The following is a 72,089-nucleotide window of genomic DNA, read 5'->3' on the forward strand; positions in this document are numbered from 1 at the left end:
AATTTCTTCTCTTGTTTTCTACATATTTTTCTTTGGCACACCTCTGATTACTAATTTTTAAAGAATTTAGGAAAGTGAGGCAGGCAAAACAGCAGATGCCTGGTGCATTTCAACACTGAAGAGACTAAGAGAGGTGTCACCATTGAGCTTGAAGGTTTCTTTAAGATCAGTAAGTTCCTTTTGAACATTTTATCCTGTAACATGCCCACCTGCATTCTTGGATGACACTCCACAAAGTGCTTTTTCTACCAGATACGTGAAGGCAGATTTCAAACTCTTGACCGGTGCTTAATTCGTGAGTATCGAATGACATTACAAGCATTCTTTGGACGAATTACTCGTGACTACTGTGAGGTACAGCATGTTTCTTGAATCGGGTTCAATTAGTAGAAGCTATGAGTCCTTGCAACTGAAACTGCACCTGTGTCTTCTTACAGGGGGTTCGAGCACGGATGTTGGATAAAGATCTTTCCCCCAAGGTAAACCTTTTTTTTGGGCACTTCATTGAGTTTGATGTGTCTTCACATAAATAATTTATGTGTAGAATCATTTTTTTGAAGTCATTGATTAAAGATAAAGGTTAGGGCATGTGATGGTAGTATTAAGTGGTGGGTGAGGCATAAGGATTCATCATGAAGGCTGCCAGCCTACAAAACAAACAAGAATGTTCCTAATCTTCTATGATAGTCATAAATAGTAAAGGGTGAAAATAATTTATTCATGTGGAGCAACTGTATGGAGTAAGATTGTAGGTAGTCGTAGAAAACAATTTACACCTCTAAAGCATGCATTTTTGTAACTCATTCGGGCAGAAAAACATTCTCAATAGTTTGTTACAGTTTAAGCCAAACCTTGAGGGAGAACACGCTGACACAAACAAAGAAACACACACACAAAAAGCACACATCAGCGAATATTGCTACATAATGCTAATCAGAGCATCAACTCTATTGGGGTCTGTCTTATGAGCACTAAAGGGCATGGCCTAGCGGTCAACGAGGTGGGTGAAAATCTTGAAGACCAGTGCTCAAATCCGAACAAGGACAAAAAACGTTAGGTGACTTCTTCCCATTTGTTAAAGTTTTGGTGAGTAAAGTTACCCGGCACGTGATGTTACCACCTCAAAAAAAAAAAAAGGGAAAGAAAAAAGAGTTACCCGGTGCTGTGCGGTGGGAAGTAGCAAGTGCTTGGTGCCCTGGTGGAATAGTCAAGGTGAACGCAAGTTGGTCCAAACATCACCGTTATATCTGTCTTGTAGATAATGCCGCCTAAGTCCATTTTCTGTAGTAATCTGGCCTTGCTTACCTACCTACTGGAGATTTTTGTTTCAGCTAACCATAATTCATTTCTTAGATCAAAGCTATTTGCCAGTTTTTGAATTGACCTACTGTTTGACATCACATGCAGTGGGATCCCCCAAGCTTGGGACATGTAACGAGTGACATGGTAGATGAGTATTTTTCTCCTCTAACAGCGTTGGAACCTGATTTGGAGCTACCGACACAGCAACGGGAAGCTTTCGCGTAGCCTCTGGAAAGGACAGCAGTAATTTCCCTCTTGTTCTTCCCTTGGCTGACCACAGGCCAAAAAAGAAAAGAAAAAGTTTACCTGTGCTTATGTAACATTCTTATCACAGTTTTCATTGAATGAATGAAATTAAGAGAGCATTGAATATGTATGCCTTCTAAATGACCTTAGTTGAATTCTGAAAAGGACAGATATAAACTGCTAGTGAATTGTTCGAGGAAATGAGCAAGCAGCAGTACTTTTTCGCAGAAACTAAATAAAGATGAATCAATAATACATAGGAAAATGTGATCCAAAAGAACGCCAATTCAAGGTTTTAGCTGGATGAAGGGCTGTTTAATATTTCTAAACAGAAATTAATAGAAGTGATTTTTTGTCACGACCCAGATTTCCCACCCTCGGGAGTCGTGATGGCGCCTACTCGTGGAAGCTAGGCAAGTCGCATATTGTAGAATTTCTAACTCATTTATTAGTCCTTTTTAACAATTTAAACTAACATGTGATCAACAGTGAAACATTAACGATAAATAGAAACAAGCGGAAGACTTAATCTGATGAATTAACAATATACAATACAACTACGCCAACATACATCTCTACCCGGAATCCGGTGTCACAATATCACGGACTGTCTATAAATACTACATACAAATGTCTGAAAGGAAAGTACTGTCTGTCTCGGAAGTAGATGAAAACAAAATACATATAAAGATAGAAGAGAACGCCGGGCCTGCGGACGCCTGCAGGACTACCTCGGGATCTCTAGCTGGGCTGAAGGCAACCACCCAAATGCTACGGTCCAAAAGCTGCCGCTCCGGGATCTGCATATAGTGTAGAGTGTAGTATCAGCACAACCGACCCAATGTGCTGGTAAGTGCCTGGCCTAACCCGGCGAAGTAGTGACGAGGCTAGGACCAGACTACCAAATAAATCTGTGCAGTAATATAATATGCAACGAAAAATAAAACAGGAATAAACAAGTAAAGATGGGAGGGGGTACATGCTGCGGGGGAATATCAATACCGACAGTAATTAAAGAGAGGCACATAAGGAACCGTTTAGAACCTACAGCAAAGCAATGAAAACTCGCAGCCAATCTATAAACAATTCGTATCTTCTATTGTTGCGGCGCGCAACCCGATCCAAAATATAATAACACTGTTGCCGCGTGCAACCCGATCCATATCATTTATCACTGTTGCGGCGTGCAACCCGATCCATATCGTTTATTACTGTTGCGACGTGCAACCCGATCCATATTATTTATTATTGTTGTGGCGTGCAACCCGATCCAATTATAGTATTGTTGCGGCGTGCAACCCGATCCACATATACAGTTAAATACCAATGCGCAAGTAGAGTCTCGGCAAGGGATCAATAAAGAAACAACATTATCCCGGCAAGGAAATCGACAGTATAAGTAAATACATCCCGGCAAGGGAGAAAGAGCTATAACCAAACTTGTTCCAACATCAAACTACCTCAACTAACACCAATACTCAATCATAAGTAATTTCTACGAGAATAATTATAATCCTTGCTCAATACAGAGAATCATCAACTTAAACATCCGTAGTATTATTTAAGAACACAACAATTTCAATTAAGACTCACGGTCATGCTTGACACCAATGTATAGATACTCGTCACCATGCCTATACGTCGTACTCAACAAGTAACATGTAGCAAATAGGACACAACTCATAATCCCTCAAGCTAAGGTTAGACGAAACACTTACCTCGAACTTCCACGGCTAACTCAAGCCTCAAACACCGCTTTTCCTTTTGAATTTGGCTCCAAATCAATTGTATCTAGATATAATCGACTTAGTAACATCAATAAACACTAAACAATCCAACTCCAAATGCTTAATTATAGCTTTCCAATCATTCTTCCCAAAAAGTCAAAAATTGACCCCGGGCTCGCTTGGTCAAAACACGAGGTTCGGACCAAAACCCGATCACCCATTCACCTACGAGCCCGAGTATATAATTAGTTCCAAAATTCGACCCCAAAACGAGGTCTAAATCCCAAATATACAAAAAGCCCTAACTCTACCCAAATCTCTAATTTTCTACCCTTAAGTACATGATTTAGGCCTAGAAATCTAATGGGTGTTAATGGAATTTGAAGAAAATGAGTCTAAGATTACATACCTATGAATTTGTGGTGAAGTTCTCTTTCGAAAATCGCCTAATTTGGAGTTTGGAAGAAGAAGTTATGAACTTTTTGGTTTAATTCCATATGTGTTTAAATGACTGGGCAAAAATGGCCTCTGCGATCGCGGACAAAGGTATGCGATCGCATAGGGTAAGGGGGATTGGTCACTGGATCGCGGACAAGGCAGTGCGATCGCATAGAAGAAAATGGGTTCCCTTCCCAGGCTTGGTTTTACTCTACGCGATCGCGGAAGAACCTACGCGATCGCATAGCACAAAATGGACCCCCCTGAAATTTACACTATGTGATCGCGAACCTCCCTATGCGATCGCATAGTACAAACACCTGGACACCAGCAGACAGCAGATTCTGCAATTTTCCCAAGTTCAAAAACTTTCCGAAACTTACCCGAGCCCTCGGGGCTCCAAACCAAACATACGTACTAACTCAAAAACATCATATGAACTTATCCGTGCGATCAAATCGCCAAAATAACCTCTTAAACAACGAATTTAGCATATAAATCTAAGAAAAAACTCAAAACTTTTGAAGTAGAAATTTTCACAACTACGGGTCCGAATCACCTCAAACGACTTCCGTTTCTTACCAAATTTCACAGACTCATCTTATTTCACATATAAGACCTGTACCGGGCTCCGGAACCAGAATATGGGCCAGATACCATCAAATTCTAAATGCATTTCATTTCCAAAACTCATAAGAATTTCCAGAAAATAATTTTTTTTTAAAATTTATTTCTCGGGCTTGGGACCTCGGAATTCGATTTCGGACATACGCCACGTCCCATATTTTTCCACGGACCCTCCGGGACTGTCAAATCAGGGGTCCGGGTCCGTTTACTCAAATTGTTGACCGAAGTCAACTTAAATGCATTTTAAGTCAAAAAATCAACATTTTTCACAGATTTTCACATAATAGCTTTCCGGTTACGTGCCCAGACTGCGCACGTAAATCGAGGTAATGCTGAAAGAGGTTTTTAAGGCCTCGGAGCGCATAATTTATTTCTAAAATAAGTGATGACCTTTTGGGTCATCACATCCTCCACCTCTAAAACAACCGTTCGTCCTCGAACGGACATAAGAAGGAAGTACCTGAGTCGGGGAAAAGATGGGGATAACGGCTCCGCATATCGGACTTGGACTCCCAGGTCGATGCCTCAGCAGGCTGACCTCTCCACTAAACACGAACAGAAGGAAAACTCTTCGATCTCAACTGACGAACCTGCCGGTCTAGAATAGCTACCGGGTCCTCCTCATAAGACAAGTCCTTGTCCAACTGGACAGTGCTGAAATCTAACACGTGAGATGGATCGCCGTGATACTTCCGAAGCATGGACACATGAAATACTGGATGCACAGCTGATAAGCTCGGCGGCAACGCAAGTCTGTAAGCCATCTCTCCCACTCGATTAAGAATCTCAAACGGGCCAATGAACCTAGGGCTAAGCTTGCCCTTCTTCCCAAATCTCATCACGCCCTTCATAGGCGACACTCGGAGCAATACCCGCTTACCGATGATGAAAGCCAAATCTCGAACCTTGTGGTCGGCATAACTCTTTTGCCTGGACTGAGCTGTACGAAGTCTATCCTGAATAATCTTGACCTTGTCCAAGGCATCCTGAACCAGATCCGCACCCAACAACCGAGCCTCTCCCGGCTCAAACCATCCAACCGGAGACCGACACCGCCTACCATATAAAGCCTCATAAGGAGCCATCTGAATACTCGACTGGTAGCTATTGTTGTAGGAAAACTCTGCTAAAGGCAAGAACTGATCCCACGAGCCTCCAAAGTCAATGAAACAAGCTCGGAGCATATCCTCCAAAATCTGAATGGTCCGCTCGGACTGCCCGTCCGTCTGAGGATGAAACACTGTGCTCAACTCAACCCGTGTGCGTACCTCGATCCGAAATGATAGACACGGGCACACCATGAAGACGAATAATCTCCCGGATGTAGATCTCAGCTAACCTCTCGGAAGAATAGGAGACTGCCACAGGAATGAAATGTGCCGACTTAGTCAGCCTATCAACAATAACCCACACTGCATCGAACTTCTTCTGAGTCCGTGGGAGTCCAACAACAAAGTCCATAGTGATACGCTCCCACTTCCACTCAGGAATCTCAATCTTCTGGAATAACCCACCAGGCCTCTGATGCTCGTACTTAACCTGCTGACAATTCAAATACCGAGCCACATATGCAACGATATCCTTCTTCATTCTCCTCCACCAATAATGCTGCCGCAAATCCTGATACATCTTCACGCGCCCGGATGAATGGAGTACCGGGAGCTATGGGCCTCCTCTAAAATCAACTCTCGGAGTCCTTCCACATTAGGCACCCAAACTCGACCCTGCAATCTCAAAACTCCATCATCACCTAAGGTAACCTGTTTGGCGCCTCCGTGCTGCACCGTATCTCTAAGGACACACAAATGGGGATCATCATACTGCGATCTCGGATACGCTCCAATAAAGAAGAATGAGCGACTGTGCAAGCTAACACACGGCTGGGCTCAGAAACATCCAACCTCACGAACTGATTGGCCAAAGCCTGAACATCCAGAGCAACCGGCCTCTCACCGACCGGAATATAAGCAAGACTTCTCATACTGGCCGACTTCCTACTCAAAGCATCGGCCACCACATTGGCCTTCCCCGTATGATATAAAATGGTGATATCATAGTCTTTCAACAGCTCCAACCACCTCCTTGCCTCAACTTTAGCTCCTTCTTCTTGAACAAATACTGCAAACTCCTGTGGTCCGTGAACACCTCACACGCCACGCCATACAGATAATGCCTCCGGATCTTCAACGCGTGGACAATGGCTGCTAACTCCAAATCATGGACCGGATAGTTCTTCTCATGAATATTCAATTGCCGCGAAGCATAGGCAATGACTTTTCCATCCTGCATCAACATCGCACCAAGTCCAATACGAGATGCATCACAATAAACTGTATAAGGCCCTGAACCTGTGGGCAAAACCAACACCGGTGCCGTAGTCAGAGCTGTCTTGAGCTTCTGAAAGCTCGCCTCACACTCGTCTGACCATCTGAACTAGGCACCCTTCTGGGTCAACCTGGTCATCGGGGCTGCAATAGACAAAAACCCCTCCACGAACCGACGATAGTAGCCTGCCAGACCCAAGAAACTCCGAATCTCTGTAGCTGATGCTGGTCGAGGCCAGTTCTTGACTGCCTCTATCTTCTTCGGATCAACCTAAATACCCTCTGCTGAAACAACATGACCCAGGTGTAAGGCCCCGTGAAAAAGAATTTGTGCTCAAAACCCAGTAGCTCATAGGGTCAGGGTCCGAATAAGTGTTGGGAATGTGTAAAACTCTTCGCGACGAGCTTGCGAGCCGCGGTTCGGACCCATTGTATTGATCTAAGTATTTAAAAATTAAAGGACCAAGTTTTTTCCAGAAGAGTGTTATTTTGCGGTCCAGAATGCGGTCGCAAATCAAGTATGCGGACAAATGAGTCAGTGGTTTGGTTAAAATTAAGGTCAAAATGCGGTCCATTATGCGACCGCATAACTGATATGCGGACCGCATTTCTATCGCAAAGTGAGTCAGTGTGCTAGTCAAATTTGAGGTAAAAAATACGGTGCATTATGCGACCGTAAATCGTGTATGCGGACCGCATAATGATCGCATGCCAGCACAATATGTTTTAAATTTTGCCCATTTTTAAGGGCCACTCTGCGACTGGTTTGCGAACCGCATGTTAGGAATGCGATCGCATTCCTGACCGCATTCCGCGTCGGGGCTCCTATTTTTCTAATTTTTCAACCCAACCCCTTCCTCAATAAAACACCCCAACCCTTTATTTCAACACATTTTCTGAACAAAAAAATAGAGAGAGGGAAGTGAGGGTTCTTGAGAGAGAAAGAGTTATCTTCATCAATTTGATTTTCAAAGTCACCCAGGCCTGGAAATTTCAAGTAATTATCTTCATTTTCGTTCTTGCAGGTAAAAATCCCCAACCCTTTTTCATTGGTTTTCAGATTTAAACAAAAAGGGGTTTCTCATGAATTGATTCTTAAAAATATAAGTTGAACCATACATGCATGTTCTTTAAAATCTAAAATCTAGTAAGAGGAGTTTGGTAGGAGTAAAGATTTGAAAAAAGGAGCGGTTGATCACCTAAATAAGTTCGGATTGTATTTGTGAACTTCAATTCTAAGATATATGTGTTAACTTGTGAACTAGATTGACGGTACTAGGCTGTTTGGTGAATTGAAAGTAGAAGTTAAAGAGGAAATTCGACTCTAGGTATGTATGGCTAACTTTGACCTTTGTAAAATCACCTTGTTTGGTGTTTGAGTGCTTGGTATGTGATTTCTACGTGGATTGTCTGTGAAATTCTTGTGATTGATACGGTTGAGTGTTTGTGGTTATGTTTTCCGATAAGATGGTGTAAGTAATTGGCAATGAACCAGGTATGTGATTGTGAATCTGCTATGTGGTAAGAATTGTGAAACAAATGATGGAAGGAAATAGTAATTGATGCAATTGGAACGACTGTGGTAATAACATATATGGCTTGTCGTGGGCAATTATCGTTATGACATAAAATGCATATGAGTTATTGAATATGATGGAAATGGTATTTATGGTTATGGAAATTCTTTGTGAATTGTTGTTGTAGTTCTTGAGAATTGTTGTTGTTGTTCTTTGTGAATTACTGTTATTGTTGTTGTGAAATGATATTTTGGATGGCCTGAAGCCATGTGATTGAACTGTGGACTATTGTTGCTGTGTGAAATGTGATTGTCCGGTGGGATCGGGTTGCGCGCCGCAACACAAAATGATAAATTGTGGGTTGGGGTGATAAGGGTGGCCGAGGTAATAAGGGTGGCCAAGGTAATAAGGGTGGAAAAAAGTGATCGAAATCACTATTGAAATCATTTATGTGACGGAAAAATGTTGAAAGGGGAAAAGGAGAGATTGTGAAACTTGTTTGGCCTTGGTTTTTTCTTTCACGTGCATTTGATTGTTGGTTCTATTACTGTTTGTTACCCGTGTATTGATTGATTCTACGTGGGGTAAAGTTTGTATTGTTTGATTTTACTTGGGGTAAAGTTTGTTCATACATACCAGTACAATTCAAATGTACTGACGTCCCTTTTGCCGGGGGCGCTACATTCGTGTTATGATTGTAGGTGGATCTATTGCAGGTACTCCAGTCCACCGTCAGTAGCACTCCTTCCCTTCCCGTCAGCTGCATTGGTGAGCCCCACTTCCTCTCGGGGCCATGTGTGGTTCATGCCACATTATTTTGAGTTTATTGTGTATTGTAAGGTATAGCAGGGGCCTTGTGGCCGACAGGTATTGTTATGTTCCTAGCATTCGTAGAGGCTCCGTAGACACAATGTGGGTAGTGTACATATGTATTTTGGGTAAGTAATGGTACGGTTCGGAATCGTGATCCACGTTGGTAAATGTTGTAAGTATTTGGTATCATATGTTGGAAATGAATTCAAGTTATAAGTTTATGCTCAAGTTATAAATGGCTATTTCACAGGAATAATGTATATTGAAATCACGGGGTAACGCGTGGGATAGGAAAGGCAATTCCAGGTCCGCTTGACTGGGGTCCTCCGATTGAGCGCCGGTCGTGTCCCTCGATTTTGGGGCGTGACACCAGGAATGCAACTGAACTCAACCAGAACTCACACTTCGAAAACTTAGCATACAACTGACTATACAACCATGTCCAAAAGCAACAAATCCACATGAGTCTCAAGACCCCCAATCACAACTATACAAGAGCGATAGACTCGATCTACCACAATAGAATTACCCACCGGTGTAGACACATATACAGGGGCACTCAGAATCATTGGGCATGACCAGATGCGGTGCAAAATAAGATGATACATAGGAGTAGGTAGACCCTGGATCAAATAAAACTGAAGCATCTCTGGCACAAACCAGAATAGTACCTGTGATAATTGCATCGAAAGCCTCAGCCTCAGGCCTGGCTGGAACAGCATAACATCGGGGTTGGGCCCCACCACCCTGGACTACATCTCTGGGACGGCCTGCAGCTGGCTGGCCTCCACCTCTAGCGGTCTGAGCTCCACCTCTAGCACATCTACCTCCACCTCTAGCACCTCTACCCCCACCTCTAGCTGGCGGGGCGGGCGGTGGAACACCTGGTGCCTGAACTATAGCACGGGAACCCTGCTGTTGCGATTGAGTACCCACCAACCTCGGACAAGCCCTCCGGATATGACCATACTCACCACACTCAAAGCATCCACCTGAGTGATGCGGCTGAGGAAACTGAGACTGACCCTGGCGACCTGAATGACCACCTCGAGAACTCTGGAGCGGCGGTGCACTGATAGGCTGCTGATCAGAATATTGCATATGAGAACCACGGCCACCTGAAGCACCGTGAGAATCCTGAAGTGCTGACTGAAAGGGCGTAGGAGGATGGCCCCTACTATACGAATCCCTGCCTCCAGACGAGACGCCATTGAATCTACCTGAATGACGAGGCCTCTTGTCAGACCCCTGACCACCTCCCTGTGACAAAACCATCTCAACCCTCCTGGCCATATTGGCCGCCTCCTGGAAAGAAATCTCCCTCCCCGTCTCCTTAGCCATCTAAAGTCGAATAGGCTGGATAAGTCCCTCAATGGACCTCCTCACACTCTCTCTCTCTGTGGTAAGTATAAGTAGAGCATGACGGGCCAAATCAATAAACCTGGTCTCATACTGGGTAACAGTCATGGAGCCCTATTGGATTCGCTCAAACTGCCTCCGATAGATCTCCTTCTGAGTAACGGGAAGAAACTTCTCCAAGAATAGCTGAGTAAACTGCTCCCAAGTCAAAGCTGGCAATCCGGCTGGTCTAGCCAAACAATAATCTCTCCACCAAGTCTTGGCGGATCCAGATAAGCGAAAAGTAGCAAAGTCGACCCCATTGGTCTCCACTATCCCCATGTTCCTGAGAACCTCATGACAGATGTCTAGATAATCCTAGGGATCGTCAGAAGATGTACCGCTGAAAGTAGTAGTGAAGAGCTTGGTGAACCTGTCCAATCTCCACAAAGCATCGGCAGACATAGCTGCTCCATCACCGGGCTGAGCTACCACACCCGGTTGAAGTGCTCCAACTGGCTGAGCTGCTGGAGTCTGAAACTGGGGAGCCATATGCTCCGGAGTGCGAGTAGCAGGAGTCTGGGCTCCTTCTCCAGCTTAAGAGACGGCTGGTGCTACAGGAAGCAAGCCTGCCCGGGTGACACTCTCCATAAGGCCCACTAGACGGACCAGAGCATCCTGGAGTGCTGGGGTAGCAATAAACCCCTCTGGGACCTAAGCTGGGCCCACCAGAACTGTCTGGGCTGGAAACTCATCATCAAAGTCAACCTGAGGCTCCGCCGCAGGTGCTGCTGCTCTGGGCTGAGCTCGGCCTCTAGCACGGCCTCGGCCTTGCCCTCTGCCCTTCGTGGGAGCTGCTGCTGGGGATCGGGCTGCTGATCGGTGGATGAGGAAGCGCGTATTCTCGCCATCTGCGAAAGAACAGAGTAAAAATTCAATTAGCAGTGAGAAAACCAAACCGCACGAGAAGAAAGAATAAATGTGAAGTTTTCCTAACTCTTTAGCCTCTGGGGATAAATACAGACGTCTCCGTACCGATCCCTCAGACTCTACTAAGCTTGTCCGTGAATTGCGAGACCTATGTAACTTAGAGCTCTGATAACAACTTGTCACGATCCAGATTTCCCACCCTCGGGAATCGTGATGGCGCCTACTCGTGGAAGCTAGGCAAGCCGCGTATCGTAGAATTTCTAACTCATTTATTAGCCCTTTTTAACAATTTAAACTAACATGTGATCAACAGTAAAACATTAACGATAAATAGAAACAAGCGGAAGACTTAATCTGATGAATTAACCATAAACAGTATAACTACGCCAACATACATCTCTACCCGTAATCCGGTGTCATAATATCACGGACTGTCTACGAATACTACATACAAATGTCTGAAAGGAAAGTACTGTCTGTCTCGAAAGTAGATGAAAACAGAATACATATAAAGATAGAAGAGAACGCCGGGCCTGTGGACGCCTGCAGGACTACCTCGGGATCTGTAGCTGGGCTGAAGGCAACCACCCAAATGCTATGGTCCAAAAGCTGCCGCTCCGGGATCTGCACATAGTGCAGAGTGTAGTATCAGCACAACCGACCCCGTGTGCTAGTAAGTGCCTGGCTTAACCCCGGCGAAGTAGTGACGAGGCTAGGACCAGACTACCAAATAAACCGTGCAGCTATATAATATGCAACGGAAAATAAAACAGAAATAAACAAGTAAAGATGGGAGGGGGTACATGCTGCGGGGGAATATCAATACCGCCAGTAATTAAAGAGAGGGATATAAGGAACAGTGTAGAACTTAAAGCAAAGGAATGAAAACTCGCAGCCAATCTATAAACAATTCGTATCTTCTATTGTTGCGGCGCGCAACCCGATCCAAAACATAATAACACTGTTGTGGTGTGAAACCCGATCCATATCATTTATCACTGTTGCGGCGTGCAACCCGATCCATATCGTTTATTACTGTTGCGGCGTGCAACCCGATCCATATCATTTATTACCGTTGCGCGTGCAACCATATCATTTATTACTATTGCGGCATGCAACCCGATCCATATCATTTATTACTGTTGCGGCGTGCAACCCGATCCAATTATATTATTGTTGCCGCGTGCAACCCGATCCACATATACAGTTCAATACTAATGCGCAAGTAGAGTCCCGGCAAGGGATCAATAAAGAAACAACACTATCCCGGCAAGAAAATCGACAGTATAAGTAAATACATCCCAGCAAGGGAGAAACAGCTATAACCAAACTTGTTCCAACATCAAACTACCTCAACTAACAACAATACTCAATCATAAGCAATTTCCACGAGAATAATCATAATCCTTTCTCAATACAGAGAATCATCAACTTAAGCATCCATAGTATTATTTAAGAACACAATAATTCCAATTTAAGACTCACGGTCATGCTTGACACCAACGTATAGATACTCGTCACCATGCCTATATGTCGTACTCAACAAGTAACATGTAGAAAATAGGACACAACTCCTAATCCCTCAAGCTAAGCTTAGACCAAACACTTACCTCGAACTTTCACGGCTAACTCGAGCCTCAAACACCGCTTTTCCTTTTGAATTTGGCTCCAAATCAATTGTATCTAGACATAATCGACTTAATAACATCAATAAATGCTAAGCAATCCAGTTCCAAATGCTTAATTATAGCTTTCCAATCATTCTTCCCAAAAAGTCAAAAATTGACCCCGGGCTCGCTTGGTCAAAACACGAGGTTCGGACCAAAACCCGAGCACCCATTCACCCACGAGCCCGAGTATATAATTAGTTCCAAAATTCAACCCCAAAACGAGGTCTATCCCTAATATACAAAAAGCCCTAACTCTACCCAAATCTCTAATTTTCTACCCTTAAGTACATGATTTAGGCCTAGAAATCTAACATGGAGAGGGGTGGGGGGAAATGGAATTTTATTTTTTATTTCACAAATGGGTCCCAAATATGCAAAAAGCCCTAACTCTACCTAAATCTCTAATTTTCTACCCTTAAGTACATGATTTAGGCCTAGAGATCTAATGGGTGTTAATGGAATTTGAAGAAAATGAGTCTAAGATTACATACCTATGAATTTGTGGTGAAGTTCTCTTTCAAAAATCGCCCAATTTGGAGTTTGGAAGAAGAAGTTATGAAATTTTTGGTTTAATCCCGTATGTGTTCTGTTCTGTTTAAATGACTGGGCAAAATTGGCCTCTGCGATCGCGGACAAAGGTATGCGATCGCATAGGGTAAGGGGGATTGGTCAATGGATCGCGGACAAGGCAGTGCGATCGCATAGAAGAAAATGGGTTCCCTTCCCAGGCTTGGTTTTACTCTACGCGATCGTGGAAGAACCTATGCGATCGCATAGCACAAAATGGACCCCCCTGAAATTTACACCATGAGATCGCGAACCTCCCTATGCGATCGCATAGTACAAACACCTGGACACCAGCAGACAGCAGATTCTGCAATTTTCCTAAGTTCAAAAACTTTCCGAAACTCACCCGAGCCCTCGAGGCTCCAAACCAAACATACGTACTAACTCAAAAATATCATATGAACTTATCCGTGCGATCAAATCACCAAAATAACCTCTTAAACAACGAATTTAGCATAGAAATCTAAGAAAAACCTCAAAACTTTTGAAGTAGAAAATTTCACAACTACGGGTCCGAATCACCTCAAACGACTTCTGTTTCTTACCAAATTTCACAGACTCATCTTATTTCACATATAAGACCTGTACCGGACTCCGAAACCGGAATATGGGACCGATACCATCAAATTCTAAATGCATTTCATTTCCAAAACTCATAAGAATTTCCAGAAAACAATTTTCTTTAAAAATTCATTTCTCGGTCTTGGGACCTCGGAATTCGATTCCGGGCATACGCCCAGGTCCCATATTTTTCCACGGACCCTTCGGGACCGTCAAATCACGGGTCCGGGTCCGTTTACCCAAAATATTGACCGAAGTCAACTTAAGTGCATTTTAAGTCAAAATTTCAATATTTTTCACAGATTTTCACATAATAGCTTTCCGGCTACGCGCCTGGACTGCGCACGCAAATCGAGGTGATGCTGAAAGAGGTTTTTAAGGCCTCGGAGCGTAGAATTTATTTCTAAAACAAGTGATGATCTTTTGGTTCATCATATTTTTCATTTCCTCCAGGGGATTAAGAAGGAGATCCCATCTCTCCTTCTCTATTTGTCTTATCCTCTGAACTCCTCTCCAGAATGCTCAATGTGATTACTCAATGCCAAGATTTTATCCCTTACAAGATGAGGAAAAAAGGTCCTTGTATCACTCATTTAACTTATGCGAATGATACTATTTTATTCAGCTCTACTGACACCACTTCTGTTGAGATCATCAAACAATGCTTAGATGATTACTCCAATACTTCTGGGAAACTGATTAACCTCAGCAAATCTCATTTTTTATTACATCCTAATGCTCAGGATAATCAAGTACAATGTATAAAAACCTTACTGGTTTCTCCAACAAGAACTTCCCATTTACCTACCTTGGTGTCCCTATCTACTTAGGAAGAAAGAAAATTGAATTCTTCGGTGATTTTTCTGATAAGGTGGGTAGAAGAATTCAAGGCTGGAATGGAAAACTTATGTCCTTTGGAGGTAAAATTATCCTTAGAAGGTTGTCCTCTATTCCATACCCATGCATATCCTTGCAGCTACTAACCCCCCCAAAACCACACTCCAAATTATTCAAAAGTAGTCTTGTAACTTTTTGGGACAATTCAGGAGAAGGTAAAAAACATCACTGGTTCTCTTGGTCCTCTATGTGCTTTGGTAAAAATGAAGGAGCTGGTTTTAGGTCCCAGTAGGCTATTCAAGGGTGTTCAAAGTCTATTTTTTAATCAATAACAAGTAATATTTTACCTTACGTAGTATAATTTTTTGGCGAAGGGTGTTCAGTTGACCACCCTTTGGCCAACATAGCTTCGCCCTTGTACATAAGACAAGTCCTCGACATAATCAATAACTCACTTGTAAAGAACAAAAAGCAGCATAGCAGATACAAAAGCAGTTCATACACTTACAACACCTAGTTACCCCTACCTAAATACAGCTCTCGAGTCAGATCTAATTCAACCATATAGACAGAAACTGTTGCATTGTAATCCGTCCTCCATAGCAAGACGATGACACATGCAATCCTGAGAGGCAAAAAGTGCTCGGGATACTTGGGAGTCACAAGTTTTTCCAATGAAACATATTAAGTGGAGACATTTTAATGGAAGGGCCTCTTTCTGGTGGGATAACTGGTCAGAACATGGCTCCTTAGCCAAGTTTATAAATGACCCTAATAAAGGGAAGGAGACAGTTGTGGACTTCATTCATAAAGGTCACTGGAACCTTTCTGCTCTTGAGAATGTTCTTCCTAGTTCCATTGCCAGGTATCTCTCTCTGATTAAGGCTCCTGATGGCTCCAAACTCGATCAGCCTGTATGGACCATTACCAATGATGGTTCATTTTCCTGTAAATCTGCATGGCATCTTTTCAAGCAATCTAGAAAGGTTACCTACTCTACTAGTAATATTTGGTATAACGGGATCCCCTTCAAAATATCTTTCTTTATGATGAGATTAATTCATAACAGATCGCCTATTGATGAGAGATCAGTAGAAAATTTGGATTTGTTGGTTCATCTATGTGTTCTTTCTGTAAAACTCCTAAATACGAAACCATTGAACATGTTTTCATTAGCAGTGAAGGGAAGGGGCATCAGCTGCTTGGGACTTGTTTGGTGGTTCTTGTGGCTTGAAAACTACCAACAGATTGAGACAAACTCTTTTCAACTGGTGGTTAACAAAGCCCAAGAACAATGTTCACTCTTTTCTACTTTACTTTCTCCCATGCTTGATATGTTGGGAAATTTGGAAACAAAGATGTGCTATCAGATATGAAAATGGAAAAGATTTTGTTAAGAAACTTTTGCTCCAAATCCAGAATAGGATCTGCGTTCTTATTAATGTCAAGTTCCAATTTTTTCCCATCTTTTCTGAGTGGAAACATTTGATCCAAGCTGTGGAAAGATGTAAACAAATGGATTAAACCACCTGATGGTTACCTAAAGCTTAACATTGATGGATGCAGCAAAGGAAATTCAGGCTTTGCAGGTGGAGGAGGATGCTTAAGAAATTACTATGGAAATCTAATTATAGCTTACTCAATTTTCTTTGGTTCCTACACTAATAGCATGGCTGAAGCAAAGGCTATTCTAGTTGGCAAGGAGTGGTACATTGTCAATAGATACCTTTTAAGGTTTATAGCAAAATATTTAATTTTGGTTACCTCCTATCCCTAAGCCACTAAATATGCTAATCAGTTACACTTTTTTTCTCTACTTTGATACATCACATTCTCTTCCCCCATCCCATTAAAATTTCTGATCTCCTCCTCCTTCCACCGGAATTCTTCTCTTTGGTAATTTGTGCTTCACAAAATCTTGTATTTCACCTTTTTAAATTGTTCTTTCCCTTTTAGTCATCTATGTTGTTTGCACAGCCCTGTGCTTTGGGAGCATCTAGGTCTAAAAATATTGTCGGTCCATCTATAGAGATCCATTTTGGCTTTTCACTCTTTCAAATAGACAGCAAAGGCAGACTCCACTATAACCAACAACAAAATTTAGGTTTAGGTTTAACATAGGGTAAGCAGCTTTTTCTAGTGCAAATATTATTAGAAAAAATTTAGAGATGTCTGACTTCATGCATTGATGACGGTGTAGCAGTGGGGAGATGACGGCATAGTAGTGGGTTTGGGTTTTGACATTAAACTGATGGAATTTTTACATTCCTATGCCATATAGGAAACTATATTACCCTCAATGTTTAAGGTTTGATATAATTACATTTAGTATACCTAATTACCAATTATATACCGTTAGTGGTTTTTAAGGGTATTAATTACACTCCTAATTTAATGGTACCGTATATTCCTTCTAATACCACTCCCCCCCACGTTTCTCTCTCCAATTCTCACACCTTCACCCACGTTTCCCTCCCACACCCACGATTTCTGTATCAAAATTCCATTATTTCTTCCATAGCCAAGGCTTTGAATTCGAATTTGGGTTTTCAAAAGACATTGTTTGTTTGGATTGGATGTTGTTGCAAAGATTTGAGAATTCTCTCTACGTCTCTCTCTATCTCGCAATCCCAAATTTCAGTAATATAAGAGGAAAGGAAAACAGAGCAGCAATTCCACCATTGACAGCCATTAAAAAGCTTTGAAGCTTTGAATTCTAATTTGGGTTTTCAAAAATTATTATTTGTTTGGATTGGGTGTTGTTGTAAACAATTAGGAATATGGTTTGGAGTTTATATCTCAATTTTGAGGGGTTTTGGTGAAGATTAGACTTGATTTTGGCTGAATTTCAGATTGAAACTCGAAAAAGAAGAAGAAGACATGACATACATTATATTGCAGAAATTGTAGATAAATTGTAGACTGTTGTTTATTTATTTTTCAGCTTTGTGTTTTTGTGTTAAAAGTTTTGATGGGAGCTTGTTATTCCACTTCGTCTGTTTTGGAGCTAACTTGTGTAGAGGAGAAGATGTTTTTTAAGTTATATATATTGCTATAACTTTAAATTCAAGAAGTATGGTTGTATTGTATTTAAAGAGGCGTGAATTTGTAGAATAGGTTGAATGTGAGGAATGAGTCAAATAAGACTCACAATGGCTTGTTTTCTACATTTAATCTACAACAAAACTACATATCATTTGAAAAATTAATATGAAAATACAGAATTTCAATGTTTCTACAAATTATCTACAAACTGGGTACATTGAATTTTAATATCCCAATTCCCATTCAATTGTAGCATAATTGGGATTTTCAACATAATTGCATTTTTTGCAGAAGATTTGTAGAAGTTTTAGTCGTTTTTGATTTGTGAAAACAGAAAACAAAGCATCTACAATCAGAATACAAATAATCTAAAATTTATCTACAAAATATCTACAAACTGGGTACATTGAATTTTAATATCCCAATTCCCATTCAATTGTAGCATAATTGGGATTTTTGACATAATTGCATTTTTTCAGAAGATTTGTAGAAGTTTTAGTCGTTTTTTATTTGTGAAAACAGAAAATAAAGCATCTACAATCAGAATACAAATAATCTACAATTTATCTACAAAATATCTACAAACTGGGTACATATTTGGACTCGACATGCTTCCCCTGAAATGTATGTTTCACATTTTTGATACATATTTTTGTCCAAAACAGTACTAAATCATCAACTTAAATATAATTTTTATACAATATTGTTCAACTTTCATACAATAGGTAAATGAATAAAAGAAAAATAAATAAACAACAGTCTACAATTTATCTACAATTTTTCTACAATTTCTGCAATATAATGTATGTCATGTCTTCTTCTTCTTCTTCTTCTTCTTCTTCAAGTTTCAATCCGAAATTCAACCAAAACCAAGTCTAATCTTCACCAAAACCCCTCAAAATTGAGATATAAACTCCAAACCATATTCCCAATTATTTGCAACAACACCCAATCCAAACAAATAATGATTTTTGAAAACCCAAATTTCAATTCAAAGCTTCAAAGCTTTTTAATGGTTGTCAATGGTGGAATTGCTACTCTCTTTTCCTTTGCTTTGTATTACTGAAATTTGGACATAATTGCATTTGATGCAGAAGAATTGTAGAAGATTTAGTCGTTTTTGATTTATGAAATCAGAAAAAAGGTTTGAAACTCAGTGTATCGAAAAAGCAGAGACGCTAAATTTGAAACGAAACTGACGAAGAAGATTAATGTGCGTGATTTGCGTTGTGGAAGATCTGAAAGAATATTTAATTCCCCTTTTTTACCGCGCCTAAATAAGGACTCATAAAGCTACAGTGATTCCTTATCTAATGCATTATATATATTATGTAGAAATACTATTAGCATGAATGGTAATATACGAACTATGAACATATTTGGTAATATAGTTTCATATATGGTATATATACAAAAATTTCCCTAAACTGATTCTTGTGCAAAGCCCCCATCCCATTACAATAGATGCACTGATTCTTGAACAGCAGTCGCCGACATATAATCCGGTTGGTTTGTTCTTGAACTAAGACGATGGAGTTTGGGGCTGAGCAACTTGATTTTCTGTTAACATATTTCAATGTATTTTCATGTATTTCATTGTATTCATTGTCTTTTTTTTCATTGTAATTCAATGTGTCTCGTTGTATTCCATGTATTTTATTGTATTCACTATCTTTTTTTCTCATTGTATTTCAATGTATCCTGCTGTATTCTATATATTTCATTGTATTCACTGTCTCGCTATATGCCATGAATGTATTCATAAGTTTTTTTTTAATTAATATAATTTATATATTCAGATGTATATAATTTCTCTGAAGATTGCTATATTTTTGGGGTATTTTTCGGTTGAGAATAATTGAGTTTGTTGAGTTATATTAGGAGTCTATTATGTTAATTGATTCACTTCCCGTTTTAAAAACAGTGTAATCCCCTATTTTACGCCGTGAATAAAGTCGAATACAGTCGAATACAATAATCTGTCTAGCTGTAATCCCATGTTTCACTCCATGAATACAGTCGAATACACATGGTGAAGGTCCCCTAGAAACAAATAAGTCTTCTTTCGCTTGGAGCCTGTCGCTACCTGGATCAATCAGCCTATTCTAGTTCGCCTTGTGTCATCCGATTTTAGGGAATTCATTGGATCGTGAAGTTGCTTCACACCTGGCCATATCGAGGAAATGAAAATGAACTTGTCCCTAAAAAAAGAGAAAAGAACTGGAATGGGAGAGGATGGTCATTGAGAAAGATGCCTTAACAGGTTGGCCATCTGTCAGGACGAGAATGTGAGTTCTTCTTATTATCGGTGAGTCGCTGCCCCTCATACTCTTCTTTCCGTTTTTGGGTCGCTCTTCTTATCTGCCGTACCTGCAATCCTCCTTCATACGAAGGCATCGTAACATATACATCAAATCAAGATCAAATAAAAGATTCTCCATCCCTTCTTTATACTCGTCTATCCCTCGATCAACTAGATGGGCCTAGGATAAGGCATTAAAAAACCGTCGATATGTGGGGTGATCGAACCGACTCATCTACAACTCATCTTTGAAAACAAGATGCGCTCCTACATGAGGAGAGGGGAAATGAAAGTAAGAACCATGCGCATGGATGAAAGAGCGCGCTTTGAGGGAAGAGGGGAAGAAAGACTATAGAAAGGCTAAGTGAAGTACTTATAGGGACTTCTTTAACATTCTTCTTTCCTCTTCTTGCTTATCACCTTCTTTCCCTTTCCTCGCATCCTAATATAATAAAGATCAAGACGAGTTGCTCCAGGTCCAGATATCTCCCTTCGAGATTGCCAGCATCAGTCTAAGTAGCTTAAGTTTTTGAAGAAAAAGGTAGAGAAGGAAGGGTGGTTGAAGCAGGACCATAAGAAGTACCTTTAGCATTTCAAGTACCCGGTTCAGAGCCAGGACATCTTTGGCATATCCACCAGCAGCGCCTTTGGCATGATAGGCAGGCAGCATATCTTGATCCATCGGCAGCAGAGCCACCGAGTGAATGACCTTAACGATCGTTTTAGAAGTAGCACTTTACTAGCCTGACGACTCAAAGCAAGGTCGAAATCCATCCCTCTTTTTAAAACTGATTAATTAATGACCCACCAAGCAAGGGCACGTTGCGCAGTAGTATCCAGTTCAAGGAAGTAAAACTAAGACAGGAAACTTCCCTTTTTTTTTTTTTACTTTTAAGTAAGTAAGACCCTGTCCTCTTCCCTTTCGACATCAAGATAACTGACGAAGATGGTGCTTTGAACATTTTCGCTGAAGTCGAAAAGATAAACATCTACCCGGTATACCAGCAATCCTTATATGCGGATACCGCTTTTTTACTCTCAACCATTGCATTGCCGAGAGGATAAAATGCTCAAGGTTCTATATGTTCTTTCTTTATTCAATTCATTCCTATCCTTTTTGTTTTCAGTCCCGGGTTTCCTTTCCTCTCCAAGCCAATCGATCGCCTTCTTAGTTAACTGCGGAACCCGCCCTTTAGCCATCTATCTTTAGATACGGAGGGCTTATGAGTCACAGAATTTTAAGCCCAAAAAACAAGGTAAGAAAGGTGGGGAACAGCGGCCTCACACAAAAAGATTTGTTTACAACAACTGATTAGCTGGACTTCCCTGATTCACGCCTATTTTTGCTATTGTATTCATGAATACAATAGCTTAAATACATCAAATACATCTTATAACCACATAAAAGGTATCTATAATCCGTAATATAGCAAATGGTATCTATAGATGGCTAATTACTACTAAAAGATAGTGCTTAATGAAAATTTTCCAAAGTTAAACCCATTAGTTATCAACTGGTTATCCATTGGTTACCTATTTTCTAAATGGATAATATGGTTCTTATCCATATTTGATCCGTTTTTAAAAATTTCATTATCCAACCCGTTTTTAGTGGATAATACGGATGGTTAACTGCTTTCTTTTAATCATTTTGCCACCAATACAATTTACCTATGAAGGAGCTACTTTGAAGAATGATTAAAATCAGTTAGTCAACTTCAGAATTAGGACGACAAAAAGTTTCTTCGTTGTTTAGCCATTTTCGTAATTGGTTTAGTTTAGCTGGAAGGATTAATACGTTGCTCAAGTTTTTACTTTGGAGCACTTTATTTTATACTCCACCGGAAGGTGCTCCCCTCCCCAGGTGTTGACTTAGGAGTTGTTTAGTTTAGATTTACCAACTCCTCATGTAATGATAATTTAATTCAGAATTATGGAAATTAAACTAAGAAGAAAAAAACTAGTATGACAGACAAAAAGGTGACGGGGAAATGACAGTATAGCCGCATAAATACACAAATGGGCTGTACTTGGCAAAAATGAGACAATGAAACAAACAAGGATTTTTACATACCTATACATAGGGGTGTCAATGGTTCGGTTCGGCCGGTTATTTTATAAAATATGTATCATACCAATTTTTCGGTTATTCTAGTATGTATAACCAAAATTTGACTTTTCAAAACCGTCCCAATCATGTCAGTTTCTTTTCGATATCGGTACGGTTCGGTTAGTTTTTAGTAACTTTTTTAAATGTCATGTAAAAATCACTAGTAGAAGTAGAATGCAATAACATACGTACTTTTATAAGACTTAGCAACACTTTCTACGCATTTTTAGGGCTCGTTTGGTATGAGGGATAAGGAATAATTAATTCCGGGATTAAATTTAAGAAGACTTTATCCCATGTTTGGTTGGGAGAAAATTGCGGTATAATTAATCCCGGGATTAGTTATCCCCTGATTGTAGTGGTTTTTTATCCCCATGGAAATGTGGAATAAAAAATTCTGGGATAATTAATCCTGGGATAACTTCTTTCCAACCAAACGACCCCTTATAGTTTAAAAGGTGATGAATTAAGAAAATATGAAAGGTGGCTAGAGTATAGATCCATCAACTATTCTACAACAGCGTAAAAGAAACTAAGCAAATACAAAAAAAATAAAAATCACACGAGTGAAAAGATATTAAACCAAGTTGGCATTCAAGAGTAAAGTTTATAGAAGACTAAACATTCAAAAAGATAAATCTAAATCATACGAAAGAAAACATATTCAATACATTGTAGTTTGCTACACATAATCGCTACAACACCTTGTGTCCTGCTAGAGAATATGCTGAAAATAATTTAGTTTCAATAGAAGTAGCATAATAGGTTGAGAATTAAGATTTTGAGTTTAATTACTTGTTGGCTTGTAACTTTTTCATAATTTCAAGGTCCAAGAACAAATTTAATACTTTTAAAAACTTCATATATAAATATATTTTTCACGTTGTAAATTTATTCGGTACGGTTCGGTATTTTTTCAGTTTATTTTCATAAAATAAAAAACCTACCCTAATTATCGGTACGGTTATAGATTTATATAAAAACCTACGGTTTAATTAGAAGAAACCTAAAAACCGGTTCGGTACGGTACGGATCGGTCGGTTTAGTCATTTTTTAATATCCATTGACACCCCTACCTATACACTATTGGAAACTTTATTATCCTCCCAACTCAAGTTTTAATTTACTTACATCCTATATACAAATTTACCAATTATATACACTTTAGGAATTTAATGAGTATCCCTTTATATTAGGAATCAATTATTTCCCATCCTTATTCTCTCTCCCTCATGCGCTCTTTCTCTTCGTCTCTCTCTCCTACGCTCTTTCTCTCTCTCCCTCTCTCTACGTCTCTCTCTATCTCTCAATCGCTAATTCCAGTAATTGAGCAAAGGAAAAGAGAGCAGCAATTCCACCATTGACAGCCATTAAAAAACTCTGAAACTTTGAATTCGAATTTGGGTTTTCAAAAAAAATTATTTGTTTGAATTGGTTGTCGTTGCAAATAATTAGGAATTCTCTCTACGTCTCTCTATCTCTCAATTCCTAATTCAAGTAATGTAGAGCAAAGGAAAAGAGAGCAGTAATTCCACCATTGACAGCCATTAAAAGCTTTGAAGCTTTGAATTCGAATTTGGGTTTTCAAAAAATATTATTTGTTTGAATTGTGTGTGTTGCAAACAATTGAGAATTCTCTCTACGTCTCTCTCTATCTCTCAATCCCTAATCCGAGTCATGTAAAGCAAAGGAAAAGAGAGCAGCAATTCCACCATTGACAGTCATTAAAAAGCTTTGAAGCCTTGAATTCGAATTTGGGTTTTCAAAAACCATTATTTGTCTGGATTGGTTTTATTGCAAACAATCGGGAATATTGTTTGGAGTTTATATCTCAATATTGAGGGTGTTTTGGTACTTGATATATGCCCCTTAATGGAAATGGTCCTTAAAGTATGTAAAAAGTGGATGTTTTTGGTCTCATGNATTTTATATATATATATATATATATATATATATATATATATATATATATATACACACACATATAGATAATAAAAATTTTAAAAAAAAATTATAAAGTGAAACAATACGTGGGAAGTTTGTATAAAAAGAGCACAAATTTGAGATAGTGAATGCCAATGGGAGGGGCCCACTTATATTACTCATAGTAATTTATTTTTAAAATAAAATAAAATCTGAAAGTACAATTACATGGTAGTAACCAACGTTACTGATTTTTTGGGAATGGAAAGAGTCTTTTTGGGTATGGAAAGAGTCCCTCTTTAAGGAGAATATCTTGAAAAATAATCAATTAGGTAGGAATTTATTCTTATTGGCTATAGTACATAAACAAGTACAACTTTTACTTTAAAGTTTTAATTTTTCTATCACAAGTCACAACTTTCTCAAGCAAAGTGAAAACAATAACGTGTGCACTATTCTATATTTTTGTACTTGTTCTTCAATTCAAGCCTCCATTCTACAATAGCAAAAGATCAAGAATTATTTTGGAGGTTTAGAGTTGTGTATTGATTCAAAAAAAAGTACAGTGTTTTTTGTTCGTTCGATCTATTCTCATAATTCAAGTCTTACAACAAGCATACTCGAGCAGGAATTTAATTTGATATCAAGTTATCCGTTCTTGAACCGGATGCTATCATTCTATCTTTTTATTATTTTCTCATCTAAAATTTAATATTTTGCTATTTACTGCATTTTTAGATTATTTATTAGAAGATAAGTATGTCAAATAGAAAGTATGAATCTGGTTATGAAAAATTCAAGAAAAGAAGAAGAATTCAAAATCTAATACAATCTCAAAAAGGTGCTCTTGATAAATATTTATTGAATAATAAAGATCTTGAATCAGAAAAATTGGGAGAGTGTTCTCTAGATGAGCAAGTTAGTAATTCGGTTGAGTTAGATAATTCTAAAATTAATATATTTCAAGTAGAAAAAGAGCAAGTAAGTGACAAGTCAGAAATAGATCCTCAAAAAAATCAAGAACTTATAAATGAAATAGATAATTCAACTCCTATAAATATATATGATCCTAGTCAATGGACTAATATAGATACAAAGTTGAGAGATCTATTAGTAGAAAAAGGACCGATTAGAATAATTGCACACAAATTTTCCGAATGATAATTTTTCAAGACATTTTTCTACTACACATTATATTCATAAATTGGCAAATGGTGAAAAACATGATAGAAGATGGTTAGTTTATTCTAAAGACTTAGATAAAGTATTTTATTTTTGTTGTAAATTGTTTGGTTCGAGTTCCGGAACTTGTAGTAGTAAACTAGCTAGTGATGGTAGTAATGATTGGAGAAATATTAGTAGTAAGCTCAAAACTCTTGAAACAATAAATGAACATATTATTAACATGGCTGCATGGATTGATTTAGAAATAAGAATGCAAAAAGATAAGACAATCGATAAAGATGTTCAAGAACAAATCAATAGAGATAGAGAGCATTGGAAAAATGTATTATCAAGAATTATTGCCGTGATCAAAACTCTTGGAAAAAATAATTTGGCATTTAGAGGAAAAAATGAAAAGATATATCAAGAGAATAATGGAAATTTTTTAAGTTTAATTGAAATGATTGCAAAATTTGACCCGTTATGCAGGAACATATTCGACGAATTAAGCATGATGAAATTCATAGTCATTATCTTGGTCATAGAATACAAAATGAATTGATAAACTTATTGGCAAGTGAAATTAAGAATCAAATTATATAAGCAAAATATTTCTCGATCATACTTGATTGCACTCCAGATACAAGTCATCAAAACAAATGTCTTTTATATTGCGGAGTGTGGATATTTCAGCAACTCCAATAAAAATTAATGAATATTTTTAGCATTTTTAAAAGCAGATGATACAAGCGGAAAAGGTCTTTTTGAAGTTATTATAGATGAAATAAAAAATATTGGACTTGATATTGATAACTTAAGAGAGCAAGGATATGATAATAGGTCAAATATGAAAGGAAAACATCAAGGAGTGCAAAAAAGACTTCTTGATGTAAATCCTAGATCATTTTATACACCATGTGGTTGTCATAATCTAAATTTGTTACTTTGTGATATGGCTAGTTCTTGTACAAAAGCTATATCATTTTTTGGAGTGGTACAACGTATATATTCACTATTTTCATCTTCTACTAAGCGATGGAAAGTATTAAAGGATAGTGTACCCAGTCTAACTCTTAAATATTGTCACAAACTCGTTGGGAAAGTCGTATTGAAAGCATTAAAGCAATAAGATTTCAAACTCCACAAATAAGAGATGCTTTATTGAAATTAGTAGAAATTAGTGATGATCCAAAAACTAAAAGTGAAGCTAGTTGCTTAGTAACATATGAACTCGAAAATTTTGAATTTTTATTGGGTATGACTATTTGGTATGATATATTATTTGCTGTTAATTCAGTTAGCAAAAGTATGCAGTCAAAAGACATGCATATTGATGTTGCCATAGATCAATTAAAAGGTTTAATTTCTTTTTTTAACAAATATAGAGAAGAAGGATTTGCAACTGCTATGATTTCTGCCAAGGAAATTGCATTTGAAATGAATATCGAACCCGAATTTCGCAAGAAACGTGTGATATCTAGGAAGAAACAATTTGATGAGAATGTTGATAATGAAATCTCAAAGTCTCTTGAAGAGTCCTTTAGAGTTGATTACTTTTTATACATAGTAGACAAGGCTATTTTTTCACTTCAAAATAGATTCGAACAATTTGAAGCATATGAAAATATTTTTGGTTTTCTATTTAGCAGTAAAAACTAAGATCACTAGATGATGAAAATTTAAAAACACATTGCGTTAATCTTGAATTTTTTTTAAAGCATAATAATCAATCTGATATTGATGGTTTAGATTTTTTTTCTGAGTTGAAAGTATTAAGGGAAATAGTACAAGTAGAAGATAATAGTTTAATCGATATACTCAATCAAATAAAGAGACTTGATTCTTTTCCAAATGCATATATTGCTTATATAATAATGTTAACAATTCCTGTTACCGTTGCTTCAGCGGAAAGAAGCTTTTCAAAATTAAAATTGATAAAATCTTACCTAAGATCAACAATGCCTCAAGAGAGATTAAATGGGTTAGCTATATTGTCAATTGAGAAAGACTTATTAGGAGAAATTGATTATAAGAAAATTATTAGTAACTTTGCATCTAAAAAAGCTAGAAAAATTGACTTCAAATAATAAAAAAAAAATTAAAAATATTAAAGCCCCTCATTAATGTTTGGCTTTAGGCCCCAAAATACGTCGGCCGCCCCCGATCTTTCTTTAGCTATTTTCTAACTTCTTCAAGTAACAAAATCGGGAACTGAAATATCCAACCCACGTCTTGGCAAATCTCGGATGGCTGCACTCGTGGTATTTTGCAGCCATGTGAATCGAGTTTTGTCCGAGAAAAAATGAAGTAGCATCTTATCCTCAACTTTCTGGGAATCGAAGGTGGGGACTCTTGTGCTTTGAATCCATTAAATTTAACGGATACATGAGGAGGAACTGTTAGTTTTAGGGCATAAGATCATAAACATCCAGTTTTTACATACATTAAGGACTATTCCCGTTAAGGGGTGTATATCAAGGACCAAAATAGTCCAACCCTTATACATTAGGGACCATTTTGATCATTTCCTCCTCAAGAGTGTAATGCTTTAGTACTTTTTGTTGCTTTTTTACTTTTTAAGGTAAAATAAACAAAGGAGTCAAAAAAGAGTGGTGTGGACTTGCGTCGGTTCCATCAGACACGTTCTTCTGCAACATTAGTTGGGCTATTGTACCCAAAAGTGAAGACAAGGGCCCACTAAATTCTCGAATCTGATGGATCAGCTAATGGGCCTGAAGTACTCGCTGCATTTAGGTAAACCTTTTAAGGTGGAATGTATATATTTTGTAAACAAAACTTGTGTAGGTCGGGTAAATAACAAAACATGGACAATTTTAGTAATAAGATTTCAAATAGCGTATAAGTATGTAAAAATCCCCAAACAAGGATTTTTAACAAACAATGACAATGCCAGTGATTAACTTCCCCATACCAAATGACTTATTTTTTAAGAAACTAGTTTCTTAGAAGTATCTTCCAGTACCTGGTTAGTAAGTAATAGATATCTTATTTGATAATATTGTTAACGAGTAATCAAATAGTGCTTGATGAACTTCTTATTATTAATGAGTGATGATGTATCGTTCAACTGTTGAGTGAAGCAATGGTGTATCGTCAACAATTCAGATAGTCGCGGTGAAAAATGACGTCTACCACAGATATTTTTTTTTTTTACCTTTTCGAGAACATATCCTTTTCTTTAAGAGCTTTTTCAGGCAAACCAAAAAGTAACTTATTTTCTAGAAAATCATTTTTCAAGAGGTATTTCCATTACACCAAACACACTTAGGACTTGTTTGTCCCTAGATTTTTCCTATTTTCCAAAATATTTTTCAAAATCATATTTGTCCATAAAATTTTATAAGTTTTTAAAGATTTTTCGAAAAAGACTTTTATCAAAAACCAAAAAGTATTATGCATGTCCAAACATAATTTCAAAAGAAATTCTCACCCACAAAATTACAACATTTTTTTCAAGTGAAATGTATGTCCAAACATAATTTCAAATTTCAAATATCATTTTCCAGCCTAATTTCAAATATTACTTTTTCTTTACAAAATCACAATATTTATGTCTAAACACCTACTTCTTTCTTTAAAAAATCACAATATATTGAAGTACGCGGATAGCTATAAAAGTAGACAACATAGTCACATTTCTCTTGAATCATGAGAATACCATGTCTTTGCATCCAACGTTTAAACCCAGCTCCAAAGTTTATCCTTGTAAACTCTGTTAATCAAATGGACAGGGGAAGGGCAGCAAGATAATTTATAGCCAATGGTAACACCATTTTTCACCAATGGATGAATTAATTACATTTGGACACTTGACAACGAAAACGATATATCCATGAGAAAATACATGCACTTCTATTTTGAAGCTTGGTTTCCAAGCCAAGCATTCTCAGGAAAATTTGTCCCTGTAGATTATCCTCGGCCTCAAGCGGTAAAGAAAGAAGCAAAAAATCAATCCGCTAATCTTCCTCTAGGAGTATTCCCTCTCATCATCTTATACCACTTTTGATCAACTAATTAGCTTTCTGAGTCTCTTTTGAGCCAGACTGGCAACCTTATTCTGCGGTTCCAGAACGAGTGCATGTCTGAAATCTGGAATATCCAAATTCACAGTAAATTAATAAACAACCAAACTAAAAGGAAAACAGAAGCCCATCTCTGGCGAGGATACACCATCAACCTAAAACTGATATCTGTGCAATTTTACAAGTGTCTTCAACAAATATGGTTCTACTTTCGATATCACAAAGATAAAAAGGAAATATAGTTCATGTTTAACATGAACCATGAAAAAATGGAAGTGACACAAAAAATTAGAGTGAATAATATGGTCAATGGGAAAGTGGTTACAAATTGATTATAACTTTAATATTTTACTCACACACGCACACATTATATTTATGTATATAGTGAGAGCTTCGAGCCAAAAGTAATGGTGCAGAGGTGCTGTCCGCACCTACTGCTACTTAAATAGCTGCCCCGTGACACAACACAACACAGCAACAAAAACAAACCAGTGGACTCTCACATTGGGGGTCTTGGGCGGGTAGTGTATACACGGTCCTTACCCCTACCTTGCGGAAGTAGGGAGGTTTCTGGTAGACTCTTGCTTAGGAAAAATATAAAGGTAAAGAAGATAAAAAAGCTCAAGAAAGGTAAAAAGCAGGAAATAACAACAAGCAGTAACACAGCAAAGCAATCAGAAAACGAAAGCGCAAGAATCGACAGGTAATAATAGAAATCTGAGAATAAGAAATACAAGATTAGCACTAAGTAATGCACTAAAACTACTGGTATGAACAAGGTAGACGTTAGGCTACCTAACCTTCTATCTTAATTCTCAACCTCCACACCTTCCTATCAAAGGTCATGTCCTCGATAAGCTTGAGCGTCGCCATGTCTTGCCTAATCACCTATTCCCAGTAATTCTTTGGCTTACCCCAACCTCTCTAAAGGCCCTCCAAGGCCAACCTTTCACACCTCCTTGCTAGGCAATCACCGCCTCTCCTCTTTCACATGTCCGAACCATCTACGCGTTTGGCTAAGCTAACAAAAACTACTTATTTTGAAAAGTACTTTTGTTCAGAAGCGCTTTTCGAAAAATACTTTTTCATAGATTAGCAGTTTGTGTTGGCCAACTCGTTTGAGAAGTACTTTTTGCGATATTTGATAAGCGAATTGTGTTTGGCCAATCTTTCCAAAAAGTACTTTTGAGTGTCAAATTACGGTAAAGGACAATAACAATTAGTTTTACATTAGCATTATTTAAAAAAGAGAAATCTTAAATATTTTATTATAAGAGAATTTAATTATTTTTAAATTTTTATGTAATTATATTAAAGTATAAGACATAAAGTAATATATATCAAGATTTAAACAATATAAATATAAGTACATAAATAATATTATGTAATTATATAAATCATACCTTATGAAGAAAGTGCTTGGATATGGTGATTAGCCTTGTTATTTCAAAGAGTAATAGGAGACTAAGAAGAAACGGCGGAAGAGAAAAGAAGATATCTATTTATAGTAGAGAGATTATTCCAAATAGGAATAAGAGAAGAAAAATAAAAATACAGTAAATATAAAAAAGAGAAAGAAAGGGATGGTAGACAGAAAAAACGTAAAGGTTAAATTAATAAGGGATGATTTAGGAAATATAATTTTACACTAAGGATATTTTTGTCTTGAAAAATTAATTTTCTACTTCTGCTTCTTGAAAGAAGCTAGAATTTGTAGCTTCTTCCCAAAAGCAGAAAAACTGCTTCTGTTGCTGCTTAAAAGCACTTCTCGGTTTTGGCCAAACACCTCATATTTTCAAATAAGTACCTTTTTGACAAAAAAAAGTACTTTGACCTAGAAGCTTGGCCAAACAGGCTCTAAGTCTCACTTCCCACATCTTGTCCTCCACAGAGGCCACTCCCACCTTGTCCCGAATAACTTCATTCCTAATCTTATCTACCCTGGTGTACCCGCACATCCATCTCAATATTCTCATTTTTGCCACATTCATCTTCGTGACACACAAGGCACTAAAAACAAAATAGCAGCAGAACCAGAAAATAGGAAGCCATCCCAAGACCCCCCCCCCCCCCCCCCCAAATGTAGTACAAATCTATATCAAGCTACCAACTTCTAAAATTCACATGACATGACTAAGTTAAATTTGGTAATTGTCCTTGTCATTAGCTCCGGAGAGCTCATAGTGATGGGGAGATATCAAACACCATAACCTCACCTTGTAGAGCCTCTTTATAGAAGAGAAGCGATTCCCTGGCGGTTCCCCGTCTCAAATAAGCCTTTACATTCTGCAAAGAAAATAAATAAATTCCGCCAAGTGAGAATACATTTGGATCATACATGCATCGAATAATTAACCTAAGCTACAAGTGGAAAAGGTAGAATAGTATGAGTCTAACCTTAGGTAATTAAGCTCTCACGTAGTTAACCTTATGTATAGCTTGTAAAGTGAATTTCTTTTTTATTCTCAAGTTGTAGATAAGTAAAGGATTGATTTTCTAGATAAGGCATGTTATTTTCTTCAGATTTACCCTAGTTTTGGTTCTGATTTCAGGAATCAAATTATATCTACTCTCGAATTTTTTCGTCCGTGGTCAAAGTACCCAATATTGTTTGACCAAATCCGATACGGATCCCATACCCAAACCCATACTAGTGTTGTGTCGATACGGGTGCAGCACCTAAACTGCCGTATCGGAGCAACTTAGTTGAATACTAGTATTATTTTGGAATAATATTACAAAGGAGTGTTAGATTAGAGTACAACTCAGAAAAAAGAGTGCACTTAATATCAGTTGCACAATTCCAGAAATTAAATTTCTCCTGATACCTTTTTATCAAGTGAAATTGCTTTAGTACAGTCCTCTTCAGCTTGTTGAAAGCTGCAAGTGAAATTACTCGGTAAAATAAATAAATTAAAACCTCAAGCACTGAAGAAGTTGTTCTACATGATTTTATCATACCATCCCAATTCTAAGTAAGCAGCTGCCCTGTTGCAATAGTATGTGGCGTTATCATTCAATTTTATTGCTTCTGTATAGTAGCTCACGGCTTTGTTCCACTGCTTGCCCTTATATGCAGCATTTCCCTACACAGAACACCATGATAAATTAGAAGAACATACTAATGAAAGAACCCATAACTTTCAGAAGATAGTAAAGTGAATACGGATAACTATTAGGCACAACATTATTTCATATTGCATATGCTGTTACTTAAGACTGAAATTAAAAATTTGCTAGGATTACAGTAACCACTTAGCAGTAGCAAGTCGACTAGAAATCAATGTTACAACAATCGTTGTGAAATTGAATGTTTCTGGTATGTCTTATTAGCGGACTCTTCTTCTTTGGAGTAGAGAATGAAGGTCAAAGTTAATATTTTTAAGTGCCCCCCATGCTGCTCATCAGAGATAATATTGAATACCAGTGCTGGCAGCTAAAAAGCTGTAACAAGGAGATGTGAATTATACTTCAGGTCTTTGTACCCTCTCGGATGAGGATATAAAACAGTTTGATGCCACAAAGAGAATTAAGGTACTGAATATAATCATGTTGAACAAAACTAAGCAGTTGACCTTAACATATTAAAAGAAAAAGAGGAGAACAAAACCTTTTCTTTCAAAAGTTCAGATGCATCAATGCTCCCATTGGTATCCGGTAATGGTGATGCACTGGATTGTATGCTTACTTCCTCTTGAAGAGAGGAATACATATCCAAGACAGTGTCAAGTAGAAACTTATCAGTCCCGTGAGATGCAATAAATGACAGGGATATAGGATAGTTATCATGTTCTCCGAAAGGAATGGAAGCCTGACATTCAAAACAAGGAACAGAATATGAAATCACTAAAATATGGAAAGAAATCGGAAGTATGGGGAAGACTAAGTACAGCATGATGCTTGAATACTGCAAATGAAATTACCTGACAGCAACCTGACATACTGGCAATGCTCAATAAGGCAAATAGTCTATCATGAACTTCAGCCGATAGACCTTTCCTTGACTTTAATTTTGAAGGAGGATCTGCGGTCGTCGGAAGTACCAATATGCTATTGTTCTTCAAATAAAAAAAAGTGAGTACTTGAGATGCATATTCCATGAAGACCAAATAGATACCACAAACATGAAAATCAGAGCAAAGACTGTCTGGCTTTAAAATGAATTGAGGTCATTTTTTTACATTCAACTCTTAGAAACATTATTTTATGTCATGTGGTCAAGCAGGGGAATCAGGAATCTGTGAGATAAATACGTTGATAGTCTAGAAGGTAATGTTGAACTCATTATTAAATTGGTGTAGAAAGTTTCTTTGATAGTTAAATCTATACATGATTGTATAGCTTTAACATGCCATTAGATATGCCGATACAATAGTTGGATGTAAAAAGTGGGATTATGATACATTGGAATTGTAATACAAAGAACCATACTAGTGGGCATTATAAAAAGGGAATAGCTAACAAATTGGGTTAATGACATTGACCATCCTGTAACACGATACTCTATTTGAGGGATAAAAGAAATCGAAGCATAGGGGGTTTGAGAGAGTAACCAAATCACTAACTATACATGAGTGTTACGAATCCTTTTCTATTTAACAACCAAATGCCCATCACCAATAGTCCAATACTATATGTGAGATGACTGTCTCTGGCCAACCAAATGACTCCCTACTTTTTCTGATGTATTGTACATGCCAAACATTGTGGGACAACCCAAAAAACAAACATGTTACATGAAATGGGATGCAAAACCAAGTGTTATAGTATTGCATCAGAGATTAAAGTGGTAAGTGACATGGCAAACTTTTCAAACTGTTTCCTTGACATTTGTACCCAAAGTTGTTTGAACATTTAACTGGTATTGATGAAGATGAGAAGCTAATGGTACCTTATAGCTGCCACCAATGGAGTGGTAAAATCTCAGACCTCAAACCCCCCCCCCCCCCCAAAAAAAAGCAAAACGCCAACCCCAAAAAGTAAAGTAGGAAAAGAGGATGTATGAGGAAAAAGGAATCATAATAAACAAGAATTTTTTATTTCATATTTAAGCTGCGGAATACCTTCAAAAGATTCTGCATAGCAACTCGCATCTCGGTCCTAACTTTGTAAAGAATTTTAATATTCTCAGGAGTCGAGGTCATTGCTGCAGCAACATGAGCAGAGACTTTAGAACCTAACCTCGGTTTCACCGCTTTCATCCATTCTTCATAATTTGTTTTAAACTCATATCTGAGAAAAATTAAGCAACAGAGATGATGGTCATGGGGAAATCAAAGCCTCGACTACATCAGAATTATCAACGAGATAAGGCAGGATGAAGAGGAAAAAAACAGAGATAGCACAGATGCAGCCGCTGAGTATGTCTATAAACTAAGTTTAGACAAACATGAGAAATAGTACACTACAAGGCATACAACAGTGAACCACGTAAAGCGATCTTTCTCGAAAGGCAACAAAAATAAAGAGAATACTAAATGCTCCTATCTAATTCAAAAATAAATCCAGTTCGATATTTACTTATCCCAAAAAAAAATCCAGTCCTCTAAAATTTTTTTTTAATGACTGAGAAATCTGTCTCGGACCGACCGCAGCCTTCGAAACTCGGGGATACTTGGTCCACCCCCTACCCTTCTCCACTTAAACAACAGGCTTAGTTCGCATGGCGCAGGGCCCAAACCTGTGACCTAGGTCATAAGTCCCTCAACCTTTGCCACTTGAACTAAGCCCTACAGGCAAACAATCCAGTTTGACATTCCCACCACTACCTGCTATCCGTCAGCGCTTTACTACTAATAGAGAAGATCAACAGCACCTTGCAGATGGTTGTCAGTGCTTTACTGCTAAAAGTGCAAAATGCAGCACTATAACTATCACTTAACAAGTCACATGCTACTTAACTTCCAAATAATTGCAGTTTTGACAAAGTTATTGATATATTGACAAGGTGGAGTGCTTTAAGCTATGAAAAACTCCAGCTAGCGGTTGAGTCTCAAGGTGAAAGTGGCTTAGTGAAAGATACACTGCCAGTGCTGGTATGCCCCATAGTTGCTTTGGTCATAGATCATAAATTATACAGAAGTCTTCCAGATATAGTGAACAAAGCAAAGGTAAGAATCCTACTACATTTGCTAGATGAATATATGGTCATGATTGAAATTTTAGCGAAACAGCAGAACAATTTAGAATAGGATCAAAAATTGGGTTTTCGAATACGAAACCATTCAGCTCCAATTCCAGTATCCCCTCTATGTCAAATACTTCATAATGAGTTTATGCATCATCTAATGTGCAAGAATATCAAATAATTAGTTTACTACGAACCAGATCTAGAGTTGTCCATAAACTTGAGACTATTTCTTGAATCAAAGAACAGAGAAGTAGCTTTCTTTATTCTACAGGTGAACCAAGACTTTAGTGAAGATGAGGAAAAGAAGAATATACACATTAGCTAAGCAAACAGTGGACTCTCTTCTTAGATCTAACCATCTTCTTAGATCAAAGTGGTATATGGAGGGATAAAGTATTCACTTTCACAGCTTTAAAAGGCACAGCTCCCCATGGATTTACAGAACTCAAAGATGAGATTTCCAACGCCACTAAAGAAAAGGCAAAAGGAGAACCTCTGGGAAACAAACTATCTCCATGCAGATGGAACCCAGGACGGTACAGGAGATGTTGCAAGAAAGAAGCAGATGATCTTGCCAACAAATAAACCACGCTCCTAATGACATGATTGATGACTGGCCATGGAAGTTGATATGGAAGACTAATCTCCCAACAAAGATCAAATGTTTCAGCTGGACAGCCCTCTATGAAGCATGCCTCACACAAGACAATCTTAAGAAAAGAGGCTTCCAGATGGTCAATAGATGTTACATGTGCCAACAGAAACTTGAATCTAACAACCATCTATTTTTACACTGTACAGTTGCTGCTGACTTATGGAATATGTTTTTGTGTATTTTTGGTATTAGCTGGGTAATGCCGCATAACACTAAAGAGGCCTTTGAGTGCTGGTGTAACTGGAGAGTTGGTAAGGCCATCAGGCCAATCTGGAAGATGATTCCTGCGAGTATTTTTTGGTGTATATGGTCAGAAAGGAACAACAGATGTTTTGAAGGTTTATCAACTCCAAAACATTCCCTCAAGGCTAGATGTCTTTTGTATCTTTATAGTTGGCATTACCTTTCCCCCTTAGATTCTCCTGACAACTTTTTGAACTTCGTTATTAGCTCCCTGGTACTAGAATAGTCTTTTTGTAATTGAGCTAACAGTTAACTTTTGTATTATTATGCATCTTCTTGATTCCAGCAATGAAATCTATTATGACTTCATCAAAAAAAAAAAAAAACGCTGGAGGGCAGCTCGATGTTTTGCACATGCATGCCTGAGGTTCAACACATAGACAAACACAGCTATCTCACAAGGTGGTCAACCCAATGCAGGAGGCCATAACTAAACTGTAGCCAGATGCTATTAGCTTTCGCTCCAAAAGAGAGAGAGAGAGAGAGAGAGAGAGAGAGAGAGAGAAAGGGCTTTGGAAATTTTCGTGGACAGAGATTTTTGTGAAGAGAGAATCCAGCAAATGAGATGCTCAAAATTTTCTGAAACCAATTCTGGTGCATACTAAATTATAAACCACTAAGATACGGCACATAGCAGGACATGTTATCAGACAGTGGAAAGCATAATAAGAGCAGCTTAAAAAGTCTTTCTAGTAAGAAATAGACTAGTCCATCAAAGAATGGCATATGCATGACCTTTGAAGAAGAAACATCACAGAAGAGAGAGCCGTCAGGATAGACATCCCATTTTGCTGGTTGGTTGATTCTTCACGGAAACCTTTCAAGCTGGGTACATTTGATGCAATATACTGCCCAAGGTTCAGATGTTTCGGTGTCTGGTCTGTGCAAATACAAGAAAAATAAGTGATACAAAGGAAGTAGATAATACCAGCATCTGCTACCCGAATGACTGCATCAAAGAATTGTAATACTTCTAAATTAGGAGGAAAAAGGACAAGGCAACCTGCAACTTACATCCAGATAATTTTTCTATTACTTTGCTCACAACATACACCGTCTTCTGCTTTGGTACTTCACACAGCTGAAAAAGATCATCAGCTATGACAAAGCATCTTGTCCTCTTAGGTTCAACTGATGCTAACTGAAGTAAAACATGTCCAACTCGATGCAGCACAGATGGATCACGGGCCAACCATCCTAATAAAGGCATTGCCATTATCAAAAATTGAAACTGATATAATGCCTAGCACTAGTACCTGAGAATTCTGCACATTTTTCCAATAGAGACCAATGTAAACTTTTTTTTTACTATAACAGTGACCATCTTAATTTTCAGTTAATCAAACTTCAGAAGCTGAAATTTCAGCTTTACCATCAACACATTTAGCCAAGGCATTTATAAAATGACCCAGATACGCCTCAGTCATGAGTAGTTACTACGCAATTCCCTCCATTGCTTTTACCGAACTTCTTGTATCAACCAGTCATCGAACATATCTTTGTTCTCGGTGTCTTTTGTTAGTTTGGTGTTTACTTTTGTGATACATAATAAATTGTCCATTGTTGATTCTTTTAAAGAATAGATCATCGCAATTAGATGAAGGAATAAAATATGAAAGGATACTATGATTCAAGGAAATTTAATGAAAGGATATATGATCAACCAACATTTATCGGCTCAATTGTTCACTGGCCTATACAAGGTTGACTGACCTGTAGACCTAATATAATCTCTTTTTCCCTGCAATAGTCCCTTAACCCACTTCAATTCATGCATTATATTTTAAATGTATTTGCAGCTAAAATGTCTAGAACTGTAGATGGCAAAACGGCGCGCAGTTGCAAATTTCCCACCAGGCACCCCTAAGTACGATTCCACAAACCTAGTCAATATGGAACACCTTCTGCAGGTTTTATGGTAACGAAAAAGGAGTAGCAGAGGACTGAGAGCAATTGACTCGGGAGCCACAAGTTTGTAATTGGATAGCCATTGAGCAACATCAAGACGATGGCAGTGGTCCCAGCGCTTATCGAAGGTTAACATAATCATAATCCATATGGTTTCAACGGAAGTACTACTCACTCTTAGATATGAGCATGCAATCTTATCTACCAAACTTGGTAAGGACCTGCCTCTGGAAGGAGGAGAACAACAGTAAAGTCCGCTATAGTCCACATGTTGAGGAGCAGCGAAGGAACAAAAGGAGGAATGAAAATCCAATATTTAAAAATTGTATCCATAGGAATGTGTTTGATTAGCTACTAGTAGTAGATGAAAGAATTGCTCACCAACTCAATAATCAATAGTTGATCTGAGCAGATGATCAGCCACAGAGGGAGAGAGACACGACTTACACTCCTAAGGGATGCGACAGTAGAAAATTTCCTGCAATGAGCGAGAGCCTGATAGACCAATGCCACGTAGAGATGAAGTGCCAAAGGTTTGCGAACCTTTTTCCTAGAAAAGGCAATGACGTTATTTGGAGAATAGGCATCGACAGTAATACAGGGGATGCAAGCGTTACAAGAAATGATTGAGAGTTTAGCTCCCGTTTGGCCATAGAATTTGGGAGCTTTTTTTCAAATTTTGTTTTCAAATATCCGTTTGTTTATAGATTTTAACCATTTTTGGCAGATTTGAAAACAAAATCTTCAAATCCCATAAGCATCTCTAGAGTAGTTTTTGAAGTTTTCTACTCACAGAACTTCAAATTCTTTTCAAGTAAAATGCATATCCAAACACAATTTCAACTTTCAAAAATCATTCAATCTCATCTTCAAAAGCTCATTTTTTTCAAATTTTAACCAAATCTATGTCCAAACGCTAGCTAAGAATCTGTAGATGGTTTTATGTCCACCTTCAAATCCTAAAGATCAATCCTTGAGAGGCAGTGAAAGCCGGAATACAATATGGGCAGCGGATATTTCCAGGGGAATGATGAAATGCATGGATTGGAAAGAACACCTATGGTAAAAGTACTTTATTGGGCCAATACCGACAATAGGAGACGAACGCTGGGGGCCATTAGGAAGGAAAGCGTTGTAAGAAACGATAGTGATGGTAGTGCAAAGAACTAGGTTAGAGAGAACTGAATATTTCAGAATGCGTGAGAATGGTGCCTCTGTCTTTATTGATTTTATTTACAGATACAAAGTTACCTTATTTACTATGATTTCCTATCCTTCTAATTATGGGATAGCTTCACTAACCATACACCAAAAGTTGCTAACACTAATACAGTGGTCACCTAATTACCTCATAACATAAAGTAGCTGCCTAATAAATCTGAAATAGTTTAACACTCTACTTCAAACTTGTGTATGAATTGTCCCAATTATACTTGATAATGGCCTGAATCTAACATTTTGCAATAGAATCAAAACATGATAAAAAACCATTAATAGCACTTTGGAATTTGTAAAAAATGTGGGCAGTTGAGTGGACATGTCTACTACACGAAATGTTGACTTCACAGGTCAATTGATGTGAGGTGATTGGAGATGTCATTTGACCTGGACAGCTAACTAGATCAGTCAGAAGTAGATAGTTGACTTGACTGGTTATTCACATGGCTGCGAATGTGGCAGCTAATGTGGACTGTTGACATGGTTGTTAATGACAGTACTAGACCTAGCATGTGGGGCATGGGGCGCTGAGGAGGATTCTGGAGTAAGTTTTTACCGTTGTATTCACCTTAAGAAAACATACCTTCTGGCGTGGACAGTCGACAAATTTGACAAGACAAACAGATGGGGCACGTTATTTTTACAAATAAGTGACAAGCTGGACAATGCCAAAGAAGAAATCCCAATAAGATGGACTGGAGAATGCAGAAATAGGTTGCCAGCGATGTAGCTAAAGATAAAGTTGAAAAATATGGAGTATCCTCTAAGATCCTGCACGCGTTTAGAAATTTAGAAACAACACTTAACTTTAAAATATCCAGGAATGCTCTTGCAATAGAAATGTTTCCAAGTCCTTGTGTATTACCAAATATTGTAGTTTTTTATTATTTCCTTTAATTCATTAACTTATTTATTCCTCAGGAAGCCACCTAATTTACACTAGACCAATTAAATAGTTGCCTAATAAATCAACACATGTTCTAATAGGTTCTTGTGTCAACTAGTTTTATGGTTGTGAAGAGTATCAGAAATTGGGGCTGGATTCGGGCCTTAAACGATAAAGAAGAGAACAGGTAAAAGTTCCTTTTTATCCCATTTAGCATAAAAACTTTTCAACCTTTTTTTGGTGCTGTTCTAATATGAAAAAGGGAAGAACTTTTTATTATCCTGGTTTCCACAAATGCGTTTTGCAACAAAAAGTTAAGGGACTTTTGCTGGGAGACTATTTCTACCTTTTCATTAAATGCTTACATACAACTGCAGATAATGATTTTGGCCTCCTGGACATTGTTTTGACAAGTCACAAAGCAAATACTGTGGTAATAGTTTGGAGATAGCAAAATTATACATACCAATACTGTCCAAACTTTGCGATACAGGCAGGATGCCAATAGTTGATATGGCCCCATGTGACGGTCTAAACCCAAGGACACCACAAAATGCTGCTGGTACTCTAATGCACCCAGTCGTATCAGTACCTGAAATAATTCAGCCTCTGTAACCATCTAATTTTTTGAATCTGAAGTCAAATCCTTTTACAAATTGTTACCACTCCAATCTAGTTAAACAGAAACCAATCAACCTCGTAAAAATTAAATCTATAGGTCTTCTTTTATTAGTCCAGTACAGTCAGAAATGTGGTGAAACTACTTCACACATATCTAAGATGAGGAAAAAAGAATCTGACATTAAATTATCCAAAAGAAGAAAAAGAAAAAGGAAGGCACCAAAGAGGAGGCCTTGACCACAGCAAGAATGTCCAACATATTTGTGCATCATATGCATACTTTAAACCGTTATGGCTTAATCAAAATGAAACAGGGAACACAAGAAGAGGAAAACTTTGAATCACTGACTCTTAATAACTGTAACTTCAATTGAAAAACCATACCTAGAGCAAAATCAACTAGTTCAGCTGCAACAGCAACAGCCGAACCACTGGATGAGCCACCTGAAATATGAGATGGCACTTTTGGATTTGTTGGAGTACCGTAGTGCAGATTCTCTCCAGTAACCCTGAAACATTCCGGGGGGGGGGGGAGTTAGTGGCTTAGTGCAGCGTCCAATAATAGCCATTGATATAGCTGAAAATCATACTCTCTCCATCCCAACTTTTCAAACACTCTTTCCATTTTGAGACATTCGAGAATGTTTGTTACCATTCCATTCGTATACATCTTTCACAACTTGTAAGAATTCAAATTCATTAAATGATTCAGTTGGATTTTGATGAGATGTTTTCTCTATCAAACTACTGTTCATGATTAATTTAATGTTTATGAGGGAAAATGACTTCCAGGAAAATGTATTTCATGAGGAGATCATTTCATGGTGTTTAGTAAGACGGAAGTCATTTTTCATGAAAAACATTTTCCATCAAAAGGAGGAAAATGATCTCTCTGACTTGTGGGCTGAAGTCATTTTCCTTACAACTATCTCAATTTCTAACTTCATATTATTCGTTTCAATTAACAGTTAGACATTACCATTAATCTCTACTACCCAAAATTTCTTTACAACTATCTCAATTTCTAACTTCATATTATTCATTTCAATTAACAGTTAGACATTACCATTAATCTCTAGTACCCAAAATTTCTTCAAAACACTCTCCCATTTGTTGATATTATTGTTAAATCTTTAATGTATATTTCTCTGGGGGGAAATTTCACTCACCAACCAAAAACTAGAAAACATTTTCTAGGAAAATATTTCCAGGGAACATTTTCTAAGAAACATTTTCCATGGCAAATGACTTCCTTCATACCAAACATACCCATGATTCAAATTAACTTTTGAAACTCCGTATCCAAATAAATATCGTCAAATAAAATGAGAAGGGATTAATGCCAAACAATACATAGTATTAAAAGCATAGCTACCCGAGTCCAAATTCATCCATGATGGTCTTTCCAACACAGGTTGCACCATTCTTCAAAAGAGCAGTCACGACCATGGCTGTCTTCGTAGCCACCTCATGTGTCCGCTTCCACTCCGGACTACCGAAACCCGTCACAGATTCCTTCACATCAATACTATAAGTACAGGAAAAAAAATAATTAAAACCAATTCCACGTCCAAAATTGCAATATCAAAACAAAATGTGAGTCCAAAAAGAACAATTAAAAAAAAAAACTGTTCTTTATCAAATGGCCAAATTTATTTAACAGAGGAGTGTGACGAACTTGTCTTTGATAGCAAAAGTGAGGGCAGAAAGGGGAAGTGGAGCAGCAGGAGGAGGTGGTTGAGGAAACGGAAGCAGCTCAACGCGTTCAATGAACGCGCCAAAATCTTCTTTGATTGAGTTTCTGGCTTTCAATCGTCGCCGTTGAACTTCAGCCAGGATCAATATTCCGGCAACACCGACGCCGATCACAACCCAGACTTTGGGGTTCGATACATTTAGCTTCGATAATTTTGTCATCAGCGAAGTTTGGTCGGCGAATTTAAGGGTTTAAGGAACAGAGGAAATGGTAGTACTGATTTTTTGGGTTTTAGAGAGGAGAGGACAGGGAAATGGGGTTTAAGAGGAGCTTGTCTGCTCAGCTGTAGAACCTTCCACGTGCTTGCGCGCGTTTTCTTCACGCGCAAATCTTCCTTTTTTCGCAAGAAACAACAAAATAATTCCTTTTATCACGTCATTGTATCACAACTCTTGCTCTTTATTTTATATGGGGAAATGCATATTTACTCACTAATTTGAGCTGTACTTAAGCAACTATTTAAAATGTATTTATTTTTTAATGGGTGCTTTAATAAACTTTTATCCGTCCGGACAAAAATATTCTTATGCTATTCATGGTATCTCTTTTTGCAAGAAACAAGAAAATAATTCATTTTATCAGGGTATTGTATCACTAACTCTTGCAATTCAGATTATGCACTTTACTTATTACTCTGTACGAAAAGGAATACCAAAAGGAATGATATATTTTTACTATTGAAAATAATTGAACTTTAAATTCTTTATTTTATGGGAAAATACATATTTACTCACTAATTAGAGTTGTATTTACTCTTAAGCAACTATTTAAAATGTATTTATTCTTTAGTCGGTGCTTTAATAAACTTTTACCCGTCCAGACAAAAATACCCCTATGCTAGTCATAGTATCCTTAACTTCATGAGTGTTCTGTAAATAGTAAGGACAGAGTGTCATGTATTAGCACCTTCTATTTTAAACTTTGGGCATCCTGTCTTAACTTCATATGTGGAGTGTAAATGTTAAGGACATGGTATCTTTAACTTCACGAGTGTTGTGTAAATATTAAGGATATGGTCATGTCCTTAACTTCATAGTGATGTATAGATATTAAGGGCAAAGTGTCATGTATTTGCACCTTCTGTTGTTAAACTTTAGGACATCATGTCCTTAACTTCATACGTGCAGTGTAAATATTAAGGACGTGGTGGCCTTAACTTCATGAGTACTGCGTAAATATTAAGGACATGGTGTCCTTAACTTCATGAGTGTTGTGTAAATATTTAGGACAAAGTATCCTGTATTTGCACCTTTTGTTGTTAAACTTTAGGATGTCTTGTCCTTAACTTCATGAGTGATGTGTAAAAATTAAGGACAAAATATTCTTAATATTTACACAGCACTCATGAAGTTAATGACGTCATATCTTTAATATTTACACAGCACTCATGAAAAAAGGGTAAAACTGTTTTTTCGTATTAATTTTAATAGAGTAGTGGCTATTTTTGCTCAGCATTAAAAATGCTGGATAAAAACTAAATACCATATTAAAAAGTGGCTATCCCACACTATTTCTACTCATTTTATCCTCAATGTGAAGCTTTTATAATCATACAAATGTCGTGGCCCAACAACTTTTACTCCGTAAGCTTTTAAGACCACAATTTTCAAAAGTTTTTTTTCCTTAAACTCTATGTCGAATCAAACTACCTCATCTAAATTGAAATGGAGGGAGTACTATACTAGGAGCATGTTTGACCAAGCTTCTGGGAGGCAAAAAATAATTTCTGAACAAAAAAACACTTTTTTTAAATTTAAGTTATAGAAGTAAGTAGTTTTTCTTTAAGAAAGAAATAACAAATTCTAGCTTCTTCTAAGAAGCAGAAACAAAAATTAACTTCTTCAAGATAAAAATACTTCTATAGTAGATTTATATTTATTCAAATTATCCTTCATTAATTTAACCTTCATTCTTTTTTTTCTTTCAACCATCCCTTTCTTTTTTCTTTTTTTGTTTAATTTTAGTGTATGTTTATTCTCCTTCCTATCCTCTTTGGAATAGTCTCTCTAGTATAGATAACTATTTTTTTAATATATCATTTCTCCTTTTCTTCATCTCATATCCCTATTTAAAATGATTTACAAGGCTAATTATCACATTCAAACACTCTCTTTACAAGATATGAATCCTTTTTTTCCTTTTGTAGTACACCAATATCATATGATCTCCAGTTTGTAGTTTTATTTCACTTTTTATTAGCGTACATAAATATATATATATATATATATATATATATATATATATATATATATATATATATATATATATATATATGCAATATTACCTAGTTTGTACATATTACTAGGCCTAGTTTGACATGGCACCTTGTAACGATCCGGCCGGTCGTTTTAAGAATTAACGCCCCGATCCCCTATTAATTGCATTCCCCGTATTTATTTCTGCTATTGTGAGTTGCCGGGAAGATTTATTTGGAGTTTTGGGACACTTAGTCCCCTAAATGAGAGTTAAGTTTTAGAATTTGGACCATAGTCGGAACAATATGAAGACGGCCTCGGAATGGAATTTTGTTGGTTCCGTTAGCTCCGTTGGGTGATTTCGGGTTTAGGAGCGTGCTCGAATTGTGTTTTGGAGGTCCGTAGCTTAATTAGGCTTGAAATGCCGAAAGTTGAATTTTTGAAGATTCCAGTTCGATAGTGAGATTTTGATATCGGGGTCAGAATGGAATTTCGGAAGATGGAGTAGCTCCATAGGGTTGAATGTGACGTGTGTGTGCAAAATTTCAGGTTATTCGGACGAGGTTTGATAGACTTTTTTATCGAAAGCTTATTTTGAGAGTTTGGAAGTTCTTAGGCTTGAATTCGATGTTAATTGGTTGATTTGATATTATTTGAGGTGTTTTGAAGATTTCTATAAGTTTTTGCAGTGGTATGTGACTTGTTCATGCTTTTGGTTGAGGTCTCGGGGGCCTCGGGATGGTTTCGGATGGTTAACGGAAGAGTTAGGAATTTGGTTTGGTAGCTGAAGCTTTTCCATTGCTGTCATAACCGCACCTACGGCTAGGGGACCGCAGGTGCGGACTTGCAGAAACGAGCATGGAGCCGTAGATATGGCCACAAGCGAAGGCAGCAGAGATCGCAGAAGCGGAAGAGTTGCCGCACCTGCGGAACCGCAGATGCAGAATCAAGGTCGCAGGTGCGGAGATAGAGATTTCAGTGAAAACCGCAGAAGTGGTAGCGCAGAAGCGGGTATTCGACCGCAGGTGCGGATTTACTGGGCAGAAAATCGGAATTTCGAGGGTTTAGTTTCAAAAGTTAGAAAATTGATTTGGAGCTCGGGAGAGGATGATTTTGGGAGATTTTTGAAGAGGCAATCAGTGGGTAACAATTCCTTATCCCTTTCTAGTTGTATTCCATTAATCTATTGTTAGTTTTATCGTTTAATTTCGGATTTGAGATGAAAATTGGGGAAAAAATTGAAGAAAGTTCTTAGACCTAAATTTCGAGTTTTGATTGGGAAAGTGTAAATTTTACCCGATTCTGAGACGTGGGCCCGGAGGGCATTTTGGTCATTTTACCTAATTTCGCGTATTAGCTTAGAATTTATTTGTAGAATCAGTTACTTGAAATGTTATTTACATTATGCAATTGAATTGAATATATTTGGGCCATTTGGAGTCGAGTACTCGTGGCAAGAACATGGTTTCGGGTTGATTTTGAGTCGGTTCGACGTAAGTGACTTGTCTAACCTTGTGTGGGGGAACTCCCCATTAGGATTTGGTTTGTTGATAAATTAAATGCCTTGTACGTGAGGTGATGAGTGCGTACTTGTGCTAATTGTTGAAAATCTATTTTCTTAAGTAACTATAAATGTGATTTCCTTTTTCGTGTTCATACCATGTGTAATTTAAGCCTGCTATTAGCTTAGGGAAGCATGTCTAATTGTCTTAATTGCCTTGTTTGCTCAAACTGCCTTATTTGGATTATGTGTGGCATGCTAGGTTAGAAATACCTATTTTTACCTTGGTATGAAATTTGAACTGAATTGAGTATTCTTCGTGTTGCTGTTGTGTGTTTACTTTGGAACTACGAGACGGTATCCTGGGAGATCCCCCTGCTTGTTTACTTTGGGACTACGGATTTGTATTCCGGGATATCCCCTGCACCTATATTGATTTGGACTGTAGTGCGGGATACCGAGAGATCCCCCGCACGTATATTGAGGATACTAAGAGATCATTGGGATACCGAGAGATCCCCAGCATATATATTGAGGATACTAAGAGATCCTTGGGATACCGAGAGATCCCCAACATATATTGAGGATACTAAGAGATCCTCGGGATACTGAGAGATCCCCAGCACACATATTGAAGATACTAAGAGATCCTCGGGATACTAAGAGATCCCCCGGTTGTTATCTCTGCGTTGAGCTGTATTTATTTCCGTGATTTCTATGTCTCTGTTAAAGTTGTTGTTGTTCTTTTATCTTGTGTTACTTTTTACTGTTGCATTTAAGTATATTGTCTTATTCTACACTGTTATATCTTGTATTCCTTTAACCTCAGTAGGGCCCTGACCTTCCTCGTCACTACCCGACCGAGGTTAGGCTTGGCACTTACTGAGTATCGATGTGGTGTACTCATGCCCTTCCTGCGCATGTTTTTCATGTGCAGATCCAGGTACTTCCACTCAGTCTTATCATGCTCGAGGCGAGGTGCTTTGTAGAGACTCCGAGGTACATCTGCCATGTCCGCAGACCGAGGAGTCCCTTTATATTCTCAGTACTAGTATAGCCCTTTCTGTATTTTCCCTTGTTGGTAGACATTCTGGAGCTAGAGCTTATTATATAATCTTTTAGCTTGTGATTCATGGGGATCCGTATTTTGGGAGTGTTAGATTGAGATTTTGTACTGTTATATGCCGGGCGGCATCTTAAGCAGAAGGACCTTAATTTGCGACAGAGGAGGTGGTTAGAGCTGCTGAAGGACTATGATATCACTATTTTGTATCACGGGGTCAAGGCCAATGTGGTGGCCGATGCTTTGAGCCGCCGGGCAGAGAGTTTGGGGAGTTTGGCTTATTTACCAGCAGTAGAGAGGACCATGGCGATGGATGTTCAGGCCTTAGCCATCCAATTTTTGAGATTGGATCTTTCGGAGCCCAGTCGGCTTCTAGCTTGCGTGGTCTCTCGGTCTTCCTTGTTTGATCGTATCCGGGAGCGTCAGTTTGATGATCCTCATTTGGTTGTCCTCAAGGACAAGGTTTTGCATGGTGATGCCAGAGTTTTGACCATCGGTAATGATGGGGTATTGAGGATGCAGGGTCGGGTTAGTGTACCTAATGTTGATGGACTTCGAGAGTTAATTCTAGAGGAGTCCCATAGTTCGCGGTATTCCATTCATCCGGGTGCTGCAAAGATGTACCAGGATTTGAGATAGCACTATTGGTGGAGGCAGATGAAGAAAGATATAGTTGGGTTTGTAGCTCGGTGCCTCAATTGTCAGCAGGTGAAGTATGAACACCAGAGACCGGGTGGATTGCTTCAGCAGATAGAGATCCCGGAGTGGAAGTGGGAGCATATCGCCACGGACTTCGTAGTTGGGCTCCCACGGACTTCGAGGAAGTTCGATGCCATTTGGGTAATTGTGGATCGGCTGACCAAGTCCTCGCATTTCATTCCTATGAGTACTACCTATTCTTCGGAGCGGTTGGCGGAGATTTATATCCGGGAGATTGTCCGTCTGCATGGTATTCCGGTTTCCATCATTTCAGATAGGGGTACTCAGTTCACATCACGGTTTTGGAGGGCCGTACAGCAAGAGTTAGGTACTCGGGTGGAGTTGAGCATAACATTTCACCCTCAGACGGACGGACAATCTGAGCGCACTATTCAGATTCTTGAGGATAAGCTCCGTGCGTGTGTGATTGAGTTTGGAGGGTTTTGGGATCAGTTCTTGCCATTGGCGGAGTTTGCCTACAACAACAGTTATCAATCCAGCATTCAGATGGCACCGTATGAGGCTTTATATGATAGGCGGTGTAGATCCCCAGTGGGTTGGTTTGAGCCGGGTGAGGCTAGATTATTAGGCACAGACTTGGTTCAGGATGCGTTGGAGAAGGTTCAGGTGATTCAGGATAGACTCCATACAACCCTGTCCAGACAGAAGAGTTATGCGGACCGGAAGGTTCGTGATGTTTCCTACATGGTTGGAGAGTGGGTCCTGCTTCGGGTTTCGCCTATGAAGGGCGTTATGAGGTTTGGGAAGAAAGGGAAGTTGAGTCCGAGATTTATTGGCCCTTTTGAGATATTGAGGTGCGTCGGGGAGGTTGCTTATGAGCTTGCCTTACCTCCCAGCATGGCAGGAGTTCATCTGGTATTTCATGTTTCGATGCTCCGAAGGTATCACGGTGATCCGTCGCACGTGTTGAATTTCAGTTCAGTCCAGTTGGACAAGGATCTATCTTATGTTGAGGAGCCAATGGCGATATTGGACAGGCAGATTCGAAAGCTGAGGTCAAAGAACATTGCATCAGTGAAGGTTCAGTGGTGGGGTCAGCCGGTTGAGGAGGCGACTTGGGAAACCGAGCAGGGGATGCGCAGACGTTACCCTCATCTTTTCACTACTTCAGGTATGTCTCTATGCTCGTTCGAGGATGAATGAATGTTTAAGTGTGGGAGGATATAACGACCCGGATGGTCGTTTTAAGAATTAATGCCCCGATCCCCTATTAACTGCATTCCCCATATTTATTTCTGCTATTGTGAGTTGTCGGGAAGATTTATTTGGAATTTCGGAGAGTTTTGGGACATTTAGTCCCCTAAATGAGAGTTAAGTTTTAGAATTTGAACCGTAGTCGGAATAATGTGAAGACGGCCTCGAAATGGAATTTTGTTGGTTCCGTTAGCTCTGTTGGGTGATTTCGGGTTTAGGAGCGTGTTCGGATTGTGTTTTGGAGGTCCGTAGCTTAATTAGGCTTGAAATGCCGAAAGTTGAATTTTTAAAGTTTCCGATTCGATAGTGAGATTTTGATATCGGGGTCGGAATAGAATTCCGGAAGTTGGAGTAGCTCCGTAGGGTTGAATGTGACTTTTGTGCAAAATTACAGGTTATTCGGACGAGGTTTGATAGACTTTTTTATCGAAATCGTATTTTGAGAGTTTTAGAATTCTTAGACTTGAATTCGATGCTAATTCGTTGATTTGATGTTGTTTGAGGTGTTTTGAAGATTTGTATAAGTTTGTGCTGTGGTATATGACTTGTTCGTGCTTTTGGTTGAGGTCCCGGAAGCCTCGGGATGGTTTCGGATGGTTAACGGAAGAGTTAGGAATTTGGTTTGGCAGCTGAAGCTTTTCCATTGCTGTCATAACCGCAGGTGCGGACTCACAGAAGCGAGCATGGAGCCGAAGATGCGGCCACAAGCGAAGGCAGCAGAGATCACAGAAGCAGAAGAGTTGCCGCACCTGCGGGACCGTAGATGCGGAATCTGGTTCGCAGGTGCGTAGATAGAGATTTTAGTGAAAATCGCAGAAGCGGTTCCTTCAACCGCAGAAGCGGGTATTCGACCGCAGGTGCGATTTACTGGGCAGAAAATTAGAATTTCGAGGGTTTAGTTTCAAAAGTTAAAAAATTAATTTGGAGCTCGGAGAGGATGATTTTGGGAGATTTTTGAAGAGGAAATGAGTGGCTAACAATTCCTTATCCCTTTCTAGTTGTATTCCATTAATCTATTGTTAGTTTTATCGTTTAATTTCGAATTTGAGATGAAAATTGGGGAAAAAATTGAAGAAAGTTCTTAGACCTAAATTTCGAGTTTTGATTGGGAATTTGACGTTGGATTTGGATAATTTTGATATGGTTAGACTCGTGAAAGTATGAGGATTTTGAAAATGTTAATTTTACCCGATTCCGAGACGTGGGCCCGGAGGGCATTTTGGTCATTTTACCTAATTTCACGTATTAGCTTAGAATTTATTTGTAGAATCAGTTACTTGAAGTGTTATTTATATTATGCAATTGAATTGAATAGATTTGGGCCATTTGGAGTCGAGTACTCGTGGCAAAAATGTGGTTTCAGGTTGATTTTGAGCCGGTTCGAGGTAAGTGGCTTGTCTAACCTTATGTGGGGAAACTCCCCATTAGGATTTGGTTGTTGATAATTGAAATGCCTTGTACGTGAGGTGACAAGTGCGTACTTGTGCTAATTTTTGAAAATCCGTTTTCTTAAGTAACTATAAATGTGATTTCCTTTTTCCTGTTCATACCGTGTGCAATTTAAGCCTGCTATTAGCTTAGGGAAGCATGTCTAATTGTCTTAATTGTCTTGTTTGCTTAATCTGCCTTATTTCGATTATTTGTGGCATGCTAGGTTAGAAATACCTATTTTTACCTTGGTATGAAATTAGAACTGAATTGAGTATTCTTCGTGTTGCTGCTGTATGTTTACTTTGGGACTACGGGACGGTATCCTGGGAGATCTCCCTCTTGTTTACTTTGGGACTACGGATTTGTATTCCGGGAGATCCCTTGCTCCTATATTGATTTGGATTGTAGTGCGGGATACCGCTAGATCCCCCGCACGTATATTGAGGATACTAAGAGATCCTTGGGATACCGAGAGATCCCCATCATATATTGAGGATACTAAGAGATCCTCGGGATACTGAGAGATCCCCAGCATACATATTGAGGATACTAAGAGATCCTCGGGATACTGAGAGATCCCTCGGTTGTTATCTCTGCGTTGAGCTGTATTTATTTCCGTGATTTCTATGTCTCTGTTAAAGTTCTTGTTGTTCTTTTATCCTGTGTTACTTTTTACTGTTGCACTTAAGTATACTGTCTTATTCTACACTGTTATATCTTGTATTTCCTTTAACCTCAGTAGGGCCCTGACCTTCCTCGTCACTACCCGATCGAGGTTAGACTTGGCACTTACTGAGTATCGTTGTGGTGTACTCATGCCTTTCCTGCGCATGTTTTTCATGTGCAGATCCAGGTACTTCCACTCAGTCTTATCACGCTTGAGGCGAGGCGCTTTGTAGAGACTCCGAGGTACATCTGCTGCGTCCGCAGATCGAAGAGTCCCTTTCTATTCTCAGTACTAGTATAGCCCTTTCTGTATTTTCCCTTGTTGGTAGACATTCTGGAGCTAGAGCTTATTCTGTAATCTTTTAGCCTGTGATTCATGGAGTTCCGGATTTTGGGAGTGTTAGATTGATATTTTGTACTGTTATATGTCGGGCGGCATCTTAAACACTGTTTAACCTTGTCATCTCGATTTTTAATTACTTTCTTCCGCAATTGTTCCTTTTTTCCCCGTATTTGTTAGGCTTACCTAGTCGTAAAGACTAGGTGCCGTCACGACAGTTCACGAAGGGCGAACTGGGGTCGTGACATACCTAGTTTGTTGTTTCTCGAGAATAGATAGTGCTTTTTGTATTTGTTAAATAAAAATAAAAACTTAATTAAATTAATTTATAATAAGTATTTAAATTTATTTTCTCTTTTAAATAATACTAATCGTAAACAGAACACGATATCGTCCTATTTAAAGGTACTTTTTGAAAGACTTGGTCAAACATAAGTTGGTTATCAAATATTGGCAAAAGCAGTTCTCAAATGAATTGGCCAACACAAAGTGTTACTTTCCAAAAATATTTTTTCGAGAAGTACTTTTGAACAACATAAAGAGCATGTAGTTTACAATTGACAAAAGTAATTTTTTTTTGGTAATTAAACTTTTTACATTAATCACCAGTGTAGTATTTACAAATCAGGGTAGACCATCTCATTCTACTTTACAAGATAAAAGAAAATCCAACTGAAAAAATACTCTACATTCTAGCTCGCACAAGTATTTACAATTGGTAAGCAACACTCGCGTATATCCTTCAGCTCTGAAGTTGCATATGCAAGCCACTCTTTTAGCTAGGACCTCCCATGCAGTAGTTTTCTTCTCAAAGATCCGACAATTTCGTTCAATCCACAGTGCATGAATATTCTCTGTGTGGACTAGCTAAGCACTCTTGCCAGCTGAGATCTGCTCTTCGTTTTCTTAACTATCCATTGATGATTCGCTGCCCATGAATCTATAGGAGGATACTGAATATGCAACCATCACATGAGCCTGTGCCATAGATATTTACCATATTCACATTCGACAAACAAATGATCCCGCGTCTCTGGTTTTTGTTGACAGAAACATCAAGTATCTTTTATCTGCATTCCCCAGTTCTTCAGTCTATCCGCTATTAGTATTCCCCTACACCTTAAGCACATTTTTGAAGATGGCTTTTGGTGTTGCTCGGTTTTGACACATCAATCCTTTCCATGGAACTTTTGGTAATACACCTAGTTGCTGTAGGTATACTTGCTTTGTGATTGAGCCTTGTGACAAGTTGTTTATGAGGTGCAGTCTGTCCCTTGCCTCAAAGACCTTTCGAACCATCCAACAGGCTTGCTTTGGCACTCCTGTATCCTTAAAATCCTGCTCTTTGATAGTAGCTATGGATCCATCTGATCCATAACTTATCCTTCTGTTGGGTTTCCAGTAGGTTTTAGTGATAGCAGCTTTGTTCCACATAGCCAAATTAATCAAGTTCAATCCTCCAGCAGCTTTTCAATATAAGTAATTTTTGACAGCTCGGTCAAATGGGACTAGATAACTTAAAGTGTAAAAAATCCATATATTATTTGTCCATCTGTATTTATTCTATAATAATATATTAAAAGCATGAATTCTCTATCGAATTATCGCTGCCATTTTTACTCTTTAAAATAGAGGTCACACCGTATAAAATAGTTATTTAATTATTTTGTTAATATTTAGTAAAAATTATTTAATTATTTTTCTAAGATTTATAAATGGTCATTTAATTATTTTTCTAATTAAAAACTTTAATTTTTTAATTTCTTTTTGTTCTAAAATCTCTGTGCTTTTTAATTCGCAGTAGGAAATTTTATTCGACCATGCTGTTGCTCTCATAACTTAAGGTATAATTAGTCTTTAATTAATGAAGATAATGCAGATGTCTATCAGATTTGCAGTTTCACTATATGTTAAAATAAAAAATAGAACAAGTATGTGCTAAATTGGTTTCAAACCTATTACAGAACTGAAGTTTATAAGACCAGTAATGAGTTTATATTTACAATGTGCAAAAGAGTACTGAAAATACTGATTATCTTGGTATTTTCTCTTTTTGATGATCTCTCGTAGTACTAACAAAATTTAAAAATTCACCTATATAAATACTGTTGTTACTTGAGAAACAATGAAGATGTTTTTGAATTGCATCAATTTGACACGGCTATTGACACATATCCTTCCTTTGCACGCGTTATTTTTCCTCGGTAGCTCTTAGAGATGTAACATAACAGAATTGCTTCATTTGAGCCAAGCATTTATATTGTTTCCAAAATTAAATGTCTTACACTATTACAAAGAAATTGTGATACACAGTAGAATAAATTTGGAGCTCTTGTGCTATTAACAACAAAGCAGAGTCGAACTTTGGATAACATCATGAGGTATGATTTTTTTTCTTTGTTGAGTTAGTTTAATAACATCAACATTCATCATTTTAAGTTCGAAGTTTTCCTTTAATTTTTTTTAAAACTTAAAGACATTCTTTGATAACACTTATATAATTTTTAAAAAGTCTATACTCATTGATTTAAAGACAAGCTATTAGACCTATCTTATCTTCTAGACATTCCCTTGATGCTACAATTAACTAGATGTGGTTGAGGACTCTTCTATATTTACTCTCAGTTGTTGTATTTTTTCCCAATCAGTTTAGGACTCTTGTATTATATATGATGTATCATTGTATGAGAAGGAATAGAGAGCTTCAGTTGAAATACTTACCAAAAGCCTGTTCTAATATGGTATCAGAAGCCAGTTCAGACTCCTCTTCAACCTCTTCTCTTCCAACCAACATTGGGCACTCTGCAACAGTTCCAATCATGTCTTCTTCTCCCTCTTCCAACTCTCTTAACCATGCCCATCATTTTATATCGATCAAACTTACTTTCACCAATTACTTATTTTGGAAAATGCAATTGTTGTCGTTCCTGTGAGGTCAGAATCTTCATGGCCTTATTGATGGATCAAAACCATGCCCACCTTCGTTTCTTCCTATTAAAAATTCGAAAACTATTAAACCCAACCCAGAATATACCACTTGGATCCAACAAGATCAAATTATCACGAGTCTCCTTATATCTTCTCTTTCGAAAGAGACCATACCTATTATCATTGGGTCGAACACTTCCAAAGATATTTGGGATGCCTTAGAAGCAACCTTGTCTTCTCCTTCCAATACTAGAGTCCTTAATCTCTATATGCAGTTGTAAAATCTCAAACAAGATGACCTTACTATCACACAATTTCTCCAAAAGGCGAAGCTTTTGTCTGATGAGTTAGCAGTTGCAGGGAGAGCCTTGAATGCTTCAGATTTTAATGTTTATGTGTTTAAAGGGTTGCGATCTGATTTCAAGGATATTGTTACTACGTTATCTGAGCGACCTGAACCAGTTTCTTACTCCGAGCTTCATAGCCTACTGCTGAACCATGAGTTTATTCATGGCTCATCCATGTCCTCCTTATCCCTTGCTTCAAGCGTTACATATCATACAACAATGGCTAATGTTGCTCAGCGTTCATTTCATGGTGATAAACACAACATTGGCCAGATCAATACTAATTCTCAAAGGGGCAGTGGCAGATCGTACCGAGGTCGAGGGGGTCGTGGTGGTCGCAATCTATTTCATCGTAACACCTATAGTAATAACTACTCCCCAATGGGTCAACCTTGGAATTCAAATAATGATGGAAGAGTAAGGTGTCGAATATGCAATGGTACTAATCATCAAGCCGCGACCTGTTATCAATGGTACAACCATACTATAAATCCTTCTGCTCATCTCTCTCATCAAGAACCGATTTTGTTGACTCAAAATTGGTACCCCGACACAGGCGCAACTCATCATATTGCACCAGACCTATCAAGCTTTACTTATGTTGAGGAATACAAAGGCCCGGATCAACTACATATTGGTAACGGACAAGGTTTGCCAATCTAAAATACTGGTAGTGCTTCTTTCTCAAATCCCTATAACAGTATGTTTTCCTTAAATAATATACTTTATGTTCCCTCTATAACTAAGTGTCTTCTCTCTATAGATTTTATTTTGTCCGAGATAAAGTTGCGAGACGTGACCTGCTAGTTCAATTCCTCTCTTCCAAAGATTAGGTGGCTGATATTCTCACAAAACCACTCTCTATAGCAAGATTTCAGTTTCTCCGGGACAAACTCAAGGTGAAAGACCGACCTTCAGTTTGCAAGGGAGTATTAGACCTACCTTATCTTCTAGACATTCCCTCGATGCTACAGCTAACTAGATGTGGTTTAGGACTCTTCTATGTTTACCTCAGTTGTTGTATTTACTTAGAACTCTCAATTGGTTTAGGACTCTTGTATTATATATGATGTATCATTGTATGAAAAGGAGCTTCAGTTGAAATACTTACCAAAAGCCTTTTCTAATACAAGCGTACGTGCGTACTATGAAACTAGTAAAAATAAAATTTATACATCAATTTTATTTGTAGTTGATTCTTGTATCATCCATACGAGAATTGTTTCTGTTGGAATTTAAGCTTAAAAGTAGTTTAAAATGGTGTTAATGGGAAATGGAGAAACAAAATTAAATTTTTCTACTTTGCAAAGGAACATTTGTCCCATATTGGAGGAGGAAAAGATATGTGTTGGGTGTCAGAATTTGTGTTCGAAAACATAATTTCTGTAAAAATAAAATGAAACCAGAAATAGATGATAGAAACAGAATCAAATGAATAACGTTTCGAGCCCAACAAAAACTGTGTTTCCTTAAGTAATTTAATCCCCTCACTGTTACCCAAGGTTGTTGAATTAACTCTTCCAAGGATAGAACGGAACAACTATTCTGTAATACCGGCAATGGAAATTACAGAACTTCATGGAACTCAACAAATGGCAGTAAACCACACCGTTGCTTACATTTTTGCCTTTGGAAAACAATGCAGAAGAGAGAGGGGAGAGTATGCAGATTTCGGTCGTCAGAAAGTGAGACCAAACCTCTGAATTTGTAGCCAAACAGTTTGGGTTGAAGAGGTGCGAAATTACCTTTACACATGAGGTACTATTTTGACAGAAAACATTTCTGTTTGGTCGCGAATTTAAAATTCAAAAACGACCGTTAGGCATTAGGAAATTATCCGCGAAATAAAAATCGGTGCGAAAATATCAGGAAAAAGAAAAATAAATAACGGAAAACGGGAAATAAATTTGGTCCAAAAAATTATCAATCAATTATATCAATTGACCAAATCCAAATCCAAATCCGAAGCCAAAGCCGAAGCCGAGCCGAGCCAAGCAACGACGCCGACGACGCGAGGCACCACTTCTTCTCAACTCTTTAAGAGCTAGAAGATGTGCTTCTATATATAAAGCACAAAGATTTTCTTTCCTTTTTTTGATGAGAGAGAAAGTGCATTAGTAAAGGAAACAACTTCAAACTTTTCGTTTCCCTCCAAATATTTTCCCTCCATTTCCCATTCACACCTCTTATCTAATTAGAGAAAAATCCAACAATCCCCCATATGAATGGGGAATGGCTATCTGAAAATATGTATGCATGAAAAACTGTGTGATTTACAAGCAAGGATTAATTGCATTTGGATAAGTAGGTTTCCCTTTGAACTTTCCATAGTGAACTTATGTCAGATATACTTGGTCGATCGGTAGATTTGATATCTTTGAACCGTCAAACTTTGGTGTATACCTAGACAGCCATAAGCCACACAATCAATCCTTTAACTGCCTTTGATTCTCATTGTTGTGTTCGTTTTAGCCATGAACACCGCCTGGTTCATACGTTCGTAGAGAACCGGCCTTACAGGATCTCCCTGAAGCGGCTTACACTTCACACTTATATAGGTAATTCCTAAACGTGTTATCCCATAGATACACTATTTGATATACTCCGTATCAAACTTAGAAACCATTAAAAAGCCTTAATGCTTTATCCTTGGTACTGAATATTGTCTCATCACGAGAATAGACCAAAATTTTACTTTGACAATGTTAAACCGTCACTAATGACTTTGTTTGATCTCCTTGAACCTAGATCTTGGGATCTCTATTCTTCTAGGTAGATTTACCACCAAAATGACTTGTCCTCGGCCATAGTCCCATTCCGTTCGATGATATATCAACCGTCTCTCTATTTAGGCCTTTTGTAAGTGGATCCGACACATTATCTTTTGACCTTACGTAGTCAATTGTGATTATTACACTAGAGAGTAGTTGTCTAACGGTATTATGTCTTCGTCGTATGTGACGAGATTTTCCGTTATACATAATGCTTCTAGCCCTTCCTATTGCCGCTTGACTATCACAATGTATACATATAGGAGCCACTGGTTTGGGACAAAATGGAATATCTTCCAAGAAATTCCGGAGACATTCAACTTCTTCTCCAGCCTTATCTGAAGCTATAAACTCAGACTCCATTGTAGAGCGAGCAATGCATGTTTGTTTGGATGATTTCCAAGAAACTGCTCCTCTACCAATGGTAAAAACATATCCACTTGTGGACTTTGTTTCTGGTGATCTAGTGATCTAATTTACATCACTATATCCTTCAATTACCGCAGGATACTTACGGTTATGCTTAGCATAATCTCGGGTATGCCTTAGATAGCCCAAAACTCGTTTCATTGCCATCCAATTAGTTTGGTTGAGATTACTTGTGTAACGACTCTATTACTTACTGCACAAGCAATATCAGGACGTGTATAATTCATGATGTACATTAAATTTCTCAACACACGAGCATAATCCAATTGAGATTTGCTTTGACCTAGATTCTTTGTAAGAGCCACATTTACATCAATCGGGGTCTTTGCGATTTTGAAATCTAGATACTTGAATTTTTCAAGTACCATTTTAACGTAATGAGATTGAGACAATACAGTCCTATGGATTTTAATTCCTAGAATTAAATCAGCAACTCCTAAGTCTTTCATACCAAACTTGCTAGCAAGCATACCCTTAGTAACATTTATATCGGCAATGTCTGTGCTCATTACTAACATATGTCACAACCCGGACTTCCTACCCTCGGGAGTCATGATGGCGCCTACTCGTGAAAGCAAGGCAAGCCGAGTATTATAGATCTTAACACCCTTTTTCGTAACCTTTTAACAATTTTAAATCAATATAAGATCAACATCGGAATAATAATAATAATAATAAAAGAAATGCGGAAGACGAAATCTGATAACTTAGCCAAATACTGGTACGAAAAATACAAAATACATCTCTACCCAGAACTGGTGTCACAATATCATGGACCATCTACGATTGCTACAAACAGTTGTCTGGAAAGAAAGATACAATCTGTCTCTGAAGTAAATGAAAACAGAGTATAAAAGATGGAAGGGGACGCTAGGGCCTGTGGACGTCTGCAAGACTACCTCGGGTCTCTGTTGGACTGAAGGCAGCAACCTCACTAAGGTCCAAGAGCTCTGGTACCGAGATCTGCACACAGTGCAGAGTGTAGTATCAGCACAACCGACCCCATGTGCTGGTAAGTGTGGAGCCTAACCTCGGCGAAGTAGTGACGAGGCTAGGACAGGACTACCAAATAAACCTGTGCAGTTAAAGCATATACGGCAAGTAATAATAACATGAACTAGCAGTTAAAGACGGGAAGGGGAACATGCTGTGGGGAATATCAAGTACCAACAGAATCTCGGGAGAAAAGCATAAAGAACATCTTAAATTTCACACCAGCTAGAATAAAGAAACAATAAGGAATCAATGTCCACTTTTATTCTTTATTGTTGTGTCGTGAAACCCGATCCAAATCATAGAATTACTGTTGCGGCGTGCAACCCGATCCAACTCATATATCACTGTTGCAGCGTGCAACCCGATCCAACTCATATATCACTGTTGCGGCGTGCAACCCGACCCCTCCTGTCCTCCCTTATTACTCCTTGTTGCGGCGTGCAACCCGATCCCATATAATATTGTTGCGGCGTGCAACCCGATCCAAATATACAAATCAACACCAATCGCAAAAAGAATCCTAGCAAGGGAACAATAAGGAAACAAGAACATCCCGGCAAGGGAACCAACTACAAGAATAAACACATCCCGGCAAGGGAACCAGCAGTAAGAACTAAATACGTCCCGGCAAGGGAATCAACTATAACCAAACTTATACCAACAATTAACTTCACAAATGAAACCTCAACTGGAGCCAATGCTCAACGATAAACAAATACCACGAAAATAATTACATTTCTTGTCCCACGGTTGCTAACCATCAAGTTAAACATGATCAATATATAGTAAAATCACAACAAATCCGAACATAAGACTCACGGGCATGCTTGACACCAACGTATAGATACTTGTCACCTCACCTATACGTCGTACTTGACACCAACACATAGCAATTAAGACACAACACCTATTCACTCAAGCTAAGGTTAGGCCAAACGCTTACCTCGAACTTCCATGGCCAACTCAAGCCTCAAATACCGCTTTTCCTTTAGAATTCGCCTCCAAGTTACTTGTATCTAACCCAAATTAATTTAACAACATCAATAAATGCTAAAAGAATTCAATCCCAATGCTAAATTATAGGTTTTCTATCAATTTCCCCAAAATGTCAAAAATCGACCCCGGGCCCGCTTGGTTAAAACCCGAGGTTCGAATCAAAACCCGATCACCCATTCACCCACGAACTCAAACATATAATTTGTTTTGAATTCTGACCTCAAATCGAGGTCCAAAACCCCCAAAATTTAAAAATCCTAAGTTCTACCCATAAACACCCAATTTCCCCATGAAAACCCTTGATTTTGAATTGAAATCATGTAAAAAGATGGATTAGATTGAAAGAAATGAGTTAGAAATGACTTACTAATGATTTGGAAGAGTGAGTGCCTTTGAAAAATCGCCCAAGACGTTTTTAGGGTTTGAAAAGTTGGAAAAATAAAGAGAAATCCGTCTAAGTTATGATTTACACAGGTGCAGAGGGATTCGCAATTGCGAACCCTTTGGAAATTTGCTATCTTCGCAAATGCGAAGAAACTGTTGCATTTGCGACACCTGGGAAATCCTGTCACCTTCGCAATTGCGAAGGAAACATCGCATTTGCGATGGGGTGGGCTTCGCAATTCTGCCCAAGCTTGGTTCGCATTTGCGACACTGGGGTCGCATTTACCAAGCCTGTCCACTTCGCAATTGCGAAGCCTGATCTCGCAATTGCTAGATCAGAGGCCTGGGCAAAAATACCAGATACCAGCAATTGCTCCTAAGTCCAATTTCACTCCGTGGCCTATCCAAAACTCACGCGAGCCCTCGGGGATCCAAAACCAAACATGCACACTAACCTAAAAACATCATACGGACTTGCTCGCATGATCAAATTGCCAAAATAACACCTCGAACTACGAGTTTAGCATCAAAATCAAAGAAAATCTCAAGAACTCTTAAGTTTCAAATTTCACAATCGAGGGTCCGATCACGTCATATGAAGTCCGTTTCTTACCAAATTTTACAGGCACAACTTAAATACCATATAAGACCTGTACCAGGCTCTGGAACCAAAATACAGGCCCGATAACATCAAATTCAAACACATTTAAATTTCCAAAAACTCTTAAAATTTAAGTTAAACAATTTTCTTCAAAAATTCATTTCTCGGACTTGGGACCTCGGAATTCAATTCCGGGCATACGCCCAAGTCACATATTTTTCTACGGACCCTTTGAGACCGTCAAATTATGGGTTCGGATCCGTTTACCCAAAATGTTGACTGAAAACAACTTAAATTTAATTTTAAAGGCAAAATTAGCATTTTTATCAAATTTTTACATAATCCCGGATATATGCCCAGACCGTGCACACAAATCGAGGCAGGATAAAAGGAGGTTTTTAAGACCTCGGATCACAGAATTGACTTGTAAATCAAGTGATGCCCTTTTGGGTCATCACAACATATCATCAACATATAAACATACAATGACTATATGATTTGGATTATTTTTAATGTGAACACATTTATCACACTCATTAATCTTAAATTCATTTGCCAACATTGTTTGGTCAAACTTCGTATGCCATTGTTTGGATGCTTGTTTTAATCGATAAAGTGATTTAACAAGTTGACACACCTTCTTTTCTTTTCCGGGAATCATGAAACCTTCAGGTTGTTCCATATAAATTTCTTCCTCCAATTCTCCATTTAAGAAGGCTGTCTTCACATCCATCTGATGGATTTCAAGATCATATGTAATGACCCGACCGGTCATTTTGAGCTTTTGCACTTTGCTTGCTAGTTCTCGGGCATGACTAGCCCCGTGTGATGTATTATGTCTTATGTAAATCGTCGATTTTGGTTTTCAGGGTAACCGGAATGAATTTTAAAGTAACAGTTCTTAGTTTGAAGCTTAGGATTTGACCAAGTTTTGACTTGTTAGCATATGATCTCAGAGTGGAATTTTTATGATTTGGTTAGCTCCGTTAGGTGATTTGGGACTTAGGAGCATGATCGGGATGTGATTTGGAGGTCCATGGAAGGTTTAGGCTTGAATTGGTGAAATTGGAATTTTGATGTTTTCCGGTTGATAGGTGAGATTTTGATATAGTGGTCGTAATGGAATTTCAAGAGTTGCAGTAGGTCCGTTGTGTCATTTGGATGTGTGTGCAAAATTTCAGGTCATTCGGACGTGGTTTGATAGGCTTTTTGATCAAAAGAGTAATTCGGAAGATTTTGAGAACCTTAGGCTTGAATCTGATGTGTTTTGGTTGATTTGATGTTGTTTGAGGTGCTTAGAAGATTTGTATAAGTGTGGATGGTAGTATAAGACTTATTGGTACTTTTGGTTGAGGTTCCAAGGGCCTCGGGGTGATTTCGGATGGTTGAAGGAAGGTTTGGAGTTGAGTTGGGAAGCTGAAGCCATTGTGTTGCTGTCATAACCGCATCTGCGGCTGAAGGATCACAGGTGTGACCCTGCAGATACGAGAGATCAATCGCAGAAGCGGAAAGAGCCTAGGAAGGCAGGAACCGCAGAAGCGGTTGAGGGACCGCACCTGCGAAGGCGCAGGTGCGGATTAGGCATCGCAGAAGCGGAAATTGAGGATTTAAGTGAGGACCGTAGATGCGGCATTTTGGACCACATAAGCGGACATCAGAAGCGGTATCTGGACCGCAGGTGCGAAAGGCCGGGGTTAGAAAGTATAAAAGGTTTTCTTCGTGATTTTGAGCTATTTCTTCACCATTTTTGAACGGGATTGAAGCTTTTGAGAGGGATTCTTGACGAAACCAAAGGGTAATCTCTTGGAGGTAAGATTCTTGACTTCGCAACTCGTTTATATGTGATTAAAGGCCTAATTAGTGGTGAAATTTTGAGGAAAATCAGTGCAAAATGGGCAATTAGGGCTTGAGATTAAGAGACCTTAAAATGGGTATTTGAGGGGTCAATTGAACTCCGATTTTAGTGTTCTTGATATGTATAGACTTGTGGGAGGATGAGGATCATTTTGGCGTAAATTTTATCGAGTTCTGAGACATGGGCCCAGAGGGCCGGGTTTGAGCTAATTTCGGGATTTTTGAGTTAATTTGATTATTTTCGCTTGGGCTTTGTTCCTTTAGCGTATATTGATGATAATATACTGATTTTGGTTAGATTTGGAGCATCCGGAGGCCGATTCGAGAGGCAAAGGGCATCGCGGGCTAGAGTTTGGACCAGATAGAGGTAAGTAATGATTGTAAATACTGTCCTGAGGGTATGAAACTTCGGATTTCACATCGTTGTGCTACCTTGAGGTGACGCACACGCTAGATAACGAGCGTGGGGTCGTGCACCGTTGGGGATTGTGACCTAGTCCGTCCCGTACGACTATTAAGTCGCGTATTTACTTGAGAACTATTTGATATTGTTATATTTTGGAAATATTATTGTGTTTGGGGCTAAATGCCGTGTCTGGGCCTTGTGCCGATTGTGTGGACCCTTAGGGGCTTTTACTACTATTTTTACCTCACTGTTTTAGCTAATGTTTACACTCAGTCATGCTATTTTCTTACTGTTTTCATAACTCGGTGTTATTCACTCCTTTGATCTCATAAAATGATTTTTGAGCCGAGTACTTGTTTTACTGTTAGCCCGAGGGGCTTGTGTGAAATCTGGCTGAGTAAGGCCGAGGGCCTGTGTTGTGAGGTTATCATGGGATCGGGCTGCGCGTCGCAGCATATGGTACCGAATTGTGATATATGAGAGGCTGAGGGCCTGATTTATTATGCCACGAGGTGGCTTGTGATTGATTATGAGGCCGAGAGCCTGTTTGATTATGCCACGAGATGTCTTGATATTGCGCTTGGGCCGTAAGGGGCCCCTCCAGGAGTCTGTACACCCCAGTGAGCGTGCTTACCCAGTGTGTGATGTGTTGTAGCCCGAGGGGCTGTTGTTGTTTCATATTGAAGCCCGAGGGGCTGTTCTTGATCTATGTTGCCCCAAGGGGCGGTTCTTGATTCATGTTATGCCCGAGGGGATGATGACGAGTGATTGTGAGGTAGCCCGAGGGGCTGGTTCTGTTGATATTATGCCCGAGGGGCGGTTTATGGTACATGTTTTGCCCGAGGGGCTGTTTACATTTCTATCATTTTTTACTCACTGATTTTATCACTCGTTTTGAAACTATTGAAAGTTGTTTTAAGAGATTTTACTGAAACTGAGCTTGATTTACGAAGTAAATGATTTCTGTACTGTTTTGGAAATGTGCTGCATTTGCTGTGGCGTTATGACGTGGCTTACGTGTTTCTTACTGCTCAGCTTTCATTTACTTTTATTACTTACTGAGTTGGCGTACTCACATTACTCCATGCACCTTGTGTGCAGATTCAAGTATTATTTTGAACCCGGTAGCGGGTGTTGGTTGCTCAGTGGCAAAGTCATCGGAGTTAGCAAGGTAGCTGCCCGGCGTTCGCAGCACTGCTTTTCTCCCTCTTGTCTTCCTTAGACTGTGTTTAGTACATTTTTTATTTTTAGTTGTGTTCATACCTTAGTAGATGCTCGTGACTTGTGACACCCCGATGTCGGGCTGTGTTTTATTTTTGCAGTTGATATATTTCGCTTTATTTTGGGATTTATCATTAATAATGGCTTGATTATGAATCATTATATCTATTAATTGAACTTGGAGTTTGTGTCGGCTGGCCTAGTCTTCACAAGAGGCGCCATCACGACGGGTCTGGGTTTAGGATCGTGACACCATACATGGTGGCTAACGCTATTAACACCCAAATAGATGTAATCCTCGTTACCGGTGAGTATGTATCAAAATAATCAAGACTTTCTAGTTTTCTAAACCCTTTGACAACTAATATTGCCTTATATTTGTCAATAGTACCATCAACTTTCATTTTCCTTTTGAAAATCCACTTAGAACCCAAAGGTTTATTTCTTGGATGAAGATCAACCAATTCCCAAGTATGATTATTTAATATGGATTCTATCTCACTATTGACAGCCTCTTTCCAATATTGTGCTTCTGAGGAAGACATTGCTTCTTTAAACGTTTGAGTATTATTTTCTAACAAAAATTTCAGAAAGTCTGGTCTAAAGGAAGTAGTTGTTCTTTGACATTTACTACGTCTTGGATTTTCCTCATTAAACGTACTTTCCTTTGCTTATTCTCGAGGTCGCTTAGATTTTTCACTAGACGACTTGCAATCATTTTTATACGGATAAATATTCTCAAAGAATTTAGCATTATCGAATTCGATTACCGTATTAATATGAATATCAGGATTTTTTGATTTATGAACCAGAAAACGATATGCCTTTACTATTTCTTGCATATCCTATGAAAATTCAATCAACCATTTTCGGTCCAATCTTCACCTTTTTAGGTTTAGGAACTTGCATTTTAGCCAAACACCCCAACATTTTAAAATATTTTATGTTGGGTTTCCTACCTTTCCATCTTTCATATGGAATGGATTGCGTTTTTCTATGGGAAACTCGATTGAGTATTTGATTAGCTGTAAGAATAGCTTCCCCCCACAAGTTCTGGGGTAAACCCGAACATATCAACAAGGCAATCATCATCTCCTTTAATGTTCTATTCTTTCTTTCCGAAGTTCCATTAGATTGCGGTGAGTAAGGGGCAGTTGTTTGGTGAATAATGCGATATTCCAAACATATTTCTTCAAAAGGAGATTCATATTTGCCACCCCTATCACTTCTTATCATTTTGGTCTTTTTGTTTAGTTGCGTTTCAACTTCATTTTTGTATTGCTTGAATGCCTCAATTGCTTTATCTTTACTATTAAGTAAGTAAATATAGTAATATCTAGTACTGTCGTCAATAAAAGTTATGAAATACTTTTTTCCACCGCGAGATGGTATTAACTTCATGTCGCAAATATCTTTGTCAATTATGTCTAAAGGATTTGAATTCTTTTCAACCGACTTATAAGGATGTTTAACATACTTAGATTCCACACTTATTTGACATTTCAAATTATCGCATTCAAATTTAGGCAATACTTCCAAGTTAACAATTTTTCGTATAGTTTTGAAGTTGACGTGACCTAAATGTGCTTGCCATAAATTATTAGACTCAAGTAAGTAAGAAGAAGCTTGAACTTTATTGATATCAAGAGCGATTATATTCAACTTGAAAAGGCCCTCAGTTAGGTAACCTTTTCCTACATACACATCATTCTTACTTATTACAATTTTTTTACAAACAAACACACACTTAAATCCATTCTTGATAAGAAGTCCAATAGAGACCAAATTCTTGCGAATTTCAGGAACATGGAGAATATTGTTTAGAGTCACAACTTTTCCCGAAGTCATCTTTAAAGATATCTTTCCAACTCCTTCAATTTTTGCTATTGCAGAGTTTCCAATAAAGATAGTCATCGTCGGGCCCTATGGGAACATAAGAGGAAAATAACTCTTTGTTAGCTTAAACATGGTGAGTGGCTCCAGATTCAATCCACCACTCTTTGAGATTTCCTACCAAGCTGCATTTAGATAGCATGGAACATAAGTCCTTCATTTCATCATTCTTTTTAACCATGTTTGCTTGACTCTTCTTCTTGTCCTTCTTTAGTGCACGACATTCCACATCCTTATGCCCCACCTTTCAACAGTTGTGAAAATTACCTTTGAATTTTTTCTTGCTCGGGTAATTCTTTGGACCGGACGACTTCTTTCTCTTTCTGTTGCTTGTAGGCGCTTCCTCAATAATATTTGCTCCCATTATTGTTGAGTTACCACGGGACTTCTTCTCAGCAGCCTTGTTGTCCTCTTCAATCCGTAGACGAACAATAAGGTCTTTAAGCGTCAGCGCTTATGTTTCAAGTAATTCTTAAAGTCCTTCCACAACAGAGGCAACTTTTCAATAAATGCCGCAACTTGAAATGCTTCATTTATGACTATACCTTCAATAATAAATTTATAATTAGTAAAATAATCAATATCTTGAATAAAAATATTGACTCGATTTATACCTTCAGCAAGGAGGTCATGAATAATCACTAGCAGTTCTTGGACTTGCGTTATGACAGATTTGCTGTCAACCATTTTGAAATCCAGAAATATGGCGGCCACAAACTTCTTAAGTCCAGCATCTTTAGTCTTGTACTTATTTTCAAGATCATTCCACAACTCTCGTGATGTTTTCATGAAGCTATAAACATTGTACAAGCCGTCTTCCAAGCAACTTAAAATATAATTTTTGCATAAGAAGTCAGAATGCTTCCATGCCTCCGAGACCACAAATCGCTCATTTTCAGGAGTTTCTTCTCCAACTAGAACGTCCTTGCTGATAAAGCACTGTAAACTGAGTGTGGTCAAGTAGAAGAACGTTTTGTGCTGCCAACGCTTAAAGTCCACGCCGAAAAACTTTCTGGGCTTTTCTGTCGGTGCCATCACTGGTGCAGGAGTTGTGCGACTTGAAGACGCAATAGCCATTGCAGCAGTAGTAGTCCCAATAGAACCATTCTGTTATTCTATACTTGTTGCCATTTTTCGTGTAAAAGAAAATAACACAACCAGAATTAGTAAGTCGGTGACGTTTTTATATCTTCAAACCAAATACAAACAATCGAGTAGAAAATCACAAGAATTTTAATCTCGGATTGAGTAGAAAGTCAGAAAAGACTTTAATCTCAAACTGGAGTAGAAAATCCGAAGAATGTAATCTCCAAAACGGGAGTAGAAAATCGCTAAGATATTAGTCCCCCAAAGCCGAAAGTATGATGAACACAAAATATAAAAAAGTTAAATTCCTTAAGCTTGTTAGAATTTGTGTTCGAAAATATAATTTTTGCAAAAATAAAATGAAACCAGAAATAGAAGACAAAAACAGAATCAAATGAATAACGTTCCGAGCCCAACAGAAAACTGTGTTTCCTTAAGGAATTTAATCCCCTCACTTTTACCCAAGGTTGTTGGATTAATTCCTTCCAAGATAGAGCGGAACAACTATTATGTAATACCGGTAATGGAAATTATAGAACTTCATCGAACTCAACAAATGGCAGTAAACCACACTGATGCTTACGTTTTTGCCTTTGGAAAACAATGCAAAAATGCATAAGAGAGGGGGGAGAGTATGCAGATTTCGATCGTCAGAAAGTGAGACCAAACCTTTGAATTTATAGCCAAACAGTTTGGGTTGAAGAGGTGCGAAAGTACCTGTTCACATGAGGTACTATTTCAACAAAAAACATTTCTGTTTGGTCGCGAATTTTAAATTCAAAAACAACCGTTAGTCATTAGGAAATTATCCGCGAAATAAAAATCCGCGCAAAAATATCAGGAAAAAGAAAAGTTATCAATCAATCATATCAATTGACCAAATCCAAATCTAAATCCGAATTCAAATCCGAATCCGAAGCCAGAGCCGAAACTGAGCCGAGCCGAGACGAGCCAAGCGAGCGACGACGACGACGACGACGCGAGATACCACTTCTTCTCAACTCTTTAAGAGCTAGAAGATGTGCTTCAATATATAAGCACAAAGATTTTTTCTTTCCTTTTTTCCGATGAAGGACAAAGTGCATTAGTAAAGGAAACAACTTCAAACTTTTCATTTCCCTCTAAATCTTTTCCCTCCATTTTCCATTCACACCTCTTATCTAATTTGATAAAAACCCAACATTGGGTAAATATACAAATGTACTATTATGGCCCCAAAATCCCACCGGAGGTAGTCGTGATGCCACCTAGTCTCCAATACTAGGTAAGCCTAACAAACAAGATAATCTGCAGGAAATAACGACGAAGAACATTAAGTATAGCTAAGAAGTCTTATAATACTTCCAAACTATATAACAAATTACAATATTCCCAAAACTGGTAGTACGAAGTCATACGCCATACTGAGTTCACTAGAAATCTCTAAATAAAATACTGTTTCTGGAAATAGAAATAAACATTAGTAATAAAAGACAACATAAGGTGACTCTGAGGCATGTGAACGCGATAGTAGGTATACCTTGAAGTCTCCGTAGCAACTCACGGTCAGCTAACTAACGACCAACACGCTCCGAGGTACCTGGATCTACATAAAAATGTGCAGCAAGCGTAGCATGAGTATACCATAGAGGTACCCAATAAATATCAAGACTAACCTCGATGGAGTAGTGACGAGGTACTGTCAAAACACCTAATAGACTTAATAAAATCCGAACAGAATACAATGTAATTTTGTAACAGAAAGCAAGGAGATAAGTGACAATATAACAATGCAAAGATATAAGACTAACAACGAAGAATTAAAAGCAATAAGGGACAAACAAGGGTAAACATGTTATAGGAACAAAAACGATCAAATATCATAAAAGTACAAGTAAAAGCATATCAAGGAAAGACACTAACTATTCAAATCAACAAGTCTTTTCACATAGAATGTACAACAAAAATCAAAATCGAGGTACCACGCCCCCAGGCAGATATCATAAATGACAATGCCCCCAGGCCATCACAATGCACCCCGACATAGCCACCCTTGTCTCGCCGCGTGCGTAACAATAAAGTAAATGCCCTCCTTGTCTCGCCACACGCGCATAGATAATTATTCCACATTGTCTCGTCACATGCACAAACCCAACATATATAACCCGCCTTGTCACACCGCATGTGCAAAATACAATAGCACAGACAACTCACGTGCAAGCACCACGACAATCCTCTTAACAATCCCACATGTACCAAATATATATCAACACAATATAATAACTCTCACTATATGTGCCCATATGCCACAATATTTTCTTAACAACAATTCCAATACCACAACCACACATAGCTCACAGCTCAACAACACTAAGTACAACAACAACAATGTGGGAGTATGACAAGTAATCAACACAAGAATTACAACAACACAATAAAACGGAAGAATAAGCTCAACAATGAAAGAGATAACAAGTAATAATGACTTCAAATAAGATTAACTCAACAATTAAAGAGATAACATGTAATAACGACTTCAAATAAGAATAAATCAACAATAGAAGGGATAATATGTAACAACGACTTCAAATAAGAATCACTCAACAACAAAAGAGATAACATGACAATAAAAGAGGCAACAATTTTAATTAAAGCATATAAGAGTATATTTGATAATAAAAGATAGAACATGTACTAACAACTTAAAATAAAGCATGTAAGAGTAAATTTAACAATGGAGGATATAACATGATTGGCAACTTTGATTTCATGTACATAAGAAACCTAAGAATCTAAACCAGTCAAATTTTCACATATAAGGCCATGTACACACACGTCACCTTGTGCACACGTTTTTCACATAATTCAAATAGTGCAACCAAACCAATTCTTATGGGGTAGTTCCCGCATACAAAGTTAGGCAAGATACTTACCTCAACTAAGCCAAATCAACACTCACAAATAGTTTTTCCTTTACAATTCACCTTCACTAGGCTCAAATCTAACCAAAATCGACTTAATAACATCAAATAATGCAAAAGAAATCAATTTCAATAAGTAAAGCTATAATTTTTGTACAATTTTCCAGAATTCAACAAAAGTTAACTCCGGGTCCGCCTGGTCAAAACTCGGGTCCAAGGGTAGATCTTGACTACACATAACCCACGAGTTCATATATGTGTTTTGTTTTCAAATCCGAGTCCAATTCAACTCTCAAATCTCAAATTTTTATTTTTCAAAACATAGACAAAATAATCCTCAAGATTTCCCTTCAAATCCAATGATTTAGATGTTAAATCTCATATATAATCATGTAATATAATTGAAAATTGATAAAAATCACTTTACCCAATAGTTGTATGTTAAAATCCTTCCTTAACATCGCCTCTTACCGAGTCTAGGGCTCAAAAGGTGATAAAATGAGACTAAGTCCCGAAATACCAAAACTATGTCCAGCCTCAGATGTCACATTTGTGACCTGAGGTTCGCAAATGCGACACTGACATTGCAAAAGAAAAACCTGACCCAGCCATGCTTTTGTCGCAAATGCGACAATAGGTCCGCAAATGCGAACCCAGCAGGCTCGCAAATGCGAGAAATCCATCGCAAAATCGACCTGCTATAGTCCCAGCTCCCCTCGCAAATATGCTCAGATGTTCGCATATACGAACCCAGAACCCATCGAAAATGCGATACATGTTTCACAAATGCGAAAGCCATTCCCCCAGCCCAACATCGCAAAAGCAAGAAGGATTTCACAAATGCGGAATGCGAGGATTGAACACCAGCAAAATTTTAGATTCTCTCAAACACTCTGAAACGCGTCCGAAACTCATCCGAGCCCTCGCGGCTCCACACCAAACATCAACACAAGTCTAGAAGTGTCATACGAACTCGCTCGCGCGATTAAAAAAATATATCTAGAACTATGAATCGGACATCAAAATGCATGAAATTTATATTGAAACTCAAGAACTATAACACAATTGCGCAACCGATTCCTATCAAATTAACTCGGAATGACGCCAAACATTGCAGAAAAGTTCCAAATAACAACACTAACCTATTGCAAGTCCCAAAATCAAAATCCAAGAATTTCAAAACTTTCGAATTGCCAACTTTCGACAAAACATGCCAAATAAACCTAGGGATCTCCAAATTTAATTTCGGGCTTACGACCAAGTCTA

The 72,089-nt window shown here is 38.2% G+C and overlaps 1 protein-coding gene and 1 pseudogene across 1 annotated transcript; one reads left to right on the forward strand and one right to left on the reverse strand.

Moving 5' to 3' along the window:
* Positions 1–1,744, forward strand: part of LOC109229081 — a 10,214-nt pseudogene extending 8,470 nt beyond the window's left edge.
* On the reverse strand, positions 29,073–43,163 carry LOC109229082 (outer envelope protein 64, mitochondrial). The gene is made up of 13 exons (XM_019394396.1): positions 42,824–43,163; positions 42,521–42,673; positions 41,530–41,654; positions 40,991–41,116; positions 37,527–37,709; positions 37,248–37,392; positions 34,548–34,716; positions 33,408–33,542; positions 33,095–33,295; positions 32,446–32,570; positions 32,313–32,364; positions 31,701–31,770; positions 29,073–29,551 (listed from the first exon to the last, which is right to left on the reverse strand). The coding sequence occupies exons 1-13, from the start codon at positions 43,060–43,062 to the stop codon at positions 29,469–29,471; spliced, it is 1,806 nt and encodes a 601-aa protein (XP_019249941.1). The 5' UTR covers positions 43,063–43,163; the 3' UTR covers positions 29,073–29,468.

Source organism: Nicotiana attenuata, chromosome 7 (assembly GCF_001879085.1).
Source record: "Nicotiana attenuata strain UT chromosome 7, NIATTr2, whole genome shotgun sequence".
Classification (NCBI taxonomy): Eukaryota; Viridiplantae; Streptophyta; class Magnoliopsida; order Solanales; family Solanaceae; genus Nicotiana; species Nicotiana attenuata.

Excerpts from the sequence above, each read along its gene's own strand:
- LOC109229082 (XM_019394396.1), bottom strand. The coding sequence starts at position 43,062 with ATGACAAAATTATCGAAGCTAAATGTATCGAACCCCAAAGTCTGGGTT. Across the intron at positions 37,393-37,526 it reads AATAGAAAAATTATCTGGAT|ACCAGACACCGAAACATCTG; the intron begins GTAAGTTGCAGG and ends GTATTTGCACAG. Across the intron at positions 32,365-32,445 it reads GCTTACTTAGAATTGGGATG|CTTTCAACAAGCTGAAGAGG; the intron begins GTATGATAAAAT and ends TTTCACTTGCAG.